Genomic DNA, 72,089 nt, shown 5'->3' with positions numbered 1-72,089 from the left:
TGGGCACTGCATGGCATAGCACGTTTCATGGTGGGAAATGCAACTGCACATTACATGTTAGGAACTGCACATGACATGGTGGGCACTGTTGAACAGCACAGCACATTACACAGTGGGCACAACACACTACATGCTGGGCACAGCACATGGCAGGGTGGGCACAGCATAGCACATGACATGGTGGGAAGTGCACATGACATGGTGGGCGCTGCACATTACACGGTGGGCACTGCACATTACATGGTGGGATCACTGTATGGCACAGCACATGACATGGTGGACACTGCAAATTACATAGCGGGCATTGCAAGGCACAGCCATGACATGGTGGGCATTGCACATGACATGGTTGGCACATCACATGACATGGTTGGCACTGCACATTACATGGTGGGCAATGCAAGGCACAGCACATGACATGGTGGGCACTGCACATTACATGGTGGGCACTGCAAGGCACAGAATGACATAGTGGGCACTGCACATCACATGAAGGGCAATGCAATGCACAGCACATGACATGGTCAGCACAGCGCATTACATGGTGGGCACTGCAATGTACAGCAAATGACATACTGGACACAGCACATTACATGGGGGGCACTGCAAGGCACATGACATGGTGGGCACAGCACATTACATGGGGGGCACTGCAAGGCACATGACATGACATGGTGGGCACAGCACATTACATGGTGGGCACTGCATGGCATAGCACGTTTCATGGTGGGAAATGCAACTGCACATTACATGTTAGGAACTGCACAGGACATGGTGGGCACTGCAAGGCACAGCATGACATAGTGGGCACTGCACATCACATGAAGGGCAATGCAATGCACAGCACATGACATGGTCAGCACAGCGCATTACATGGTGGGCACTGCAATGTACAGCAAATGACATACTGGACACAGCACATTACATGGGGGGCACTGCAAGGCACATGACATGGTGGGCACAGCACATTACATGGGGGGCACTGCAAGGCACATGACATGACATGGTGGGCACAGCACATTACATGGGGGGCACTGCAAGGCACATGACATGGTGGGCACAGAACTTTACATAGTGGGCACTGCAATGCACATGACAGGACATGGTGGGCACAGAACATTACATGGGGGCACTGCAATGCACATGACATGACATGGTGGGCACAGCACATTACATGGGGGGGCACTGCAAGGCACATGACAGGACATGGTGGGCACAGAACATTACATGGGGACACTGCAAGGCACATGACATGGTGGGCACAGCACATTACATGGGGGCACTGCAATGCACATGACATGGTGGGCACAGAACTTTACATAGTGGGCACTGCAATGCACATGACAGGACATGGTGGGCACAGAACATTACATGGGGGCACTGCAATGCACATGACATGGTGGGCACAGCACATTACATGGGGGGCACTGCAAGGCACATGACATGGGGGGCACAAGAGAGCACATTACATGGGGGGGAGCAGCAGTCTGTCCCCTAGCACAATAATTACACAACATCCCCCTAACAAATGTACTGACCTTATCATAACAGTATGGGAGATGTCCTTCCTCCCGGGCTCCTGCTGGATAGGACATCAGCGCCCCTCCCCCAGACATGGAGGATCTGTGTGTGTGAACAGATCCTGTGATAGGGGTCAGGCATCGGCAGAGACAGGACTTGGCTGCACTGACTTGTCTCCTCCATGTGTGCACAGAGGGCTCCTCTTCCTTCAGGAAGGCACACAGGAATTGACAAGCCACTGCCATGGGCCTATATTGAGGGAGGGGCCTGGAGCTGCAGCTCCACCAGCCCCTATGTTAATCCGGCCCTGCTCTGGGGTGCACACCCTATTGCAATCAGCTGCACACGCCAATGTGTTAATCCCTATACTCTCTGCTCCTGTAAGAGTGTTCACAGTGCTAGACTGACAGCTCTGTAAAAAAAAAAATAAATAAAGACCTGATTAGCTCAGAAAGGCTCATTTAACCTCTTGCCGACCGCTGCACGCCGATATACGTTGGCACAATGGCAGAGGTGGGCAAATGGGCGTACCTGTATATCCCCTTTAATTGGCGGGGCTAGCGTACAGTGTGATCGCGCCTGTGGGACCCGCGGACTCGATGTCCGCCGGTTTACCGGCGATTGTGTCACGGAGCCGCAGAACAGGGAGATGCCTATGTAAACAGGGCATTTCCCTGTTCTGCCTAGCAACATGACAGGGATCTACTGCTCCCAGTGATTGGGAGGAGTGATTGCTGTCATGTCAGTGGTAGGACACACTTAACCCCTAGATCGCCCCCTAGTTGTTAACCCCTTCACTGCCAGTGTCATTTACACAGTAATCAATGCATTTTTATAGCACTGATCGCTGTATAAATGACAATGGTCCCAAAATAGTGTCAAAAGTGTCCGATGTAAAAGTGTCCGATGTGTCCGCCATAATGTCACAGTCACGACACCACCACGGATTCACCAGCGTGGTTACTGGTATGAAAATGCTGACTTTTTGGCAAAGTCAGGGCCTTAGCTTTTTTTTTGTAGCTTAGCTTTTGGCAAAAGTCAGCAGCTAAGGCCCTGTCTCTAGACATGTGCAATTCGTTTCGTTCCAAATTCGTTTTTCCACAAAACTCGTCAAATTCTTTCATTCAGAAATATTCGAATTAACCAAAACCCGTTTACAAACAATTTTTTCCGAAAATTCATAAATTCAGTAACTCGTAAATTTAAAAACTCGTAAATCCGAAAATCCGAAAATCTGAAAATAAGAATGAAAATCCGAAAATTCAAAAGAATAAATAACTAATAACAATAACTATTATTAACTATTAAATTATAGGTATTGGAATTTACTTTTAAATTAGGCTGTTAGTGAACGTAACAAATATTTACCCAGTTGCGAATTATCCGAAATAACGAATGCCGCATCTAAACAAATGGAACATAATGAATTAATAATAATAAATAATAATATATTTATTATTATTAGTCTTGTTACATTCCATTCATTTAGATGCGGCATTCATTATTTCAGATAATTCGTAACTTTGGATAAATTTGTATTTTTTACGCTAATAAACAACCAAATTTGAAAGGAAATACGAAAATAAGAATGAAAATTTGAAAATAACAAAAATTTAAAAACCCAAAAATTCAAAAATCCAAAATAATAACTAAATAACTAATAACAATAACTATTATTAACTATTAAATTATAGGTACAGAAATTTCCTTAAATTTGGCTGTTAGTGAAAGTATATATATATATATATATATACATATATATATATATATATATATATATATATATACATATATATATATATATATATATATATATATATACATATATATATATATATATATATATATATATATATATATATATATATATATATATACATATATATATATATATATATATATATATATATATATATATACATATATATATATATATATATATATATATGAATTTATCCGGTTACGAATTATCCAAAATAACGAATGCTGCATCTAAATGAATGGAACGTAACAAAATAATAATAATAAATATTATTATTGTTATTATTATTATTATTATTATTATTAATAACAATAATAATAATAATAATAATAATAATAATAATAATATATTTATTATTATTAGTCTTGTTACATTCCATTAATTTAGATGCGGCATGCGTTATTTCGGATCATTCGTAACTTCGGATAAATTAGTATTTTTTACGTTAATAAACAACCAAATTTGAAAGGAAATATGAAAATAAGAATTAAATCTCCTTTCATTCTCCTTTTAAATTTGGCTGTTGGTGAACGTAACGAATATGAATTTATCCGGTTACGAATTATCTGAAATAAAGAATGCTGCATCTAAATGAATGGAACGTAACAAATTAATAATAATAATAATAATAATAATATTATATTTATTATTATTAGTCTTGTTACATTCCATGCATTTGGATGCAGCATTCATTATTTCAGATCCTTCGTAACTTCGGATTAATTTTGTATTCTTTATGTTAATAACCAGCAAAATCGAAAGGAAATTCCAACATCTATAATTTAATAGTTCGTTATTATTAGTTAGTTATTTTGGATTTTCGAATTTTCGGATTTTTACATTTCCGAATTTCCGAATTTTTGAATTTACGAATACAGCATCTAAACGAATAGAACATAATGAATTAAAATTTTTGCAAAGTTACAAATTTATTCGAAATAACGAATTTTGATCATAATGAATGACCCGAAAAACGAAAAAACAAAACAAAAAAAAACGAATGAAACGAAAACCAAGAAATCTTTTGGTAGTGCACATGTCTCCATCTCGTACCCCTCCCCCCTGGGATCTGACATATACAGAGAGCACTGACGCCTCTTATGTGCGGGACGTGATTGACAGCCTGGCTTCCCCCTTTTATCGGCTGTGCGAGAGGCAAAATTGGTGACCCCAATAGAGGAATAACGGGGGTCTCGGAGGACGGACTGCGGCAGAGGTTCTGTTCACTGATTATGCACCGATGAGTTGTATATCGACTGAATATTTCATATTTGGCAGCCAGTTCTGTAAACATTGGCAAAGTAAAGGGTTGCTTTAATCAAATCAAACCAAGTCTGCTAAATTCCAGATGCTAGCTCAGTTCTACATATTAATAATAAGGAATAAATATGTACCGGGTCCGATAGGACCAACACGGGTTTATTTCCGTATTTTTATTCCTTTAAAGTAGGTGAGATTACGGTACACTTAAAATACCTTTACAGAGCTCTACCAATTACTGCCAGGTACACATTATTTTATACATCATTTTTAATCAGCATAGACAGGTGCCAACACTTCATATGTCCTCCTTACACCATATTCACCTCGTTACTTTTTTTTTCATATACTGACTGATAAAGTCCAGTTAAAGCTGCAGAAATAAATATAGAATCAGACAGATATGATACTAACAATCCAGGTAAGTGGGAGGTGTGGGCTGAGAATGAAACCATCGTAACAAATGATGTTCTCATTGGCATCATCCCAGAGTTTAACCACTTCAATACCGGGCACTTTCGCCCCTTCCTGCCCTGGACAATTTTCAGCTTTCAGCGCTGTCGCACTTTGAATGACAATTGCGCGGTCATGCAATGCTGTACCCAACGATAAAAAGTTTTTATCATTTTCTTCCCACAAATAGAGCTTTTCTTTTGGTGGTATTTGATGATCACTGAGGTTTTAATTTATTGCTAAACAAACTAAAAAAGACTGACATTTTTGGGGAGAAAAAAGTTTTTCTTAGTTTCTGTCATAAAATTTTGTTATCTACTTCACTGATGGGCACTGATGAGGTGGCACTGATGGGCACTGAGTTGGCACTGATAAGGTGGCACTGATGGGCACTGATGAGGCAGCACTGATGGACACTGATGAGGTGGCACTGAAGGGCACTGAGTTGGCACTGATAAGGTGGCACTGATGGGCACTGATGAGGAGGCACTCATATGTAGAATTGATGGGCACTAATAGGCGGCACTGATAGGCAGCACAGATAGGCACTGAAGGCTGCATTGATGGGCACTGACAGGCGGCACTGACCGGTGGCACTGATGGGCACTAATAGGTGGCACTGATTGGCACTGACAGATGGCACTGATGGACACTAATAGATGGCACTGATGGGCAGCACTGATGATGAGGTACTCATAGCTCCCAACTGTCCCTGATTTCGAGGGACTGTCCCTGATTTGGAGCAATGTCCCTCTGTCCCTCATTCCTCCTCATTTGTCCCTCATTTTGATCTGACCTATATAGTTGTATATAAAATGCCCTTTTTATCTTTCAAAAAGTGTTTCCAGTGCTAAACCTTTCATCTGATTTCTAAATTGCTGCATTTGTACATTTTAAAAGCCAATATAAAGGAATAGTAAAAAAAAAAAAGTCCTTGTGGATTTAATTAACCTTTTTTTGGTTAATTCTCCTTTATGGGGGTGTGACAGGGGGCGTGTCCTATGCCTACATACATATTTTAGTAGGTGTCCCTCATTCAAAAGGTTGGGAGGTATGGGTACTGACAGGTGTTACTTCTGGGCACTGATTGGCACTGTGATGGGCTCTGATTGGCACTGTGGTGGGCTCTGATTGGCACTGTGATGGGCACTGATTGGCACTGTGGTGGGCTCTGATTGGCACTGTGGTGGGCACTGATTGGCACTGTGGTGAGCTCTGATTGGCACTGTGGTGGGCTCTGATTGGCACTGTGGTGGGCACTGTGGTGGGCTCTGATTGGCACTGTGGTGGGCACTGTGGTGGGCACTGAGAGTCTTTATTGAGGGAGCACTGACTGGCAGCTGTTGGGCACTGATTGGCAGCTCATGAGCACATCTGATGGGGGCTGTGCTGATAATCAATGTGCTGATTATCAGCACAGACCCCCCCCCCTCTGACAGGGAGAGCCGCCGATCCACTCTCCCTGTCAGCGCGAACCAAGGAATGCTGATGATCAGCTGTGATTGGTCACAGCTGATCACGTGGTAAGAAGCCTCCATCACAGGCTCCTTAGCACGATCGGAGATGTGGCGTGTCAGACTGACACGCCGCACTCGCGATCGCCGCGCACCGGCTTGTTATCCTGCTGGACATCATATGCCGCCCAGTCAGGATAACAGAACAACTCACCGGCCGTCAATCTGCTATAGGCCGGGCGGGAAGTGGTTAAAGAAAAGAAAAGAGACAGCACAGATATGTGAAACGGGAACTATAAATATATATATACCTCTGAGAACATATTACACCGAAAATAGATAAAAAAATAAAAGAAAGAAAGCCTAAAAAAGAAAACGAATGCAGTCATCACATTTAAGAACTGGTAAGCTGCTCTATAATAAATGTTTGCTTTTGGGTTTAATACTTAAAGCTTGTAGGAAATGTTCTCATTCTCTTTGGATATGGCAATAGGCCGGGAAATCTTCTCCATGAACAGTCAGTATCTTGTAGTCTTCTCTCCTATGCAGAGAACTTTTCCTGTACAAAAAAAAAAAAAAAAAAGTGGGTTAATGCCATAGGTGCTCACCGCCTCGGGCAAGTAGAGGCAGAACTCGGCAAGCTTTGAAAAAAATATACACTAAAGTCATCTTGAAAATTCTGGAAGGTTCTGTCCCTGTGTGCTGCCAGTCAGTGACAGGACACAGCAGCTAAAAGTTTGTTTAGAAGCTCCTTGTCATCTTCCTTTCTCATCTGTGTGCAGTGCGGCGGGGGGAGAAGAGTCGGAGCGGCGCGGAGTCTGGTCTGAGACCTTGCCTCGAGCCTTTCAAAGACTCGCTTCTGCTTTGAGGGTCTGGAGTAAAGGAGGCTCCCCCGCTGCTTGCTGGAGAAGAGACAAAAATCACTCTTGTACAAAAGCAGAGCTTTAGATAAATCTCCATGTCTGGAATATTTCCGACCCTTTGCTGCTCCATGTGCGTGTATAACAAAGCATGGCATAGAAGGAAGAGGACACACCAGCTCCAACGCTAAAGGAGTTAAAGAGTCTTCATAAAAAAAAATATATACAGTGGGGACGGAAAGTATTCAGACCCCCTTAAATTTTTCACTCTTTGTTATATTGCAGCCATTTGCTACAATCATTTAAGTTCATTTTTTTCCTCATTAATGTACACACAGCACCCCATATTGACAGAAAAACACAGAATTGTTGACATTTTTGCAGATTTATTAAAAAAGAAAAACTGAAATATCACATGGTCCTAAGTATTCAGACCCTTTGCTGTGACACTCATATATTTAACTCAGGTGCTGTCCATTTCTTCTGATCATCCTTGAGATGGTTCTACACCTTCATTTGAGTCCAGCTGTGTTTGATTATACTGATTGGACTTGATTAGGAAAGCCACACACCTGTCTATATAAGACCTTACAGCTCACAGTGCATGTCAGAGCAAATGAGAATCATGAGGTCAAAGGAACTGCCTGAAGAGCTCAGAGACAGAATTGTGGCAAGGCACAGATCTGGCCAAGGTTATAAAAACATTTATGCTGCACTTAAGGTTCCTAAGAGCAGAGTGGCCTCCATTATCCTTAAATGGAAGACGTTTGGGACGACCAGAACCCTTCCTAGAGCTGGCCGTCCGGCCAAACTGAGCTATCGGGGGAGAAGAGCCTTGGTGAGAGAGGTAAAGAAGAACCCAAAGATCACTGTGGCTGAGCTCCAGAGATGCAGTCGGGAGATGGGAGAAAGTTGTAGAAAGTCAACCATCACTGCAGCCCTCCACCAGTCGGGGCTTTATGGCAGAGTGGCCTGACGGAAGACTCTCCTCAGTGCAAGACACATGAAAGCCCGCATGGAGTTTGCTAAAAGACACCTGAAGGACTCCAAGATGGTGAGAAATAAGATTCTCTGGTCTGATGAGACCAAGATAGAACTTTTTGGCCTGAATTCTAAGTGGTATGTGTGGAGAAAATCAGGCACTGCTCATCACTTGTCCAATACAGTCCCAACAGTGAAACATGGTGGTGGCAGCATCATGCTGCGGGGGTGTTTTTCAGCTGCAGGGACAGGACGACTGGTTGCAATCGAGGGAAAGATGAATGCGGCCAAGTACAGGGATATCATGGCTGTCCACCAACGTTTACCATCCAACCTGACAGAACTGGAGAGGATCTGCAAGGAGGAATGGCAGAGGATCCCCAAATCCAGGTGTGAAAAACTTGTTGCATCTTTCCCAAAAAGACTCATGGCTGTATTAGATCAAAAGGGGCTTCTACTATATACTGAGCAAAGGGTCTGAATACTTAGGACCATGTGACATTTCAGTTTTTCTTTTTCAATAAATGATTTTAGCAAATGACTGCAATATAACAAAGAGTGAAAAATGTAAGGGGGTCAGAATACTTTCCGTCCCCACTGTATAAGAAAGTCTTCTATAGTCTAACTATCAGGGATATCAAATGATAGAAATGTTTTATAAGGTCATATAGCAACTGAAAAAAAAAAAAAACTGAGCTTAAAGCATACCTCCCAACATTTTGAGATGGGAATGAGGGACACCTACTAGCAAACATATGTAGGCAGAGGACACGCCCCCTGCCACACCCTCTTAAAGTAGAATTAACCAAAACAAAAGGTTAATCAAATCCACAAGAGCTTTTTTTTTTTTTACCACTACTATTACTGTTTAACCGCTTAAGCCCCGGACCATTTGGCTAGCCAAAGACCTGACCACTTTTTGTGATTTGGCACTGCGTCATTTTAACTGACAATTACGCGGTCGTGCGATGTGGCTCCCAAACAAAATTTATGTCCTTTTTTTCCCACAAATAGAGCTTTCTTTTGGTGGTATTTGATCACCTCTGCGGTTTTTATTTTTTGTGCTATAAACAAAAAAAGAGCGACAGTTTTGAAAAAAATGCATTGTTTTTTACTTTTTGCCATAATAAATATCACCAAAGAATATATTAAAAAAAACATTTTTTTCCCTCAGTTGAGGCCGATATGTATTCTTCTACATATTCGCAATAATCGTATATTGATTGGTTTGCGCAAAAGTTATAGCGTTCACAAAATAGGGGATAGTTTTATGGCATTTTTATTAATGATTTTTTTTTACTAGTAATGGCGGCGATCAGCGATTTTTATCGTGACTGCGACATTATGGTGGACACATCGGACACTTTTGATACATTTTTGGGACCATTGGCATTATTACAGCTATCAGTGCGATTAAAATTGCATTGATTACTGTAAAAATGTCACTGGCAGTGAAGGGGTTAAAACTAGGGGCAGTGAAGGGGTTAATGTGTGTCCTAGTATGTGTTCTAACTGAAGGGGGGAGGGGACTGTGCAGGGAAACAAACAGATTGCTGGGCAAGTGCGCCCTAGTGGCCGTTTATGTTACCGACGTAACATAACGGCGATTCGCGCAGCCGAGCCATGTTGTCGCAGTACAACTGCGGCGGCTGGTCGGCAAGCGGATATACTCGAGTTTAAGCCGAGTTTTTCAGCCCATTTTTTAGGCTGAAATACCCCCCACTCGGCTTATACTCAAGTAAACTGTACAGCAGCCGTACCTTTGATTACTAAAACAGCGGGTGTCTCCCGCTGGGTTATGCAGTCTGTTTGGCCGTCCATTGTAACAAAGCCCCGCCTCCTCTTCGTCCGTGATAGAGGAACACTGATACAATGCTGGGAAACTGTATCAGTATTCTGTCTATCAAAAACGAGGAGGAGGCGGGGCTTTGTTACAATGGATGGCCGCATAACACAGCGGGAGACACCCACTGTTTTAGTAATCAAAGGTACGGCTGCAGATGGCCACAATAAGGCTGCAAATGGGCACAGTGAGGCTGCAGATGGGCACAGTGAGGCTGCAGATGGGCACAGTAAGGCTGCAGATGGGCATTGTTTACTCAGTAGCTGCTGCATTTTCCCACCCTAGGCTTATACTCGAGTCAATACATTTTAACAGTTTTTTGTGCTAAAATTAGGTGCCTCAGCTTATTTTCGGGTCGGCCTATACGCGAGTATATACGGTACTTTATATTGGCTTTTAAAATTTACAAATGCAGCAATTTAGAAATTGGATGAAAGGTTGAGCAGTGGGAAACACTTTTTGAAAGATAAAAAGTGCATTTTATATACAACTATATGGATCAGACCAAAATGAGAGACAAATGAGGGGGAATGAGGGACAGAGGGACATTGCTCCAAATCAGGGAGAGTCCCTCGAAATCAGGGACAGTTGGGAGCTATGCTTAAAGCAATTCTAAGCATAATGTTTTTTTTTTTTTCTTTATCCACTTCAGCCCCGGAAGTTTTTACCCCCCCCCCCCCCCCTTCATGGCCAGGCCATATTTTGCTATTCGGCAATGCACTACTTTAACTGGCAATTGCGCGGTCATGCAACACTTTTTTCCCACACAAATGGAACTTTCTTTTGGTGGTATTTGATCACCACTAGGTGTTTTATTTTTCGGTATATAAAGTAAAAATCCAGAAAATGTAAAAAAAATTAAAAATAAATTTTTTTTTTACTTTCTGCTATAAAACATACGCTTAAAAAAAGGAAAAAAAATATTTTAAAGCGGAGTTTCAATTAAAAAAAATTCAATAAAAGTCAGCAGCTACAAATACTGTAGCTGCTGACTTTTAATAATGGAACACTTACCTGTCCAGGGAGCCCAGCGATGTAGGGGAACGAAGCCCCGCTCGTCTCCCCCTCCTCTCTGCGGCGCCGGCATTGTCACTCTGGGCGCCTGGCGAGCCGCGCTGTGTGATGTGACTGGCCGGCAATTATCTGGGACCTGTGACGTGTCCCAGATGATTGCGAGAGGGAGGAGGGAGAGGTGATCTTCCTACCGGCGCCACGGTACCCCGCAAGGAAGTGGGAGCTGGAACCCTCTAAAAAGAGGGTTTCCATTCCCCCCCAAAAAATGACATGCCAAATGTGGCATGTCAGGGGGTCACCTTCCCTTAAAGCGGAAGTTCCATTTTTGGGTGGAACTCCACTTTAAAGTGTTATTAAATCCACAAAAGTAAAATCAGTCTGTGTATGCAGTAAAGTAGGCTTGTTATACTCATTGTGGAACCTAAGGAGTTAATCCTCTGCATATTATTCCTCTGCGTAATTGTGTATGAAGGCTGTGTAATCCTGTCTTCTCTGACCCCCCCCCCCCCCTTTTTCCACTGTACCCAATCCATCTCCTGATAGAACAGATCATTGGGGGGCAAGCTGCACATGCTCAGTTTGGTGTGTATTACTAGAGGGATTTTTTTTTTTATTGGGAGGCTGCATGTGATCAGCACAGGGCCAATCAGCACTGTCCAGACAGAGGGTCAGGGGTCCTGCAGCCTCATAGGGCAGTCAGAGGAGAATGAAAACTCTTCCTACAAGCTTTGACCAAACACTGACAGAAGTCACAAAACTGCTATATACTGTGCTGATGAGAAAAGGTATTTAGCAGTTTATATTTACTAAAACTATTGCATTTCCATGTTCTGTGTACTGTGGGAGCCCAGATATAGTAAATGCAGGCTCCTGGGTTTAGTATAAATTTAGGCCAAATTGTATTCTGCCCTATAGTTTTAACAGAGATAGGATGGGATTTTGCAGGTGCCATTTAGGTCCACCAAAAAGGTAAGTATAAAAGCATACTCTATATATTTTATATATACAAAGATTAAAAACATTAAACAATAACTGATAACTTTTGTCTTCTACACGTTTCGTCACATTGGCTTCTTCAGGAAGTATTAAAAGAGATTTACAAATTTTTTTTTTTTTTTTTTTTTTCAGAATCATACCTACCTAGCATTAGCAGGTTAATGAATCATGCGCTGGAAGCTTGCTGTATGCAGAGTATACCTTTACTTTCATGGAGGATATCAAAGCATGTCTTTATCATGGAACAGGAAACAGGAGGATACAACTACACACACTTAGGAACGAAGGTACTTCCTCTAAATACATTACCATAGAATATACATTATAACACTGCAGTGCCACCTACTGGTAAGGATAGGTATAATGCATAAAGTATACATAGTTCACAGTACTTTACATTACATGCAGTTGCTCTTCCAACACCTACTGTAGGTGGATGCGGCATCGGTCCGGACATCTATCTATCTCTCAAAACAGCAGTTGGGAAAATGAACCCTTCCAATCTGAGAGACCTGGAGCAGTTGGCAAAAGAAGAGTGAACGAAAAATCCAGTAGGGAGGTGTAAGAAACTCATTGATGCTTACAGGAAGCGATTGATTTCAGTTATTCTTTCCAAGAGGCGTGCTACCAAATATTATATTGAGGGTGCCAATAATTTTGTTCAGTCCATTTTTTGAGTTTTGCGTGAAATGTGTCTGATTTGTCTTTTTGTTTCTCCACTTTTTTGTGTCATACCAGTACAAACAGAAATAAACATGAGCATGCCTAAACATCTGCAATTCTGGGTGAAGTGTTGCATTATCTGACAGAAATGCAGGGGTGCTATTTTTCTGCATTTTGACCATGATTGTATATGTATTGTTCACTTTCTGATGTGAGAGATATTTAACCATTTCAGCTCCGGAAGGTTTACCCCCCTTCATGACCAGGCCATTTTTTGCGATACAGCACTGCGTTACTTTAACTGACAATTGCGCGGTTGTGCCCTGCTGTACCCAAATAAAATGAATGACCTTTTTTCCCCACAAATAGAGCTTTGTTTTGGTGGTATTTGATCTCTGCGTTTTTTGTTATTGCAGCAGACAAGTTGGACACCTGACACTTTTGACACTTTTTGGGGACCAGTGACACTAATACAGTGATCAGTGCTAACAAATATGCACTGTCACTGTACTAATGACACTGGCAAAGAAGGAGTTAACATCAGGGGCCATCAAAGGGTTAAATGTGTCCCTAGGGAGTGCTTTCTAATTGTGTGGGGGGTGCTTGTACTGTGAGAAGACAGAGATCCGTGCTCCTGCTTAGCAGAAACACAGGATCCCTGTCTTCCCTTGTCACAGAATGACGATCTGCCTTGTTTAACGATCAGTGGGTCTCAGCGGACCATCGTGTGTGCCGGACCCGCTGACTGGCCTCCCACTTTGTCCAATCACAGCAGGAGCGGGTTGCCGATGGAGTGCATGCACGCCCCAGACCCGGAAGTGCAGAATCATGTACAGGTATGTGATTCTACCCAGAGAGGCCGCCCTCCCACCATAAATGTATGTAGGGCAGTCGGAATCTGGTCAAAAACAGTAAACAATCACTGATAAATGTATCTACAACTGGACAATACGTTTTTACATTATACTCATAGTCCCAAGGGCACCTTTGTCTTCTACATGTTTCACCACATTGGCTTCTTCAGGAAGTATTAAAAGAGATGTATGTTTTGTTTTGTTTTTTCCATAACCATACTTACCTAGGTGGATGCAGCATCGGTCCGAACATCTATCTATTTATCTATCTCTCAAAACAGCAGTTGGGAAAAGGAACCCTTCCAATCTGAGAGACCTGGTGCAATTGGCGAAAGAAGAGTGGTCCAAAACTCCAGTAGAGGTGTGTACGAAACTCATTGATAGTTACAGGAAGCCATTGATTTCAGTTATTTTTTACAAGGGGTGTGCTATCAAAGATTAAATTGAGGGTGCCAAAGTTTTTGTTCATTCCATTTTTGGAGTTTTGAGTGGAATGTGTCAGATTTGGCTTTTTGTTTCTCCACTTTTTTGTGTCATACCAATACAAACAAAAGAAAAAAAAACATGAGAATGCCTAAACATTTGTAATTGCAATCATTTTCTGGGCGAAGTGGTGCATTATGTGATAAAAATGCAGGGGGGGCAATATTTTTGACTTGTATATGTCAAGGGTTTGGTATGGACTGGGGGGCCCCACGCCATTTTTTTCCTTTCTTTTATTTTTTAAATAGCCGGGTGCCACCAATTGCAACCATGAGTCAATTTAAATGTGATTTGACTTGTTTTTTTTCTTTAAAAATTTCATTTTTTCTGTAGCCTGTTCCATGCATGCTACAGATCCACCACTTTGCAGACAGACTAAGGGGACCCCCCAGGCACTAAATTTAAAGGGGTTTTTAATTTTTTAGTTGCACTTTAAGCATCATTAAAATAACTGCTCCTGAACAAAATTATTGTTTTAAAAAGAAAAATTGCATTGATACATGTCCCCCAGGGCAGTACCCAGACCCCCATACCCCTTTTATGGCCAATTACTTGCATATAAGCCTTCAAAATGGGGATTTTGATTTTTCATGTTCAGCTCCCATAGACTTCAATGGAGTTTACTGTTCGGGGCAGAACTTTTCACCTGTTCAGGAGTTCTGGTGCGAACCGAACGGGGGATGTTTGACCCATCTCTATTTAGAACCTTATAAAGTGCAGCAGTCTTAGTTCAGTAGTGGCTGAGTGGGCTGGTGGGTGAGTGGGAAGGCAAGACAGTGAGCGCACAGGTGAGCAAGCAGAGAGATGACATCATCTCTCACTGCCTGCCCTGCATCACCACAGTTCTGACTTCACTGTGCAGCTGCGGGCAGCAGAGAGATTATATCATCTCTCATTGTCCGCCCTCACTCTGGGCCACTGGCAAGTGACAATCCACATCTTGTGGCAGGTGACGTGACAATCTGCATCTGGTGGCAAGTAATGTGGCAAGTGACAAGCTGCATCTGATGGCAGGTGACGGTGGCAAGTAACATGCTGCATCTGGTGGCAGGTGACATGGCAAGTGACAAGCTGCATCTGGTGGCAGGTGATGGTGACAAGCTGCATCTGGTGGCAGGTGACAGTGACAAGCTGCATCTGGTGGTAGGTGACGGTGACAAGCTGCATCTGGTGGCATATGACAGTGATAAGCTGCACATGGTGGCAGGTGATGTGGAAAATGACAAGCTGCATCTGGTGGCAGGTGATGGTGACAAGCTGCATCTGGTGGCAGGTGACAGTGATAAGCTGCATCTGGTGTTAGGTGGCGGTGACAAGAGACAAGCTGCATCTGGTGGCAGGTGACAGTGACAAGCTGCATCTGGTGGCAGATGACAGTGATAAGCTGCATCTGGTGGCAGGTGATGTGGCAAGTGACCAGCTGCATCTGGGGACAGGTGACGTTGCAAGTGACAAGCTGCATCTGGTGGCAGGTGATGGTAACAAGCTGCATCTGGTGGCAGGTGATGTGGCAAGTCACAAGCTGCATCTGGTGGCAGGTGGCGTTGACAAGCTGCATCTGGTGGCAGATGACAGTGATAAGCTGCATCTGGTGGCAGGTGATGTGGCAAATGACAAGCTGCATCTGGTGGCAGGTGATGGTGACAAGCTGCATCTGGTGGTAGGTGACGGTGACAAGCTGCATCTGGTGGCATATGACAGTGATAAGCTGCACCTGGTGGCAGGTGATGTGGCAAATGACAAGCTGCATCTGGTGGCAGGTGATGGTGACAAGCTGCATCTGGTGGCAGGTGACAGTGACAAGCTGCATCTGGTGGCACGTGACAGTGATAAGCTGCATCTGGTGTTAGGTGGCAGTGAGAAGAGACAAGCTGCATCTGGTGGCAGGTGACAGTGACAAGCTGCATCTGGTGGCAGATGACAGTGATAAGCTGCGTCTGGTGGCAGGTGATATGGCAAGTGACAAGCTGCATCTGGGGACAGGTGACGTTGCAAGTGACAAGCTGCATCTGGTGGCAGGTGATGGTGACAAGCTGCATCTGCGGGCAGGTGACATGGCAAGTGACAAGCTGCATCTGGTGGCAGGTGGCAGTGACAAGCTGCATTTGGTGGCAGGTGACGGTGACAAGAGACAAGCTGCATCTGGTGACAGATGGCGGTGACAAGCTGCATCTGGTAGCAGGTGACGGTGACAAGCTGCATCTGGTGGCAGGTGGTGGTGACAAGCTGCATCTGGTGGCAGGTGATGGTGATAAGCTGCATCTGATGGTAGGTGATGTGGCAAGTGACAAGCTGCATCTGGTGGCAGGTGACGGTGACAAGCTGCATCTGGGGGCAGGTGGCGGTGAAAAGCTGCATCTGGTGGCAGGTGGCGGTGACAATAGACAAGCTGCATCTGGTGGCAGGTGATGGTGACAAGCTGCATCTGGTGGCAGGTGGCGGTGACAAGCTGCATCTGGTGGCAGGTGGCGGTGACAAGCTGCATCTGGTGGCAGGTGGCAGGGACAAGCTGCATCTGTTGGCAGGTGGCGGTGACAAGCTGCATCTGGTGGCAGGCGGCGGTGACAAGAGACAAGCTGCATCTGGTGGCAGGTGACAGTGACAAGCTGCATCTGGTGGCAGGTGGTGGTGACAAGCTGCATCTGGTGGCAGGTGGCGCTGACAAGCTGCATCTGGTGGCAGGTGGCGCTGACAAGCTGCATCTGGTGGCAGGTGGCGGTGACAATAGACAAGCTGCATCTGGTGGCAGGTGACGGTGATGAGCTGCATCTGGTGGCAGGTGATGGTGACAAGCTGCATCTGGTGGCAGGTGGCAGTGACAAGCTGCATCTGGTGGCAGGTGGCGGTGACAATCTGCATCTGGTGGCAGGTGGCGGTGACAAGAGACAAGCTGCATCTGGTGGCAGGTGAGGGTGACAAGCTGCATCTGGTGGCAGGTGGCAGTGACAAGCTGCATCTGGTGGCAGGTGGCGGTGACAATCTGCATCTGGTGGCAGGTGGCGGTGACAAGAGACAAGCTGCATCTGGCGGCAGGTGACGGTGACAAGCTGCATCTGGTGGCAGGTGGCGGTGACAAGCTGCATCTGGTGGCAGGTGATGGTGACAAGCTGCATCTGGTGACAGGTGGCGGTGACAAGCTGCATCTGGTGGCAGGTGACGGTGACAAGCTGCATCTGGTGGCAGGCGAAGGCGGCAAGTGACACGCAGCATCTGGTGAGTTGAACTATTTCATTTTATATTACAATGTAATAATAGAAATGTACCTCAATCATCCTGACACCATATCAACCATGGTGCTGTGATGATTGAAGCGCCAACACCAGCCATTGCCTGGACAAATTGTCTGCAATAAAAACATATTTTCTGGCAGTGCCCCTCCCGAGACTAGACTCTGGATCCGCCCCTGATCCGGTATAATGCATTCCAAAAATGCCGCCGCCACATTTTTGTGCCGATGCGGTGCAATTTAAGCCATTCGATGTGAATGGGCTCAAATCACACTGCACAGGATCACATGTAAATTGCACAGGAATGCAATGCGATTCACATGCGGTTCCCAGTGTGAACCTAGGCTGAACAAGCTGAGTAATTTTTAGTAAACCTCTCCCTTTGAATGATCTTTTCCTGGAGTGTTTCAGATGACTGCTGTTGAAACATTTAGTATTAAAAAAAACAATTACAAATGTAATATTGAACATTGTCAAGTGGCGTTCATTTAAATGTAACGCAATTCATTTCAAAGTTACCAACATACTTTACTTTTAGGGCTTGGAATTAAAAACTGCCTTTTCGTAGATGGAAGCGGAAAACGAGAGGCAGTTAATTTTTACTTCCCAATCTCAAAGCTTTGCCGCTGCCTCTTATGATAAATGACTAGAGACATATTCAAATAGAATTCCCAATGTGAAAGGGTGTTTGGAATAATTTGTGATGTATGAGCGATTTATGATAAATAATGCAGCCCGGGATGACTAAATTATCTGCTTTTGGCACATTTGATAACTGCTAAGCCTTTCATTTAGCCTGCAAGTACAGTATGAAGTGTGCGGATATTGTAATCCTTAGCACATAATTGCTTTGTAATTGCTTACTGATGGTAACAGTTACACATTTCTGCCTCTGTAGATCAATCTTCAGAGCAAAAAAAGCAATCGGAACGGAGCATTCATCTTCGTTTCCTGAAGATGATGGACTGCTGAAGTTCTAAACGGAAAAAAAAATCGCCTCCGATACAGCGTTGTAGTTCATCAAAGCCGTTTGAGGTGGCCAATTCATTCATCTTTCTTGGGCGAGTAATTATTAGAAAGCCATAGGTAAATAAACAAATACATACAACAAATAAATCCGATTCCAAACTTTAAAGCCTCATACACACGATCGGATTGTTGGCCGACAAAACCGTGGACTTTTGTCTGAAGGGCGTTGGCCCAAACTTGTCTTGTATACAAACGGCAAGGAATTGTCGACCAACAAACACGAATGTAGTGACGTACTACGTTGTTTTTCAGCTCTTTAGCCCCACCCTTTGGGCTCCTTCGGCTAATTTCGTGTTAGTAGAAGTTTGGTGAGCGTTGATTCGCGCTTTTCATTTGCACTTTTCAGTTTGTTTCTGAACGGCCATTCGTCAACCAGCCATGTTGCGGAATTAGAGGAGATAACGTGTTATTTATTATTGGCCTTGGAGTTATTGCTTTGACCCAAGTCCAGTCCAGGAACAAGAGGAGGAGGATTTTATGGACCAAAAATTGGTTTCTTTATTAATCGTGACCAATTATGTCATATGCCTTTGCTGCGGGAGCTACAGGAGAATAATCCGGATGATTTTCGGAATTATCTCCGGATGACGGACCCCTGCTTTCACCAACTCTTGGCATTGTTGAGCCCCTATATTAAGAACAGGACACATGCATGAGGATTTTATTTTATTTTTTTGGTTGAATAATAATGATTTGATTTGGTATATTTTCTATAATTTTGGATGCATAGAATGCACTTTTTGGTTATGTTCTATTGGCAGATAGCATGTCTAATTTTATTTGTTTTCTTTTTTTAATGCACAATAAATGAAATTGTGGAGAATAATACTTGGCTATGTGTTTTACTTCAAATGACAGTTTGGGAGTAGGCAGTTATATTTAAAAAAATACAATGTAAAATTAACAAGGGACACCAACATAGTTCATCATCATCATCATCTTAATATGTTTGGTCTTAAAAACTACAGGATAATGGTGTCTGACAACAATTGTCCGATGGAGCGTACACGCGGTCGGATTTTCCTCCAACAGCCTGTCATCGAACATTTCCCGTCGGAAAGTCCGGTCATGTGTATGCGGCTTAAGGCCCCATTCACACCTCAGAGTTTTGAAATTGAAGCCTGAAGCTCCAAGACTCTGGAGGGGGGAAACAAAATTCATGATTCTCTATGGAGATGGTTCACATCTCCACTCCAAAATGCCTGAAGCCAAACAAATTCTGAAGCTTTTTTTGTCTTTTGAAACGGGCAGATTTGGGCATTTTTGGCGCATTTGATTTCCCATGGAAATGAACGGAAACGCGCCATTTGGGCGTTTTTGTGTGTATTCATGCGTTTTGTCGCACGTTTTTGCGATTTTCTGCTCAAATGAAAAATGGAAAGAATAAAATAGTAATAATATATGAATAAATATATGTAAAATAAATACACAAATAACTAAAAATCATCATAAATAAGTAAAATAAATTAATAATATGTAATAATAAATAATAATTAACCTCGAACCTTAAAAATATTAAATACATTATTATTAATAAATAATAATAATAATATAACAACACCCAAACTCAAACAAAAAATACATTATTAATAATAATAATAATAATTATTATTATTATTTTTATGTTTGTGTTAGGGTTAGGGTGTTTAGTTATTTATTATTATTTTATTTTCTAAGGGGTAAGGGTTAATTATTTATTTATTGTTACTTAGTATTCATTTTTTGAATTTATTTATTTTTTATTTATGATTTTTATTTATTTGTGTATTAATTTTACATGTATTTATTTGTATAATACTAATAAAAAAAATAATAATAATAAATAACCCTAACCCCAACTCCTAATCCTAACCCTAACCTAAACTGATCTCGAACCCCTTACCCTAACGAAAAAACATTATAATAAATGAATAATAATAAAAGAATAAATAAAAGCTAATGGAAAAGCTAAACAAGCTGAAATACCTGATGATGCAACAGAGAATAGTTTTCTCTATTGGCTAATAAAAAAACGGCAAAGCCCAAAAACGCTGCATACAAACGCGCAAAAACGCAAAAAAAGAGCGAAAAAATGCTGGAAAAGTGCTCAAAGACGCTATGCTCAGGTGTGAATGCAGCCTTTATGTTTGCCAGTGCAAGCATATGAACATTAAAACCCAATTGATCGTTCAGTTTAAATCAACTCAAAACATTCTAGTTGCTTCACAACCAATTCTTACAGTTCAGTCGCATCAGTAGGAGAGTAGAAAAGCCTGTCCCATGCCAGAGCATGCTGTAGAGAAGAAACTCTTGCTCTCTGTGTGGAATAGACATGTGCACTGCCGAAAAATTAGTTTGTTTTTGATTCATTCGTTTTTTTTTTTTTTGTTCTTTGGGTCATTCGTTATGATCGCAATTCGTAAATTTGTAAATTTGAAAATTCGTAAATTCAAAAATTCGTAAATTCTAAAAATTTGTAAATTCGAAAATTCGTAAATTTGAAAATTCGTAAATTCGAAAAATTTGTAAATTCGTAAATTAGTAAATTCAGAAATTTGGAAATTAGGATATTTGAAAATTCGTAAATTCGACAATTCATAAATTCATACATTCGTAATTTCAAAAATCCGAAAATTCTAAATAATAACTTACTAACTAATAATAACTAATTATTAAATTATAGGTATTGGAATTTCCTTTCAAATTTGGCTGTTAGTGAACGTAACGAATACGAATTTATCCGAAGTTACAAATTATCCAAAATAACAAATGCCGCATCTAAACAAATGGAACGGAACTAATTAATAATTAATAATATTGAATAAAAAGTTTTTTTTTTTATTATTATTATTATTATTCATAAATTCATACATTCGTAATTTCAAAAATCCGAAAATTCTAAATAATAACTTACTAACTAATAATAACTAATTATTAAATTATAGGTATTGGAATTTCCTTTCAAATTTGGCTGTTAGTGAACGTAACGAATACGAATTTATCCGAAGTTACAAATTATCCAAAATAACAAATGCCGCATCTAAACAAATGGAACGGAACTAATTAATAATTAATAATATTGAATAAAAAGTTTTTTTTTATTATTATTATTATTTTGGATAATTCTTAACTTCGGATAAATTCGTATTCGTTACATTCACTAATTTGAAAGGAAATTCCAACACCTATAATTTAATAGTTAGTTATTATTTCAGATTGTTTCGAATTTTCAAATTTTGAATTTACGAATTTTCGAATTTCTGAATTTACGAATTTACAAAATTATTAAATATTCGAATTTACAAATATACGGAAAAATTTGTTAAACGGGTTTTAGTTACTTCAGCTGTTTCCAAATTAACAAATTTGTTGAAATTTATTAAAAAACTAATTTGAAACAAAACAAATTGCACATGTCTAGTGTGGTAGCAGTGGTCTCTCTCTGCAGAGATCCAACATGCACCCTGCTGATTCAGAGGTTGAGCTTTTCAATCAGCACAAAGGCTTTAAGGGGAACCCCACATCAACAATTAAACAAAAACAGCATGGGGCCCCCCAAAATCCATGCCAGACCCTTTTCCGAGCATGCAACCCAGCAGGCCAGGAAAGGGGGGAAGACCTATTGAACAATACCATACCACATTTTCCCCATGATGATGGGGCTCCGGTGTCCTCTCCTCCAGCATGGCGATTTCCTCTCTCCTCCTCCTAGGCGCTAGGCGTCAAATAGAATCACCTGATGTTTTGGCCAATCGGGAAATGGGTCTCACGACCCGCTTCCTGATTGGCGGGGAGGAGATTTAGTGTGAAAATAGCAAATATTCATTTGCTATTGTCACACAACTGGGTGGGCGCAGTGCCCTGTGCCCCGAGCCCACCCTTTTCCGAAGCCTATTAGAGTGTATCTTAAATGGAGTAAAAAAGCAAGGGTCAGCATATGGTAGTTTTTTTTTTTTTTTTTTTTATTGATTTAAGTCATTGGTCTGCTGTGCTATTGACTTTTAAAGTGGATGTAAACCCACTCTCACCCTTTCTAAACTACTGCCATAGTGGTTATCTATAAGGATATACATGCCACCTGTCAAATGTCTCCCCTCCGTCTGTTATGAGACCCAGATTCTGTGGGCGGGTCTGTTGCCCGGAGCTCGGTGGGTGGAGTCGTGATGTCAGTAGACTCCCTGCCCACCTCTACTCTCCTTGTCAATATGCATTTTCTCCTGTGTATTTCTTACACTGAACTTCTGCTATGATCACTAACATCCAGTCAAAACTTAGAAAAGTCACCACATGACTTCAGCATGCCCAATCATGCTGAGGTGTAGAGCAGCAAATCTTGGGAGAGCTGGAGAAGAAAGGAGGGGGGGGGGATCTGAAGTATGCAGATTGCCTCTCTCACAATTGCGCATGAGATATGTAAATCACCTGTCACTCACAGCAAGGGGGAAGAACTGACTCCTATTTCTCTGTCTGTCTGTCAGAAATCATGAAATCAGGCCGAGACAGAAGTACAGTTAAATCACACTTGTTTAATAATAAAAGTAAAAAGAACAAACGTAGTCAAAACATGACCAAAGTTCAGTAACCGGAACGGATAGTCAGCCAAGCCAGAAGTCAGGGATCAATGTAGTGGAACAGCAAGCAGGATCTGGAGCCAGAAGGGATGTCAGCAAAGCAAGTCTTGAACAGGATTGCAGGAGATAGTTTCTGTGATGTTGACCAAGGCGAAGGCAGAGATCCTCTGGACTGGACGACTTAAGTAGGCAGGACTGACGAGCATGATATCATCAACAGCTGAGTAACTGTGGAGAGATAGAAGCTGGCAATTATCCACCAGCTCTGAGAAGGAAGGGCTGAGCCCAGCCCTGACACTGTCAGTTTTTATCTTACTGAACAAAGATAAGAGGATTGCTCAGAGCTGGATTAACTCTTTGTGGCAAGACCTGGCACAGATGACATGAAATCCTATACTGTACAAGGTGCAAGCCTTAATTTAAAAAAAAAAAAAAATTCGGGTTTATATCCACTTTAACTTACACATATCAAAACCATATTGGCTTTATATTAAGGCTTGAGAAACTAATTTCTAAACTGTTGTTTTAAAGTCTTTAATATAAGGACATTTGGAAGGATTATCCAGGAAAGCAAGTCTGCCTGTCGACTGCTGGACCTGAAAATGCCAACCCCCTGACCTAACCGTCCGCTAATCAGATGATACGTAGAAAGCTGTGTACCGCTTGCACGACAAGGAACATCTTTATAATGCAATAACTAATCTCATTGCAAGAACTCATTTAGCCGACAGCTAATTATTTCTGTTTTCCTGTCTCCAGCAAGATTATCTCTCTCCTCCGACAGATCATGCTACACAAATTAAAGTGTGAGATGGTAATAGTTCCTAATATATGTATTGGTTGCCGGCCCACTATAACCTATTAAACATCTAATGGTGCATGTCTTGCATTTTAATGCCAATAATGAATCCAATTAGTAAGATTTCATTTAGGAAACACAGACCCAGAGTTAAAGCTTGAATTGCCTTGGTGCAAAAGGTCGTTATTTTTGGATGGAAGTTGCTTACCTCTTGAGTCTGGCTGGTAGAGCGAAAACTTATTTCACTAGGAAGTTAAAAAAGTTCAAGAGTTTAAAGTGGGATTCCCTCTTCTCATTAGCTGAGACAGCGGGAGCCATTGGCTCCCACTTCTGTCAATAACAGCCAGTGAGCCAATGGGAAGAGAGCAGGGGGCGGGGACCAAGCCGAGGCTCCATGTGCATGGCTCGAAAGCAAGCGGCATGGGGGGGAGGAGCCAGGAGTGCCGGCGGAGGACCCGAGAAGAAGAGGATCAGGGTTGCTCTGTGCACAGAGCTTGTAAGTATAACATGTTTGGTTTTTTTTTTGTTTTTTTTAAGCTGAACCTTTAATACAGCTTTAAGTTGGATATTCCCTATATCCAAAAAAGACACCCTCAAGCCCTCTCTTGTCCTGCCCTCTGCTACACAAGCCAACACCTACCTAATACTAACTAGCCATAAAAATGTCCTCTCGAGGCGCATGCGCGGCGGCACCTAACATGGACGCTTAGTCCGGGAGCTCCGTCCCGCTCCAGCAGCTACGGACTCAGAGAGAGCAGACCGAACGGCATCAGCCGACTGGATCCACCCCCCAAGTGTGGGAGACATCCCGGGGACCGTCCACATGTACTCCGGAGCGGTAAGACGCAACCTACAGCCCGCTTTCGAAGCCTCACCGGCCCGGCCTGATACAGCTAAGATGGCGGCGGCCCCTTACTGTGTCACCTCAGATAACACACAGACCTCGCGGCCCACGTCCTCCCCCTCTCTGCTGCAGCAAGACAACCTTGCACACAGCACTGCCCTGGGCCTCAACTCCCCTGCTTCTACCGAATCCCTATTAGGACGCTGTACGGCAGGTGCAGACTTTTCCCCTATGGAAGCAGGCCCTCCCCAGTCACAACAACTACTACAGCCCGGGGACTCGGGCCTACCTCAGCCTGTTGATGTTGCGGATCTCTTTGATAAATTTGCAGTACTCCTGGACAGGGGATTAATTAACACTGCTAATAGGATTACAAATGATATCAAAGCAGATCTACAGAATATTGGATCCCGCATGGAAATAATTGAAACACACCTGGAAGCCACCTCATCTAGAACAAATCAGAATACTGCCTGTATACAGATTCTCCAAGAACAGCTTGAAACTGCGCATGCAAAGATTGACGACCTGGAGAACAGGAATCGAAGGTATAACTTCAGATTAAGGGGGCTCCCTGAGTCTTATAAAGACATACCAGTCACAATACAAGCTTTCATTAAGGATTTACTTCCTGACACCCCACAGCACAGATTGGAGTTAGACCGGGCTCACAGGGCTCTCAAACCACCTAGAGCAGACGGTCTTCCATGTGACGTCGTGGTCAAACCACATTTTTACTCCATCAAGGAGGAAATAATGCGGAAATCAAGAACAATGCCTAAAATCATCTTTCAAGGCCACCAACTGCAAATTTTTGCGGATCTCTCCCCATCCACTATACAGAAGAGGAGAGCCTTGAAACCACTCCTCCAAATCCTAATGGACAAGGATATCAAGTATTGGTGGCTTTTTCCGTTTCAGCTAAAATTCATCTGGAAAGGCAAATCATACACTTTCGGTTCGCTTCAAGAAGGTGAAAAGGTTCTGCTTCAACTGGGCCTCATCAGCCAGGACTCTAACTCTACACCGTCGGGATCAAATCCAAATTCAACGAAAAGACAACTTCCAACCAGCCCTCTGACACCAGTTTGGGAATCGGTGAAGTCCAAGAAACATAAGGAGACAGTTCCTCCATGACTCTTTTGAGTTTAAGGCCATCTGGGCCGTGTCCGGTCCTAGTGGACCTTTTTTTTTCTTTCCTCTCAGGTGACCTGTGGGGTCTCGCACCCCGGGTTGGTCCCTCGTGGGATGGTCATCCCTTGGCCTGAATTTTTTACTGGGCCGAGGGGATCTCGCGGGGAATCCCTACCGGGGTTATGAGCCCTACCTAAAATTTACACTTAACACAATTTATAGTTGGGGCCCCCCTCTCGGCCATGTCACTATGGAGGTGTCTGAGAGGAGGGGGAGGAATGATAATAACCACAATCAGTTTGGGCACTTCATAGTGATCTGCTCCTCCTGTATCCCTATCTCTGAAAGTATTACCTAGAATACCCGACCCATCCGGAATACTCTTCCTCCCTACCCCCTCCACCATGGGCATCTATGCCCACATGGATCCAGTTTCTTATCGCCATCCTAAAAAGGCTCACAGTTTTTCGTTACTTTTTTTATTCTTTTTTGTTCTATTTTCAAGGCAATATGTAGTCTCACCTCCTGCTCATTTATACATTTCCATTAGTTGAAGCCACCTAGGGTGGAATATTATGCCAGTTATTAATGTTTGAGCCTAGCAACCTATATAAGTCATCCCTTTTTCGGTCTTATTTAGAGATATAGATTTAGCGGCCTGTCTGCTGGAGTGGTGCTCATGCACCCCCTCTTGTCTGTGAGATCGGATTTTTGTCTCTTCTCTGGACAAGTGTAGTCCCCGTCGTCTAGAGGGACTCTAAAGTTCACCTTTAAAATAGATGGGGATCCTGTCACCTCCATCCATCAGAAGACTCCCTTGTCTTTCGTCTTTCCTATCTCCTTTACTTTCATCTCTCTTTCTCAAGACGCTCATTATATTCTCTTTTCAGAGGTCGACTGGGGGGACAAACTCTGAGGTTGTATACTGACATCCGAGGACTCTGATAGGCCTACGAGGTACCTTGGCCTTACTGAACTCGATTGGGTAAGTGTTGATTTGGCCCCGGATCGCTCCCCAACTCTGCTCAATGGCTAATACACCACAGATACAAACTACTATCAAGGTAGTTACGCATAATGTACAGGGATTGAATTCTCCCATTAAAAGACGTAAAATTTTTAACTATATGCACTCGCAAAAAGCTGACGTAATTCTCATACAGGAAACCCACTTCCCTAAAAGTTTCTGCCCATCGTTCATTCACGCTAACTTCCCCTTCTTTTCTTTGGCCAATGCCGAGACTAAGACTAAGGGAGTAGGCATTTTTATTTCAAAGAGAAGCAAATTCACCTTAAAGTCAGAACACAAAGACCCCGACGGGAGATACTTATTACTGGTGGGTGAATTAGATGGACAATTATACTCATTTATCTCATATTACGCCCCCAATACTGGCCAATTAGCTTTCTTCCAAAACATGCTGCAGACCCTAAATCCGCTAACTGAAGGCACGGTGATCTTTGGGGGAGATTCCAACACCGCGTTTGATCAGGGATTGGATAAATCTAGACCCCCGGGCGCACGCTTAACCAGACCTTCTAAACAGAACCTCCGTTTGGCCAAATTACTATTTCAACATGGTCTGGTCGACATATGGAGGGAAGTCAACCCCACTACCCGAGACTTCACACACTACTCCAACCCACACGGAACCTTCTCTAGGATCGACCATATTCTCCTTACATCACCCTCTATCCCACTGACCAAAAAAGCTTTTATTAAAGAGGTGGTCTGGTCGGATCACTCCATGGTAGTTTTGACTCTCCTCCGCCGGGGAAGTCGGCTCCCTGATAGACGCTGGAGACTTAATGAATCCATCCTGAGTGACCCGTCCAGAGCAGCGGAAATCGAAAAACTCATCAAATCCTATTTTCACACTAATGACACACCAGATATTAGCCCCTCTTGCCTCTGGGCAGCCCACAAGGCAGTCCTTAGAGGCCACTTAATTCAAATAGCTTCACACATTAACAAGTCCAATAAAGCGGAAATCGCAAAACTAGATAAGGAATTCTCTGATTTGGCCAAAATGCACAAAACTAAGCCTAGCTCGGTACCCATAGCCAAATTAGACGCAGCCCATACGGCACTAAACATGGCCCTCACTACCAAAGCCGAAAAATGGTTAAGATGGAATAGATCCAAATTTTACTGCCACGGAGACAAATTAAGCTCAATGCTAGCAAGCAGACTCTCTCCAAAATTCAGGTCCCAAGCTCTCCCAAAAATAAAAATCCAGGGGGGCACTCTCTCTCAGAATCCCCAACGTATCATGGGTGAATTTCAGAGATTCTACGAAGCCTTATACAGAGGGGATCAAAACCCTCCTCAACGGGAGATGGACAGTTTTTTAAATAGCATTCAAATTCCTAAATTACAAGATACCCACCGTCAAAAATTAGATGCCCCTATCTCAGCGGAAGAGGTATGCACGGTTATTAAAAACTCTAAAACTCTCTCAGCACCAGGCCCAGATGGGTTTTCTATACCCTATTATAAAACTTTCGCCATTACACTTGCCCCATATATGGCCCGGTTCTTCAACGCCCTCAGACAAGGGGGACAACTGGACTCCTCACTTAATATGGCTCACATCACAGTCCTCCCCAAACCCAACAAAGACCCCAGCTCTGTAAGCAACTACAGGCCTATATCTCTTATCAATAATGACTTGAAGTTCCTGACTAAGATCCTTGCAGACCGCCTGGCTTCCTTTATTAGCTTATACATTCACAAAGACCAAGTAGGATTTATTCCTGGAAGACAGGGTCCAGATCAAACTAGACGTGCGATAGATATAATTTCTCTCCTCAACTCAAATTGGGATGGAGGCCCATCCAGACAAGGCTGTCTATTGTCCCTAGATCTCCAAAAAGCCTTCGACTCCGTAAATTGGAATTATATATTCAACATTTTACATAGATGGGGTTTTGGGGACTCCTTTCTGAATGTTCTGCATGCTCTATACTCATTCCCCACAGCCCAGGTACGTCTGCAGGGATTTTACTCTGAGTCTTTCCCCATCTCGAAAGGTACAAGACAGGGGTGTCCCCTATCCCCATTGATTTTTGCCATAGCAATTGAATCCCTAGCAATCGCCATCAGATCCAATCCGAACATACAGGGGGTTCAGTGTGGCCCCCGTCACCACAAATGTGCATTGTTTGCAGATGACATCCTAATGTTTATATCGTCTCCCCTGACCTCCCTCCCCAACATATGCCGCCTTCTTGACGAATTCGGATCTATCTCAGGACTTAAAGTAAATTATGACAAGTCTCAAGCACTCAACATCAACCTACCTACCCCTTTGCTGGCCAGGATAAGAGAGAGTTTTAGGTTCACGTGGAATGATGCGCATATCACATACCTGGGGATTAAATTGACCCCCAAGATAGAACTCCTCTATCAAGCTAATTATCCTCAGCTATACCAAAAACTGGAAGAGGACTTGACCAGGTGGTCTGGGCTCTCTCTATCCTGGCTTGGCAAAATAAATTCAATTAAAATGACCCTCCTTCCCCACATCCTATATTACTTTAGGGCCCTCCCAATCCTTATTGACAAAGCCCGACTTAATAAATTCCAAGCCAAAATTATTCAATTTGTTTGGGGCAAAAGAGGTCATAGATTCTCAAAATCAATCTTGTTTAGAGCCAAGACCGGTGGCGGACTGGGCTTACCTAACCTACTCTGGTATTTCCAAGCAGCCCACCTTGCTCAAATATCAGCAGTTTACTCCCGCTGGGAAAAACCTGACTGGGTGCATATTGAAAGGCTGGCAGTACCACTCCATACCATAGACTATCTCCTCTGGTGCCCTAAAAAACTTCGACCTTCAATCCTATCCCCGACGCTTTCACACTCTTTCCATCTCTGGGATTGTATACGGAAAAACAACCAGATCTCTTCTCCTATAGAACCTCTTAAACATATATTTCATAATCCTGACTTCCCACCGGGGCTAGACATTAAAGCCTTTCAATGGTGGCTAGACAAAGGGCTTTACAGGATAGGCCACTTTCTCAGGCCTTTGGGCCCGATCTCCAAACCATATTGTATTAGTAACTTAGAAATGCCCTCCTCAGAATTTTTCAGATTCTCTCAAATCTCAAACTTTTTACAGAATAAGTGCAAGACATCTTCACACAATTTATTAATAACTGAATATGAATCTTGGTGTGGCCAGGCCAGTGAGCAGAGGGGGGGAATTTCGGTGATCTACAGGGCCCTATCATCAACACAATCCAAGGCACCTTACATGATGCAATGGGAGGAGGACTTGGCACAACAATGGAAAACCGACACTTGGCACCGAAATTTTGCAAACTCCTTCAAGGGGATTCTTAATACTAGCCTCATGGAAGCTAGCGCAAAAGTTATAACTAGATGGTACCTAGTCCCATCTAAATTAGCTGCGATTTTCCCATCCTCCTCTCCTCTCTGCTTCAGAGGTTGTGAGTTAAGAGGTGATATGATACATACGTGGTGGTCCTGTCCCAGAATACGCCAGTTTTGGCGCAGGATTTTCACCTGGATTAACAAAATCACGGCCTTATCCATACAAGTATCCCCCCTCATAGCACTCCTTAACTTCCCAGTCCAGGGAGCCTCCAGGATCACGCAACGCCTCATACACTTTATCCTTTTAGGATCTAAGCTCACGATAGCCAAAGCTTGGAAGCAACCATATGTTTCCACCCTTATGGCCAAACGTAAGATATCCTGGATCATGAACCAGGAAAAGATGGCGGGCGTGGTCTTGGATCGCACAGAAAAGTTCAAAATGGTGTGGGAGCCTTGGGCAGATTTTGTGGGAATATCCCTCTTCTAGAGCCCTCAAGAGGCGACTACAGGACTCTGGGCTCCCCCCAGTCGGCTTCCAATATAAACTCACATTTCTTTTTCTGTCTCTTTCCTTTCTTTTCTCCTCTTCCCCCTCCCATTCTCACTCTCCCTAAGGTCCTCACCCCCCACTTCTTTCTCAAATGTTTTTTAACTAGACTAAACAAAATTACTCTTTTTAGTAATGTGGTCTAGCATTATGTTGGTACACAGCACACTCCTCAAAAATGGAAAAACCAGTTACTTGTTAAGAACATCTTTTCTTCCATTTTTTTTCATTGCATTTAAACTAGTTGTTTGTCAGGGCGGTCAAATACATGCCATAATTACTGGTCTGTGGTTATGCCTAGACCTTTGATATGTCTTGTACGCCAAAAATACTTATTACCCTCCACAGAAAGTGATGGGTGGTTTTCTTTTTTTTATGTGTGTTTTTTTTTTTTCATAAATGTTACGTATTGCAAGATAAATGTCGGAATGGGGGGTCTTGGGGGGGGGGGGGGCTCTTCCACAGAATGTTCCCTATTGGGGTGGGGGAGCTCCCTCCGTCTGGGATCACCCACCATAACATAAAGAGAGGTGACCCGAGTTAAGGCAATAAAGGACTTGATAATTTAGTCTTTGCTTTCCGGGATTTCATCCTCAACTACATGAAACCTTTTATGTATTATTGCTTTCCAAGTTATACTTACCACTTTCTGATCACTTTAAGAATTTAATGTACTATTTGATGATTATTTCTCTGTAACTGTTACATCATTCTCAGGTATGGCGGGGCTGTGGACCTGCTTCATGTTTATTGCCTATGATGTATTCACTTTTATTGGAAAATAAAATATATTGAAACAAAAAATGTCCTCTCTCGCCTCCTGGTACATATGCAGACTAACCTGTGTAATAAAAATGTGTATTCTCACCTCATTTTAGCCCACTCCGGTCCAGTCACATGATCCTCTGTGTCAGCAAGCGGTGGCTGCAAGGGAGAGAGCACTTGACAACAGCTGGGAATTCCAGGAGCAGTGATGTCACCCATAGTGATGTCCAAGGCGGTGTTGGTGCTCCCTCCTCTCCCCTGCAGCCACCACTGACTGACACAGGGGAGCCGGATCACATGGCCAGATCGGAGCAGGCAGAAAATAGGTAAGTATACACATTTTTTTTTCACACCGGTTGGTCAGCATAGGTAGCAAGAGGGAGAAAGCTAGTTAGTGTTGGTCAGGAATTCTACTTTTAATTGGAGGTAAATCCTCCCAGCAGAGACACAGATATCGATAAAAACCTCATAATCCTTCCCTAATTCACCAAAAAGTTGTACCTTGGTTGGAGTCCATAGTGCAGAGATGCATGCTCACCCTTGCAAATACACGCAGCCCACGGTAACTAGGTAAAAGGCTACCTGGGCTGTGAATCTGAGCACGGGGGCTTGACAGGGAATTTATCAAAGGATTGTCGAGGTGAAGCCGCGTAGTCAGGGATTCCAGAAGTCAGAGTTAACGAGGAACAGAGCCAGGGTCAGAAGCCGGGGTCAGTCTTGGAACACTGAAACTTGAAAATAAGAACACAGGAAAAAAAGGAACCTTTGGCAATACAAGAGACAATGAACTGACCAGCCCTCAGGGTATGGCAGTGTTTTTTTACCCAGCTGATTTAATAAACTGCCTCAGCTGAACCACGAGTGACAAGTGCTAATTGCAAAGCAAGATCCAGAATAAAGCCCTCAGTGCTGCATGCAGGACAAGGCATAGCTGGAAACCAGGCTGAATAATGAGCTGAGGTGTGGCTCAGAGGCAATACAGCAGGAGCAGTACATAGAAGGTTTATGGGTTCAATACCTCCCTGAGCCACCTGGGGGGTGACCACGCCTGGATGTTTGCATGGCACGGTAGGAACTATGACAAAAGTAAAATTGTTAAAAAATAAATTTAAAAAATGTTGGCTTTATATATACTTTAAAGTGACTAAAGCCAGCCATACAAGCATCAAAATTTCCTGCTGAATAGGCCAAATCTCGATGCATGTAAGGGCTCTCTGGTTGTACAGAAGTCGATCTACCGATTGACTTCTGTACAACTGTGCCGTCAGATTTTCCCTGTTCGATCAGCAGGCTATAGACACAATGAGAAGGATTTCCCTATTCTCCCAAAATGTGTAGATGGGGAAACTGGGTCAGTTTTTTTCATTCAACCTGCTGGTTGTATGAAAAAAATGGGAACATCTATGGGCAGCTTCAGACAATTTCCCAAAAAAATGAATATGAAAGTCACCTGGTGGCCTTGTCTCCTGCCTTTCCTCCATTCTGTAGAATCTGTTAATATCTTCGGCATTCACCACTTCCAGGACTGTTGGATGCTGTACTCCGCCTGTTGTCTGTGGGTCCTTCATCCAAGCCCACGGTCACTGCAGAGTCCTGTAGGAACATAGGGGTCAGAGGAAGTAACCATGGCACATGGCCGGAGACAGGGGCTTCTGACAGTCCTGGAAGTCTCAAATGTCGAACACAATAAGGGAGGCTGCAAGACTGGAAAGGAGGGAAGGTAGGGGACAGAGGCCTCTGGAGAGGCAAGTATAATACTTCTTCTCTCAGGAATTTTTGATCTGGAAATTATTTTAGGCTAACAGGATTGCTTCAGATTCTGAATTGATCATTTGGCGCTTGGTCCCTTCTGTTCACTCAAAACCTCTTAGGTTTGGTGTTTGCCACTCCTGTGGGACCCTTCCCTCTACTTTGTGTTCTCTGAGTAGCCAAGATTAATTTGAAAAGAACAACCACCAATCTGAATCTGAAGGTAGTCTAGCTTCAATTGATCATTTGGTACTTGGTCCCTTCTATTCACTCATTACCTCTTCGGTTGCATGTCTGCTGCTCCCATAGGACCATTCCCCCTACTTTGTGTTCTCTGAGCAGCCAGGATTCATTTGAAAAGAACAACCAGAAATCTGCATCTGAATATAGTCTACCTTCAATTGATCATTTGGTACTTGATCCCTTTTGTTCACTCAAAACCTCTCAGCCAGGGTGAACGACATTCAGCAGATGGAAGCCCTGATAGCTGCCATCAGGGATAGAACGGATGAACATAACACACACTGGCTATACTGGGACATGTTCCAGTTCTCAGGTGAGTATTTGACCTATTCTTAAACTGATCCCACCATGGGATTTTAACGCCTCGCGCCACCAACTCCGCTGAAGCACCCTTCCCTCCCTGTTCCCTTACTTCTCCTCTTTGATCTTTTCTTGCTATTCCCTCCCTCGACACCTTGGGTGTCGTCTTTTTCCTCCAGTATACAGAAAAAAATCACTCGGTATGCACTAATCACTGGGTGCAGCTACTGTGAGGATGGGACAGAAAGACCCATATCATATAAGGTCCACGTTTTGTTCCTTACCTTGCAGTGGTCTGGTATCTGCTAGCTAGTGTTTTTCTTTATCTTTCCTGGTATGTGGCCAAGATTAATTTGAGAACAACCACCAATCTGAAGATAGCCAAGGTTTAAGTCCAGTGCTATTATTTTATTTTATTTCATTGTTTAAAAATTTTAAAGGAAGCTGCATCATAGAAATCAAGAATTGTATAATACATTCTGGGAAATCTCATCGTAGTAAATTCAATGTTTTCTTGAATTGGCCATTATACAATATTCCAATGCAGCAGATGTATTGACTTTTTACTGAAAGGTAGATGGCCTTTACCAGACCACTGTCCCTACATTACCGGAATATATTTACAGAAAAATAGCCAAGTACAGAAGAAAATAGAATGTCAAGTGGAAGTTCTTAGAATAGAAGTTATTCTACACTTCTTTGCAGAATCATATATTGAGTTTGTTCTGATATTACTTTTATGCTAAATAAGCATTGAAGATGGCCCTCATAATATGCATAGGCATAAGTAATTCACAAGCATTTCACAAATATTTTTAAAATAAGATTGTATGATTGATATAACGTATGAGGAGAGGAAGAAAAAGCCTCTTTTCTGCCAACTGCATTTTCCAGCCGGCAGAAAAAATGATTTCAGAATACTTTTGGAGAAATTGGATAAGCGGCTTCACGAGACGACTGTGGGGGCTGGTAATTGGAAGGGGCGATCTGCTGGTGGAAGAGAGGAATCGATTGACTGGGACTTTTTCTATGACGGAGGCCTGTGGTTGGCATTATTTTTTTCTATTATTTATACCATTATGGTGATTTTGTTACTTCGGCAGCTGATATATTTTTGAACATAACAAAGCGACAAATTAAGCATTCAGGCATTGAGAGCAACAGAGACTCATGAAAACTAAAACAAATAAAACTGGAGCAAAGTGAGCTTGCTGTGCATAGTGATTGCAGAGTCGTTTTTATTGGTAGAGGTATGTTCTCGTTGTCTCTTTACATCTAAGTATGGCCAGGGAAGACCACCCAACCCCTTTCCCCCCTCCTTTTCATTCAAACAATTTTCCCCCTCTAGCTATGATGGGGAAATTTCATATTTCCTTATCATGATTGGCTCACCAATATCTAAGGATGAATCCAAAGGATGGTCACCTTAGCTGGTTTCATACTATAGGGCAGTGTTTCTCAACTCCAGTCCTCAAGGCACCCCAACAGGTCATATTTTTAGGATTTCCCTCAGATGAAACAGCTGTGGTAGTTACTAAGGCAGTGAAACTGATCGAATCACCTGTGCAAAATAATGTAAAGCCTAAAAAGATGACCTGTTGGGGTGCCTTGAGGACTGGAGTTGAGAAACACTGCTATAGGCATGTCATTACTAAGCCCCTTCAGGAATGTGCTCTCTTCCTTAAAAGCTAATACTACTTTTGCTGGATCATAATTGGTTGTTACTTACCCACTAGTCCTGTATATACTACAGCCAAAGTTGGAATAAGGTGGTCCTGTCTCAGAGCTGCATTATGCATGAGTCTGGTTTGATCATCATGCCAAGCCATAAGGGGGACTCTTAAAGGCATCTATAGCTTAGTACTCCTGTTAAATTTTCCAACATTATTACATTTGTTATCTTTATTCTTTATCTGTCATTTCTTAATTAAATGTTATATATCAGCCTTTCTCAACCTTTTCAGCACAAAGTAACCCTTTAAATAACTTTATGGTCTCAGGGAACCTCTGCTAAAAATTATTATATCTACAACTCATGATACATTAGTGTGATGGTCAACGGGAAGAATGCTCCTTACACTTGGGGTCATTGTGAAGAATAACTTCCCTACATATAGCTAAAAAGATATTTCTTGTTAGTGGGAACTTATCTGAGAGGCAGAAATTGCTCAAGGAACCCCTAGCAACCTCTGAAGGAACCTTATGCCCCGTACACACGGTCGGAATCTGTTGTCGGAATTTCTGATCGTGTGTACACAAATCCGACACACAAAGTGCCACACATGCTCAGAATAAATAAAGAGATGAAAGCTATTGGCTACTGCCCCGTTTATAGTCCCGACGTACGCGTTTTACGTCACTGCGTTCAGAACGATCGGATTTTCCAATAACTTTGTGTGACCGTGTGTATGCAAGACAAGTTTGAGCTAACATCCAATGGAAAAATCCTAGGATTTTGTTGTCGGAATGTCCGATCAATGTCCGACCGTGTGTACGGGGCATTAGGGTTCTATGGAACCCTGGTTGAGAAACCCAGTAATAAATAGTTTGATTTGACCTATATTTATTTGTGTGATCTCCTTTTGCACATCTCGAAAAAAACAAAAAAAGGTAATATAGCCATGGTAAAACTGGCTAATCACTCCATTAATAATATTAATTTTAAAAATATAAACTCAGTTTACCAAATTTTTACCTACATTTCTGGTCACATGACATGCTGACTCCCAAGTCTTGCTTCCTCACTGAAGAGTGGGTGGGTCCTTCTTCGGGTGAGAGGGTCAGGATCATGTAGAACCAAAAAGACCAGTTGCAGTGGTGAATCGCTGATCTTCACTACTGTATCAGTGGTCACCATGACAAAAGGTGATGGAAAATTCAAAATTTTACAGTTGTTATTGGAACAGGTAGTAAGAGAAAATCTTTCAATGGGGACACCTACTACTCTGACTTCTAATTTGGAGTTTTTCCTTCGTTTCCTGAGTATCTCAGGGAGGAGAAATAAAAGAGAAACTCCTCCAAGGAACTTAGAAAATAAATAAAACAATTTATTTTGCATTCTTCATTTAATATTTTTTAGCAGTCAGTTAAAAAAAAATGTACACAGGAGAGAAAAAACAAATATAACAAAAATAGCACAGTAATAAAACACCCTATGTTGGCTGAAAAAAGGAATCAGGATGTAGCAACAACCGGAATTGGGCCCCGGGACCCTTACAACATAGAACTGGAGTTAAAAGACAAGATCACTAGGCATACCGTTGGATAAACATATGAACAACAAAATGGGTACCTGCAGCGGCACCATGCGGTGCAGGCAAAGAACGCGTCCCCTGTCTTTGCTGGGATGTACCATGGCATTGTAGTGGATCCCCAGGGAAGGAGGAAGGTAGGAAGTAAGTATAGAAAGGATAGGTAGGGTCGCAACTAGACCCGCCCCCCCTCCCCCTCCAAGCCAGCATTATCGTGGCAGAAATAGCCCTGAAGCCCCAGTCATCTCAGGGGGGCAACCCCTCAGGCAACCAGGTCGGGCCCGCGGGCAACCTTACTTACTCGTTCCCACCAGGGTAATACATGGATAGAGGAGGCGAATGGCCCACCAATTTGTGGTCAAATTCAGAAGTACTCTAGCCAGTAGAACCAAACCTTGTTAAATTACTCTTCCATCCACTTTAGAGCGCTTGTCAGACTAATGCCCCGTACACACGGTCGGATTTTCCAATGGAAAATGTCCGATCGGAGCGTGTTGTCGGAAATTCCGACCGTGTGTAGGCTCCATCGGACATTTTCCATCGGATTTTCCGACACACAAAGTTTGAGAGCAGGATATAAAATTTTCCGACAACAAAATCCATTGTCGGAAATTCCGATCGTGTGTACACAAATCCGACGGACAAAGTGCCACGCGTGCTCAGAATAAATAAAGAGATGAAAGCTATTGGCCACTGCCCCGTTTATAGTCCCGACGTACGTGTTTTACGTCACCGCGTTTAGAATGATCAGATTTTCCGACAACTTTGTGTGACCGTGTGTATGCAAGACAAGTTTGAGCCAACATCCGTCGGAAAAAATCCTAGGATTTTGTTGTTGGAATGTCCGAACAAAGTCCGACCGTGTGTACGGGGCATTACTGTTAGGTTATTTAAATCAGAAAGCTAAAGAGACAATGGTCAACAGGACCAATTAAATGGGGAGAATTCCCCCAAAACCTGTTGACTTAAAGCGATATTAAAGGCACTCTATTTACAGACAGAGCGTGGCTCAGCCCTGCCCCCACTCTCTCGTCATTGGCTCACTGGCTGTGATTGACTGTAGTGGAGTCTGCTGTCTCAGCCAATGAGGAGGGAGAGATCTGGGAGAGACGTTGCTCTTGTGCACATTACTGGATTGAGATGGAGCTCAGGTAAGTATTAGGGGGGCTGCTGCACACAGAAGGTTTTTTACCTTCATGCAAAGAATTCATGAAGGTAAAAAAACCTTGAGCCCCTACAAGGCTGGAGTAGAAGGATTTTGTGTGAAAAATTTAATTTCAACGTTCACTTAGGCTTCTAATAGCTAGTGAGGTCAAATCCTCGTTCATTTTTGACTATAGTAAAGAAAAAATTAGAAGGAGCAGGATGGAAATTTTTTACGGAACACACAAAATTCTGTGAATGTAGTTTTTCGTTTCAGAAAAATCATACAAAAAATCATGCATATTGTAAGGAAACCTGTTTATTACATCTAAGGGTACATTTAAATAGTAGATTTGGATGACATTTTTAGGGCCTTCATACAAAATTAGATGACTCAACAATGCCCAAAAAATAAAAAAAAAGGTCTAAGAATCTTCAACTGAGAATTTTTGCACAAACGTTCGTATGAAAATCTGCTAGTGTACGGCAAGGCTTAGGTGTTTTTTTTGTTTTTTTGGGGGGATTTACAAACATCCAATTAGGTAGCTCCAGGGAGTACAGTGGTGCTTCAAAATACCAGAATACAACCTGAAAGTGATTTTCCAAAAGGAGACCTGTATATTCATTATTGACGTAGTTGTGCCAATTATCATCAGTCCTGCTCTATTATCTTGCGGAGGCTTTTTTGAAGCACCACTTTTCTCAGACCTACTCGCAATTTTCCCATCATCTGTAGAAAGTCTATGACTGTCTGGCATGAAATATGTAAGTTTTTCGAACAGTAGCGTTTTAGAGAGGCTTCTATTACAAAAATAAGAAAGGGATTTTTTTTTCTCATTGCAAGCTTTTTTCTATGAATGTTTTGGTCCTCATTGATATTATTACGGATTGCGCCAGCTCTTTTTTTTTTTATTTACTTTAATCTGATGTATTGACAATTTGCCCATTGGATCCTGTGATTATGGGATACCGTTGTGGAATACATTTTATGTGATCAATAAAAGTGATTTTTATCTCTCTCAAAGCAAACTCCAGTTGAATTTCTTCCTTTACCTTCCTTTATAAATTATTACTACAAAAAATTGCGGGCAGGGTTTGAAAAGCTATATAGTAGCAAGTTAGTAGTAGTAGAAATGATTTTCTTCCAGTCACAAGCTAGGGAAGAACATGACGCATGGAGCTGGCAGCGAAAGGGTTAAGGGAGATTAACAACAACCCCTGAAGCCCCTCTTACAGTTACCTTTTAACATACACTCACCGGCCACTTTATTAGGTACACCTGTTCAATTGCTTTTTTAACACAAATTGCTAATCAGCCAATCACATAACAGCAACTCAATGCATTTAGGCAACTGAATGTGGTGAAGACGACTTGCTAAATTTCAAACCGAACATCAGAATGGGGAAGAAAGGGGATTTAAGTGACTTTGAACGTGGCATGGTTGTTGGTGGCAGACGGGCTGGTCTGAGGATTTCAAAAACTGCTGATCTACTGGGATTTTCATGCACAGCCGTCTCTTAGGTTTACAGAGAATGGTACGAAAAATATTCCAGTTACATAGTTACATAGTAGGTGAGGTTGAAAAAAGACACAAGTCCATCAAGTCCAACCTATGTAAAATTCAGTCGTGTGAATGAAAATGTCTTGTTGATGTCGGAGGTCAGAGGAGAATGGGCAGACTGGTTGGAGATGATAGAAAGGCAACAGTAACTCAAATAACCACTTGGTACAACCAAGCAGTGGCGGCTGGTGTTTTTTTCCTTTGGAGGGGCGGCAAACAGCTACCCCCCCCCTCCGGCCAGCCGCGGCAGCAACTCCTCCCCCAGGAGGACAGTTGGGACATCGAAGCCCTGCACTTACCCCATCTAGGAAGCAGGTGGGCAGCTTGTCCGGCAGCTTTCTTTCTCCTCCTGTGGTGTGGATCACGGCGGCTCCCGCCGTGCATCCCCCTCTTCCTCCTCCTAGGTATCCAATAGGATCACCTGACCTTTCAGCCAATCGGGAAATGGGTATCAGACCCGCGCTTCCTGATTGGTGGAGAGGCGATTCAGTGTTAGAAAAGCAAATATTCGTTTGCTTTTCTAACACCCCTGGGTGGGCTCCGAGGGCAATGCTCTGCACCTCAAGTCCACCCTATTTTGAACCCTTTTAGAGCCTCTGGCTCTAATCAGGTGTTTCAAAAAAGCACCCCCGCCACTGTAATTCATGCGCCCGGCATCCTGAAAGGGGCCGGACACATAAATAGGGGGTGGCCGCGGCAGCCGTGGATGGATTCATGCTATGCATAAATCTATCTATTAATCATATAGGAGGCGGCATGGATAGCGTAGGTGGTGCTCGTGCGCCCTTAATGGATGCAGAATACCATCTCTGAACATACAACACATCGAACCTTGAAGCAGCAGAAGACCACACCGGATGCCACTCCTGTCAGCTAAGAACAGGAAACTGAGGATACAATTCTCACAGACTCACCAAAATTGGACAATAGAAGATTGAAAAAAATGTTGCCTGGTCTGATGAGTCTCGATTTCAGCTGCCACTTTCATATGGTGGGGTCAGAAATTGGCGTAAACAACATGAAATCATGGATCCATCCTGCCTTGTATCACCGGTTCAGGCTGGTGGTGGTGGTGTAATGGTGTGGGGGATATCTTGGCAGGCTCTGGCCCCCTTAATACCAATTGAGCATCGTTTAAACACTATGGCCTACCTGAGTATTGTTGCTGACCATGTCCATCAATTTATGACTACAGTGTACCCATCTTCTGATGGCTCCTTCCAGCAGGATAATGCACCATGTCACAAAGCTCCAATCATCTCACCACTGGACAATGAGGTCCCTGTACTCCAATGGCCTCCACACTCACCAGATCTCATCCAATAGAGCACCTTTGAGATACTTTGGTATACAGGGATATACAGTGTAATACTGACATATAATCACATACATAGGTTGGACTTGATGGGTCTTTTTGCGACCTCACCTACTATGTAACTAAATGTAACTATGTAACGGGAGATTGGCATCATGGATGTGTAGCTGACAAATCTGCAGCAACTGCGTGATGTTATCATGTCACTATGGACCAAAATCTCTGAGGAATGTTTCCAACACCTTGATGAATCTATGCCAAGAATTAGGGCAGGTCTGAAGGCAAAAGGGGGTCCAACCTGGTACTAGTAAGGTGTAGTTAATAAAGTGGCCGGTGAGTGTATAATATATATATATATATATATATATATATATATAAATATATATATATATATATATATATATATATATATATATATATATATATATATGTACATACATACAGGGCTTCACAGAAAATAGGTACAGGAACTCAACCACAACCCCCCAAAACCCCCTCTGACCCCCCCACACACACACCCTCCAAACTGCATGAAATTCTGGGTGTGGTCAAATTTCAATAACAGTGGGAGGGTCTTACATGGGCATCTGTACTGTACCCTAAGCACCTGCATCTTCCTTGCCCCCATCTTGCACTCAATGGGAGCCATTGGGAGACAAACTGTCACTTGTAAACACAGAAGCCGGACTTCTGTGCTTACAAGAGATAGAGGTGAACAGGAAGCAGAGGGCCCGAGCCAGAGGTGGTGGAACTAAGTTCCACCAAGTTCCAGCTGAAAAAAAGCCCTGTATATATATATATATATATATATATATATATATATATATATATATATATATATATATATATATGTGTATATATATATATATATATATATATATATATATATATATATATATATATATATATATATATATATATATATGTATATATATATATATATATGTATATATATATATATATATATATGTATATATATGTATATATATGTATATATATATATATATATATATATATATATATATATATATATATATATATATATATATATATATGTACATATATATATATGTACATATATATATATATATGTAAGAATGGAATTATTGAATAAAAGGTAATAGATTTTATCTCTGTGAAAGAAAAGGAAATAAGAAGGAGGGGGGTCCCTTTAGAGCTACAGTATGAGCCCCAAACACGAACTTGTATTATAATTCACAGAAGAGCCAGCAAAGGCATTTAATTCACAACTCTTTTCACACATTCCTCTCTTTGTAACTTTCTGCGTTTTGGACTCGCACAGAGAAAAGACAACAGTCATTCTACCACCCACAGGATAGAGCAAAAAACGCTCAGCACAGAAAGCATGTCTATCACACATAATGAGGGATTAGACCTATCGCTTTGCAGTTCATAGAAGCTGAGCAAAATACCAACATTATCTCAGTCCGCATTGATATAATCGAAGGGGAGAAAGAAATCCAAACTCTAAGAGAGAGCAGATATCTGAAATTAGGATTTGCAAGCAGATAAGCCTAATCACAGGAGGCCCCGATGTGTTATGCTGCACGAGTGGCATGTAACTATTATCCTTCATTATCTTCAATCTCTTTTTATTTTTTATTTGTTTTTGGAACTTGCATCATGTTTACAATAGATCTCCATGGTATAAGCTTAGCTCCCAACTGTCCCTGATTTCGAGGGACTGTCCCTGATTTGGAACAATGTCCCTCTGTTCCTCATTCCTCCTCATTTGTCCCTCATTTTGGTCTGATCTACCGTATATAATTGTATATAAAATGCACTACTTATCTATCAAAAAGTGTTTCGCAGCGCTAAACCTTTCATCCAATTTCTAAATCGCTGCATTTGTAAATTCCAAGAGCCAGTATAAAGGAATAGTATTGTTAACAGAGTAGAAATGGAAGGCGATACTATTATTGAGATCAAAGGTGCTGCACACCCCGAATGTACATAAGATGGAAAGATTTCCCCATGGGTTTTATTGCCAGTAAAAATTCATTCAAAAAAGTTTTTCTTTCTTTCTTAGAGTATATACATTTTTATTAGGTAAAATTACAAAAAGAGGACATTAATGTATTAAAACATGAAGCTAAAACATGTACATGATAATACAGCCGTGTGAATATACATAGAAAAACATAGCATGATGTACAGATAATGATCATACTATGAACTCCAATCCCGACGCGTTTCAACCTTATAAATAGAGGTCTTCTTCTGGGGAATACAGAGTGAGGAACTCTAAAAAGAGATGCATTGTAACAGTGAGATCATTTAGAAAAACAAAACTATCAAAGACAATACATAATAATACTGGTACAAACAGTTATTGTCGTTAAGATATATTTAGGCAACTGAATGTGGTGAAGACGACTTGCTAAATTTCAAACCGAACATCAGAATGGGGAAGAAAGGGGATTTAAGTGACTTTGAACGTGGCATGGTTGTTGGTGGCAGACGGGCTGGTCTGAGTATTTCAAAATGTACATGTACATGTTTTAGCTTCATGTTCAGAGCTCATGTTTTAATATATTAATGTCCTCTTTTTTACCTAGTATTGTTAAAAAAACACTTGTGGGTTTAACCAACCATTTTTTTTTTTTTTTTTACAATTCATCTTTAACCACTTTAGCTTCGGAAGGTTTACCCTCCTTCATGACCAGGCCATATTTTGTGTTACTTTAACTGACAATTGCGCGGTTGTGCGACGCTGTACCCAAATACAATTTATGTCTTTTTTTCCCACAAATAGAGCTTTATTTCGGTAGTATTTGATCACCGCTGTGGTTTCTATTTTTTTACGCTATGCGACAATTCTGAAAAAAAACAAAACATTTTTTTACTTTATGCTATATAACACATCCAGTAAAAAAATCAAATTTCTTCCTCAATTCAGGCCAATATGTATTCTGCTACATATTTGTTGGTAAAAAAAAATCCCAATAAGCGTTTATTGACTGGTTTGCACACAAGTTATAAGGGTTGATTTACTAAACCTGGAGAGCGCAAAATTTGGTGCAGCTCCGCATAGAAACCAATCAGCTTCCAGGGTTTTTGCAAAAGCTTAATTGAACAAGCTGAAGTTAGAAGCTAATTGGCTACCATGCACAGCCGCACCAGATTTTGCACTCTCCAGTTTTAGTAAATCAACCCCATCTAGTGTCTAGTGTCTACAAACTATGGGGTATATTTAAGGAACTTTTATTTTTTACTAGTAATGACAGCGATCAGCGATTTTTAGCGGGACTGCGGCATTGCGGCGGAAAAATTGGGCACCTAACTGACACTTTTGACACTTTTTTGGGGACCAGTAACACTAATACAGTGATCAGTGCTAAAAAAATATGCACTGTCACTGTACTAATGACACTGGCAGGGAAGGTGTTAATATCAGTAGTGACCAAAGGGTTAAATGTGCTCCTAGATAATAATTTCGAACTGGAGGGGGGGTGGGGTTCTCTAACTGGAGGAACATAGAGAGCCTTGTTTACATAGGCAGACCGCCATTTTGCCTCTCCTGTGAATGATTGGCGGGTCCCGGCAGCCATCACGGCCGCCAGACTGGTTGGCTCCCACTGTCTCCAATCACATCAGAAGCGAGTTGCCGGTGGCCCACCCCAGACCCACTGCACTAAAATCATGTACCTGTACGTGATTTCGTGCAGGAGGGCTGCCCTGCCGCAGTATACTGTATCTGCGTGGGGTGGTCCTTAAGTGGTTAAGGGGGCATGGCAGTGTGTCCTATGTCTATATACTTTTTCTAATAGGTGTCTCTCATTCCCATCTCAGAAAGTTGGGAGGTATGGGTATACGCAGTGGAGTATTTTGGTTTTGTGCTGCCCTAGGCAAGACTAAAATTAGGTGCCCCCCCCATCTAAATTTGTCCCACCAGAGCTGCGGTATACCGTTCTTGTCTGATGAGGAAGCTGCAGCAAAATAACGAAAGTAAGGCCGGGTCCACATTGATACGCTATGGTTTGATCACAGCGTGGGTGTATCTACGGTTTTCATGCATTTTACCTGTGGTTTCTAAAAGTGCAACAAAAGTCCTGCATTCTGGATCTTTGGTACTCTTACAGAAAATGCGGCAAACATGTGCAACTAATAGAAGTCTATGGGACCGTGGCTAAAACTGCAGGTGAAATGCGTGAAAACCGCCGCACAGTGGCCAAACTGCACCTCATCAGTGTAAAAAAGTGCCTAAACATTTAAAGTGATACTAAAGGTATTTTTAAGAAAAAATAAAAATGTAGCACCCTCTAGCTTAGTGTACTAGTGGGATAGGTTTTTTATCTGTAGTGTAGGTAAATTGTTTGGCTTGGGTGGCAGCCAAGGGAGGCTGGGAGGACTCATCAGGCAGCATCTCTGATACCTCCTTTTACTTGCTGGAACTTTGCAGAAACTTCCAGAAGAATGGGGGGGGGGGGGGTTGGGAGGAGCTGCCTGGAGTATTGATGAGGGCCCCAACCAATCCCCAGCCAAATGGGCTGGCAGGGGCCACATTTGGCATGTCATTTTTTTTTGGGGGGGAGCGGGTACCTAGTTTTGACAGGTACCCAGCTTCCACTTCCACTTGGGCCACCTAGGCAGCCCCTCCCTCCCTGCAATCTTCTGAGACACGTCACAGGTCCCAGAAGATTGCCCGTCTATTCAGGATTTGCAGCGTGACTCGCACATGCGCAGTGCGCACCCAACTGTGAAGCCACAAGCTGTCACAGCCGGGTGCCCACAGTAGTGATGCCGGCTCTGCGGAAAGGAGAGAGAGAGAACAGAGGCTTCAGGCGGCTGGACCGTGGGATAGGTGAGTGTGTGTTTATTAAAAGTCAGCAGCTACACTTTTTGTAGCTGCTGACTTTTAATAAACACAGAAACGGCTGGAACTCCGATTTTAATACTCAGGGTTAGGCTAGAAGAGGCAGTGGAGTTCGGGTGGAAGCTGGAGATGGAGAGCTGAGGAGGCTGTCAGTGGGCCCTTGAGGGTAACCCCGTAGTCTGGGGGGGTGACTTCGGGTTTGGGGCTTGGGTGCAGGAGGGGTGCTCTCACAACACAAGGAGGACTCCTGTCCAGTGGCACGGGAGCATGTGTGAGGATAGCAGTGAGCACATCTGGGAGATCTCCAGGGAGAAGACATCCAGGTGGCTGGTGAGTGAGACAGTTGGGAAGGACTGAAAGACAGCCTGAGAGGACTGAGGAGTGGCAGTCTGAGATGGTTGTAGAGTCAGTCTGGGAGGGAAGATTAGCCTGGAGGGCTAGTGACAGGGGACTTTTCTACACAACAAAGGGGCCCACGGTCCCTACCTGTAAAGGGCTGTTACTGGATCTGGCTGAGTGCCTTGTCAGGTCCACAATCAGTGTTCCAGCTGGGCCTGAGTGTTCTGCAAGCAAGATCTGTGCAGGAGGCAGAAGAGGAGTATATATATCGACTGTATAAAGTTGTGTCCCAGGAGTTTTCCTTGCTGATGAGTCAAGTGGGCATCCCATAATACCCCTATCCCTATCCAAGTTAAATACTCCTATTAAACAGAACAGTTGCTGGACTGTTTCCTGACTCAAGTGGGCTGTGGAAATTCAGTGTGCCTGGCTGTGCAGGATGGGAGATCCCTATTCACCAGAGGCTCCTGCAGGGAGAGTGCTACAAAAATGACAACCATGTCATACTTACCTGCTCTGTGCAATGGTTTTGCACAGAGCACCCCAATTCTCCCTGTTGGTGCTCCTGGCTCCTCCCCCCTGCTGACTGCCCCCATAGCTTGCTATGAGGGCACTCATGCATGCTCACTCCCAAGGCATGCTCTGTTTGTTTATAAGACACACAGAGCAGGGTTTGGACCCGCCCCTGCTCCCTCCTCATTGGCTGTGACTGACAGGAACGGGAGCCAATAGCTCCTATCCTATTGCTGTTTCTGAGTCAATAAGGAGGAAGAGAATCAAGAGAGCAGCTGCTCTTGTGCACATCGCTGGGTTGAGATCTGGACCAGGTAAGAATTGGGGGGGGGGAGGTGCTGGGTAGAGGAGGGGGGAGCTGCGTACTAAGGGTTTTTTACCTTTATGCATAGAATGGTTTTAAAGGGGTTGTAAAGTCAGAAGGTTTTTTATCTTAATACATACTATCAGGGCTTTTTTTTCTCAGAGAATAGGTGCAGGAACTCCCCCCCCCTTCTGAGTCACTTCTCGTCTCCACCCCCTACCCACCCCTGAGCAACTTCCTTGGTTTCATCCCCCATCCACCCCCCAGTACTGCCCCTTTTAGAGAATACAGAGCCAAGTATAATTTTGTGGTGCTAAGTAATTTGTATGGAATTTGTTAATGATAGCAAGAAAAGTAGTAAAATAGATCCCCCACAGCCAGCAGCAATAGATTTGATCAAAAACAATAGGCCCACCCAGCAACAATGGACCCCCACAACAAAATACCACCCCAGCAGCAACAACAGATGCCGCCAGCATCAATAGACTCTCCAGCAGCCAGCAACAATAGACCCCCTTTGTCAATAGTAGATCTCTTCCATAAATAATTAACCCCCAGCAACAATAGATCCCCCACCAGCAGCAATAGACCTCCCAGCAACAATAGACCGCCACTCAAAAATAGATCCACTCTAGCAACAATAGATCCCCCAGCAGCCAGCATTAATAGACCCTCCAGCCCACCCCAGCACCCCTTGCTAATACACGCAGTACAATCAGTGCTGGAGGTGCCGGAATTGGGTTTCCCCGCGTTCCCGTTGAAAAAAAGTCCTGCATACTATGCATTAGGATAAAAAGCCTTCTGTGTACAGCAGCCCCCCTCAGCCCCCCCAATACCCTCCTGAGCCCCATCTCTGTCCAACGATTTCCACAGGTGTCTCAACTGTCCGAGACTCTCCCTCTGATTTGCTGAGACACAGCATCGGCACCATTGGCTCCGGCTGCTATCAATCAAAGCCAATCAGAAGAGAGAGGGGGTGGGACCAAATTATAGCTCCATGTCTGAAATTGATACACGAGCTGTGGCTCGGCTGCCCCCATAGCAAGCTGCTTGCTGTGGGGGCACTCAACAGGAGGGAGGAGCCAGGATCACCGAAGAGGGACCCGAGAAGAGGAGGATCTGGGCTGCTCTGTGCAAATTCTACTGCAACAGAGCAGGTAAGTATTACATGTTTGTTATTTTTATGGAAAAAAACAAGACTTTACAATCACTTTAAGTTGGTGGTAGGATCTCTTTAAGAAGGTTTTTTAATTATATTTCCCGATATACCTATACCCACTGGAGGGGGTATGAATACCTCTATATATGGAATATAATCATCGATGCATCAAAAGTGAAAATTACTTAACAATGACTCCTAAGCAGAAGGTATAAAAATAGCTCGAAATGCGTACTTACTGAAAAGACAGGAGAGTTTCCCTCTAACATTAGTGAAGTTCATTAAGTCTTCTGATCAGGAGCTCTTTATGAGAGATCTGCATGTGTCACCCATGCAGCCCACATATCTCGATTAAAAATACAACACAGGTTTAATGTCTTGTAAAATTAGCTTTGTTGTTTAACTAGTTTTCTTGAGAAACAAAGTGCAGTGCCAGGGAACCCACTCAGAGCCAACTGTTTCAACCTTCTGGGTCTCCGTCTTAATACACAATAAAAAAAGTAACTATCTTTAAAGCGGAACTAAACGGTATCCAAGCACTACATACTGAATTCACTCATTATTAATATTCACTTTTCTTGCACTTTTTGTTTACAAGTAAAAATCAGTATTTCTTGCTGAGGTTTTGCTGAAGTCAAGTTGGCATCCCATAACCCAGTGTTTCTCAACTCCAGTCCTCAAGGCGCCCCAACAGGTCATGTTTTCAGGATTTCCATTATTTTGCACAGGTGATTTGATCAGTTTCACTTCCTTAGTAATTACCACAGCTGTTTCATCTGAGGGAAATCCTGAAAACATGACCTGTTGGGGCGCCTTGAGGACTGGAGTTGAGAAACACTGCCATAACCTACCATCCCTATCCAAGTTATTAAACCCCAATAAATAACAGATACAAAGTAACAGACTGTTGGCTGACTCTGGGTGCTTGTGAAAATTTGGTGTGCCTGGCTGTGCAGAAGTGGGGGGATCCAATTCTATCAGCGGTCCCTACGGGGGGGGGGGGGGTTGCTACAGTTTTCAGTGCTTGAGAGTAAGATATATAAATTGTATCTAAAGCCATTTTACCTTTATTGCTATCTATGTTCCTACTGGGGAGAGTATCTGGTGGGACAAGGTAATCTAGTGCCCAGGGGAAACATGCCAAACTACACCCCCCCACCAAGATAGTTACATAGTTACATACAAGATGTATGAGCATTATATGTCAGCGAAAATCCGCTCACAAAAACACTGGGCACTTATCTGCATGCTTACCCCCTAAGCATACATTCCTCCTCCTTCCAGTACAAATCCACCCCATGCTAAAATCCCACCTCTCAGCACAAATCTTTGCACCCCCCATCCCCCAAATCCCCCCAGCTCAAATTCCCCCCTCCCCAAAAAAAATCACCCCTCCTAGCACAAATCCTCTACCCCTAAAACTGCCCTTTCACACCCCCCACTTCAAATCCCCCCCCCCAGCACTAATTCCCCCCAAATCCCCTCTCTTCGAGGCACCTCCTTCCTGTGGCACAGTGTAATCTGCTCGTGACACGGCCTGTTATACACTTCTCATAGTGGATGGTATGCAACTTTTGAACTACTTTTGCAGTGGAATATATACCTATTTATGTTTTGTTATAGAATTTTCATTTTGTGTCCTTCTCTGATTAAAACCCCTGAGTAAAGGAGTGAACCTGTTCCTGAAACGCGTCGGGTACTTAGAGAAGACAGTGTCACCAACATGCGCATATTCTGTAACAAGTCAGCTGTTTACAATTGATGGCTTTGTTTTTATCATTCCCATTGATGATTCAACACTTTTTATATGGATGCAATAAAAAGTTTTGTTTTATACAATACAAGTGTAACTTCTTTGAGTTGCCTTTAAAGTCCCATCAGTATTTGGGGGTTACTAACCTTTTTCCACTCAAATCTTGTTTTCTAGCACAAATCTTCTTCCCCCCCCATCCAGGGCCGCCGATAGGTGGGGGGACCACCAGTCCTCCTGTAGGGGGCCCAGACACATAGGGGGGCCCAAACAGCAGGGGGAATCAGTGCAGAGGGACAACTACAGAAGGATGCCCTGTTTTGTGCTCTGCAGTAGCTGAAAGCCGGTTTCTTTCCCTCCTGGTGGCTTTCAGCTGCTGCAGGGAGAGACACAGGGCATTGTTCCTGTAATTGCTTCCCCCGCACCAATCCCTATCCCTGTTCTGCCTGCTTCTGATTCCCCCTGTCACTCTTCTGCCCTCCCGCCACTACCCACAGCTCTGTCGGCTTCCCTGTCCTGCCCGCAGCCGCGGGTACAGGGCATGTGTCATGAGGGAGGAAGGGGCTGATAAATATGACAATTACCACCCCCTTCCTTTTTTGAATGGACAAAGTGAGTGATCGGTATGGATCACTCTTGTGTCCATTGCTAACTGAGAATTGTAAACTGTGTTTACTATGCTTTTGTTTATGAATAAACAGGAGACACTGTTTTGGCCACAGCACCTGAGTGAATGAGCCTCATTTTTTTTAATAAAGTGGAACTTCATTCATTTTTTCAATTTTTTATCTATAAAATCTTCTGCCCTTGTTGTTGTTTTAACTTTGGATAGTAAAACATTTTTTTTTCTGCCAGTAAATACCTTATACAGCCCACTTCCTGTTTCTTGTCTGGTAAAAAGCCTAGGTTTATGACATCATGCACAGCTCTCTCTCTCACTCTCTTGAGAGTTTGCCAGGGAGAGAGGGGAAATGAGTCATAAGTGGGCCAATGAGAGCTGCAGAGCTGGAGGTGTGCCTCTGTGTGTCTGTGTAAATTCAGGAAGTGAACAGGCAGCAGCTTCAGCTGCCCACAGTTAAAATGGTTACAGCCAGACTTAGCGGAGGGAGATTTCTGCAGCATATTTGGCAAGTACAGAATCACAGTATATATAAAATAATAAAGTGGTTGGAGGGAAGCTTCAGAATGGCATTTATTACAAATTATGTGAGCAGACTGCAGTTCCTCTTTAACACAATATACTTTTGTCTTTTATGTTTAGCAGGAATTTTGTAAGTTATGTTATGCTCGTGTCTGCGCTGATAAAGATTTTAGTGTATTGTTAGTGAAAATATAGTTTTGATGTTTGGGGGGGGGGGGTCTGTCAGGTAGGCTGTACGGGGCACCCCTCCCCCATCCCCCCTCCCAACACAAATACCCCTATATCACCACTTCTAGCAGCCAGCTCCCAAATTTCCCCTTCTAGAACAATACTTATCCCCTGCCGCCCTCCCCCTCCAACACAAATCCCCTCCCACTAATCTCCTTGTGGTGCCCCCCCCCCCACATCACATGATACCACAGTGCCCAGGGCAGCCGACCCTCCTGCCCACCCCTTGTCCCGGCCCTGGTGACCACTGTCAAAGCGGGAGAGAATCCAAAATTTTGAGTTGCCACCAGAAAAAGAACAGAAAGGAAATGTTCCATTTAGTCAGTGGCGGCCCGTCCATTAGGGGCGCCCGGGCATCGCCCCCTCTCTCCACGTCACTCCACTATATGCCATGGATAGATTCATGCATAGCATGAATCTAACCACGACCGCTGCAGCCACCCCCTATTCATGGATCTGGCCCTTTTTAGCACACTGGGCGCATGAATTACATCGGCCGTTTTTTTTTCATACACCTGATTAGAGCCAGAGGCTCTAATAGGCTTCAAAATTGGGTGGACTCGGGTCGCAAAGAATGCGTTCCGATCCCACCCAGGTGTGTTACAAACAGCAAATTCATATGTGCTGTTGAAACACCGATCCTCAATCCGACCAATCAGAAGCGGGTGTGAGACCCGTTTTCGGATTGGCCCGAAAAGAGAAGACTCCCGATTGGACGCCGAGGAGGAGGGAGTCTGACCCGTGAAGAGCAGGAGAACAGGAGGCCACCGCCGCCGAGCAGGGGAAGCCGCCGGTATTGGGGTAAGTGCTACCGACCGACCCGGGGGTGGCATACTGTTTGCCCCCCCCCCCCAAAAAAAATAATAATTCCACCGGCTGCCACTGCCATGAGTGACAACATTTCCTTTACTGTAGAGAAAGCAGGATTTGTAACTATTCCCTACTTTGTCCAAAGCTAAAAAAAAGTTGAGGCTGTGGAAATCTTTGTGCCTCTTGTTAGTACATGGAGAGAGGGAGGTTTATTGGGAAAAGAGAGTTAATCCCAGAGATCAGCTTGAACGTCGCTTGTGGTCCGCAGCCTGTTCAGCTGACTAAAGGGCCGCTGAGACTTGCAGCTCGCCCGGCTTTCATGTTGCAGCACAATTAGTGAGGAAGAGTAACCTTTGGGATGTACAGTATTGTGTGAACATCTTATTAGAGCCCTTCAGTCTCCGACGGATGGCAGGGTACGGCTCTTTGCCACACTTGCAGAAACACCGTTCCCCCTGTGGTATATACATGGGCTCCCACCGCAATGTGACATTTACATGCTGGCTTTGTGTTTCGAGATTGTCTGCCAGTCCGCACATATGTCTTACCGTTGGCTTTCAATAAAAGTGCACGCCGCTTCTTTACAAAGGGTGACATTTGCATCAGACCACCATGTGTCTGCTATCATCAGTGTGCTTCCCACAGGAAATAACAGGGATTTATTCCATTCTTTTAACCAAAAATAGGCAAATATTTAATTGTATTTACAAATTTGTTTTAGAGAATTAAAAAAATTTAAAGATTTAAAGTGTAAAGCCTCGTACACACGGTCAGATTGTTGGCCTACAGAGTGACTTTTGTCCAAAGGGCGTTTGCCGTCACACAATTATCGGCCAACAAACACGACCTTAGTGACGTACTACGTGGAATTTCAGCTCTTGTGCGCCACCCTTTGGGCACCTTCAGCTAATGTCGTGCCTGGTGAGCATTGATTCCGAGCATGCGTGTTTGTGCTTTGAACTTTTGTGTGATGGACTTGTGTACAGACGATAGGAAAACCTGACAACAGACCGCTGTCCACCAAAAATTTACTAGCCTGCTATCCAACATTTGTTGGCGGAAAGTTGGACAACAATTGTCTGATGGAAGCGTACTAACGGTCGGATTTTAGGCAGTCTGTCATCACACAATTCCCTGCCGAAAAGCCGATCGTGTGTACGAAGCTTAATGCCGCGTACACACAATCGGAATTTTTGCCGGAAAAACCTTAGATGGTTTTTCCAACGGAATTCCGCTCAAGCTTGCCTTCCATACACACGATCACACAAAAGTTCTCTGAACTTTCGACCGTCAAGAACGCGGTGACCTACAACACGTGCAACGGCACTAGAAAAAAGGGAAGTTCGATACGAAGCGCGTCACCCTTTGGGCTCCAAACAAAATAAACAAAATATTTGGGGGGCACACCCTAAAAGATGCATTAAAGATGGTGCAGCCATAAGACCGTACAGCAGAGCAAAAATATTACAGCGCACACATGCAAAAAAGACATTTACCTCCAGCAGGGCTAGTTTAAAACACCTAAACATTTTCAAAAAAACATTATCAAAAAATATGGGGATTTGGTCACACCGTATTGCTATATAGTGCTAAGCCCACTTACTGCGACAAAGTACCCCATGATTAGTGGGTCCTACACTATCCATAGACTGGGAGATCCCATGGTTCAGAGAAGCAGGATCTCCCAATCCATGGATAGTGTAGGACCCACTAATCATGGGGTACTTTGTCGCAGTAAGTGGGCTTAGCACCATATAGAAATATGGTGTGACCAAATCCTCATATTTTTTGATAATGTTTTTTAAAAATGTTTAGGTGTTTTAACCCCTTCCCGCCGACCGAACGCATATATGCATACTCGGCTTTCCGGGGTTATACCGGGATGATGCCCGCAGCTGCAGGCATCATCCCGGTACCGTTGTTTTCAGCGGGCGATCGGCTACCCGAGTATAACAACTGATGCGGCTAAAAGCCGCTCGGTTGTTATACCGGAGGAGCGGGAGGGGACATCCCCCCCCTCCCGCCGCCTCCCGCCGCTGTTACCGGGCCTCCCGTGCGATCGGGAGGCCCGGTGTCCGTTCCGCTGCCTTTGGCAGCTGGGGGCGGACTGGAACGAAGCTGTGAGCGGCTTCGTTCCAGCCTTCTTGCTGTAAACGCGGAAGCGACGTCATGACGTCACTTCCCGTTTACTCGGCTGCCAATGGCGCCGAATTTAAAAAAGTACACAGTATTCAGAATCGCCGTTTTCAGCGATCTGAATACTTTGAAGTGTAAAGGAGGGATGGGGGGTCTTTTAGACCCCCCATCCCTCCATAAAGAGTACCTGTCACCACCTATTACTGTCACAAGGGATGTTTACATTGCTTGTGACAGCAATAAAAGTAAAAAAAAAAAAAAAAAAAAATTTTAAACACAATTTATAAAGTACAAAAATAAATAAAATAAATAAAAAAAAAAAAAAATTTTTTTAAAGTGCCCCTGTCCCCGCGAGCTCGCGCAGCAAAGAAAACGCATACGGAAGTCGCGCCCGCATATGTAAACGGTGTTCAAACCACACATGTGAGGTATCGCCACGATCGTCAGAGCAAGAGCAATAATTCTAGCCCTAGACCTCCTCTGTAGCTCAAACCTGGTAACTGTAAAAAATTTTTAAAGCGTCGCCTATGGAAATTCAAAGGTACCGTAGTTCGTCGCCATTCCACGAGTGCGTGCAATTATAAAGGGTGACATGTTTGGTATCTATTTACTCGGCGTAACATCATCTTTCACATTATACAAAAAAATTGGGGTAACTTTACTGTTTGGATTTTTTAAAATTCATGAAAGTGTCACTTTTCCAAAAATTTGCGTTTAAAACACCGCTGCACAAATACCGTGTGATAAAAAATATTGCAACAATCGTCATTTTATTCTCTAGATTCTCTGCTAAAAAAATATATATAATGTTTGGGGGTTCTAAGTAATTTTCTAGCAAAAAATATGGATTTTAACTTGTAAACACCAAATTTCAAAAATAGGCTTAGTCATGAAAGGGTTAAACTAGCCCTGCTGGAGGTAGATGTCTTTTTTGTATGTGTGCGCTGTAATATTTTTGCTCTGCTGTATGGTCTTATGGCTGCACCATCTTTTATGCATCTTTTAGGGTGTGCCCCCCAAATATTTTGTTTGTCTATTGTATGGATTCTGACCAAATCCTTTTGGGTGAGGAGCACCCCACTCCCTCATCAGTACCTCTCATTAGTGTCCACTTGTGTCATGGGTGGAGACCTCTCGTTCTCTCATATAGAAGAGTGTATTGCTCCCATGGTTTAGAGAAGCAGGATCAATGGATAGTGTAGATCCCACTAATCATGGGGTACTTTGTTGCAGTAAGTGGGCTTAGCACCATATATCAATATGGTGTGACCAAATCCCCATATTTTTGATAATGTTTTTTGAAAATGTTTAGGTGTTTTAACCACTTGCTTACTGGGCACTTAAACCCCCCTCCTATCCAGACCATTTTTCAGCTTTCAGCACTGACGCACTTTGAATGATAATTGCGCGGTCATACAACACTGTACCCAAATGAAATTTTTATCATTTTTTCCCCACAAATAGAGCTTTCTTTTGGTGGTATTTGATCACCTCTGCTGTTTTTTGTTAAAAAAATGTAAAAAGACTGAATTAAAAAAAAAATATATATATTTTTTTAGATTTTGTTACAAAAAAATTAAAACAGGTAATTTGTCTCCTTCATTGATGTACGCTGATGAGGCGGCACTGATGGGCACTGATAGGCGGCAGTGATGGGCACTGATAGGCGGCAGTGATGGGCACTGATGGGTGGCAATGATGGGCACTGATAGGCGGCAGTGATGGGCACTGATGGGTGGCAATAATGGGCACTGATCTGTTACACTGATAGGCAGCACTGCTAGGTGGCACTGATTGGCACTACTGGTGGGCATTGATAGCTGGCACTTGTGGGCACTGTTAGGTGGCACTTGTGGGCACTATTAGGTGGCACTTTGGGCACTGTTAGGTGGCACTGTTAACTGGCAAAGATGAGGCAGATGTGCCTCTTCCACTTCGGGACTGATATCCCTCTCATCTGAGCCGGTGATCGGCTTTTTTTTTCTACTTACGCTATCAGCGTAAAAAAAACAAGTAGAAAAAAAAACAATTACCGATCTTTTGTTTACATCATGTGATCAGCTGTCATTGGCTGACAGCTGATCACATGGTAAGGGACCGGGACCAGCCCCTTACTCGTATCGGTGTTCAGCCGAGTCTCAGTGACTCGGTGATCACAGAGCGCATGCACAGGGGAGGCCGTCATATGACGGCCTCCCGGGAATTCAGGTCCGCGCTGTGGCCGTCATTCGGCCATAGCGCGGATGGCAGGTATTTAAACTAACCTTGCTGGAGGTAAATGTCTTTTTTGCATGTGTGCACTGTAAAATGTTTGTTCTACCCTTTGGGCTCCTTCTGCTAATCTCGTGTTTTACAAGACCGAGCGCTTCCATCTCGTAATTGATTCCGAGCATGCGTGTTTTTTTGTGCGTCGGAATTGCATACAGACGAACGAAATAGAGAACCTGCTCTCAATCTTTTGCTGGTGGAAATTCCGCCAGCAAAAGTCCGATGGAGCATACACATCATTGGGGCGTTTTTCTGCTCTAAGGCCTCATGTACACTGCTGCTGGTAAACGGACGTTTAGGAGCAGTTGGGCGTTTTTTTCAACTTCTCCTGAACTCTCCTCTATGTTATCTTATCAGTACATGTACACAGGGTCATTTCTGGTCGTTTCTAGGCAGTTGCCTTTAGGCCCCTTTCACACTGGGGTTTTAGCAGCACTTTACCGTCGTTTTAGTGGCGGTATTTGGCCGCTAGCAGCCGAGAAAGGGTTAAAAATCACCGCAAAGCGCCTCTGCAGAGGCACTTTACCGGAGGTATAGCAGCGGTGCTCCATTGATTTCAATAATCAGGAGCGGTGAAGGAGCGGTGTATACACACTGTTCCTTCACCGCTCCAAAGATGCTACTAGCAGGACTTTTTTTCCCGTCCTGCTAGCGCACCGCACCAGCGTGAAAGCCCTCGGGGCTTTCACATTGGAGACAAAGCAGCGGCACTTTCAGGGCCCTTGCAGGCGCTATTTTTAGTGCTGTAGCGCCTGCAAAGCGCCCCAGTGTGAAAGGGGTCTTAGAGGCTTTTTTTGGACCCCCAAAAAAATGTGTTCAGAAGCTGTGTTTAGAGGCATTTCAAACGCGGCTAAATGCAGCTAAATGCGGTAACTTGCGTTTAGCCACGTTTCGTTTACAGGCGCTTTTTAATTTTTGCCTATTTTGAAAAAAAAAATTTTTTTTTTCAAACGCTTCGAAATGCAAACGCGGCAAAACTCAGCTAAACGTGGCATGTAAACGCGGCAAAACGGACGTTTTAAACGTGGGTTACTATCTGTCAAGTTAAATCGTTCTGGAGAGGTTGTTGAAACATCCCGTGTACATGGAGCCTAAGCCTCAGCTCTAAAAACGCCCAACAAGACAAATCCCATTCATTTCAATGGCCCCTGTTTACATCTGGGTGTTTTGTCGCCTAAAGCGAAACGCCCGTCGCTCCAAAATGTACATGAGCTTCTTTTTTTTGGAAGAGTACAGGTGTTTTAATTCTTTTACATTGGTGACCTTTTGAACTTCAAAACGCCTGTACAAAAACGCTGCAAAAACTCTGCAAAAGTGCCAGAAAAAAACACCCGAAAAAAGCCCAGAAAAATACCTGTAAAATAGCAACACCTAGATGTGAACGGAGCCTTATTGTAAAGTGGTGCAATAATTGTTGGAAATGTAGTCCTACTGTATATAATAGCAATGTCTAATCAAAACTAAAAAAAACAAAAAAAAAAAAAAAAAAAAAAAAACCAATAACCACTTCAATACGGAGCACTTTCACTCCCTTCCTGCCCAGGCCAATTTTCAGCTTTCAGCGCTCTCACACTTTGATTGCAACGCTGTACCCAAAATACATTTTTACCTTTTTTTCACACAAATAGAGCTTTCTTTTGGAAGTATTTAATCGCCGCTGGATTTTTTTTATTTTTTGCTAAAATAGATGAAAAAAGACAGAAAATCTTGAAAAAGAAATGTGTTTCTGTTATAAAATTTAGCAAAGTAGTCATTTTTCTTCATAAGTTTAGGCCAAACTGTGTTCTGCTACATTTCCTTGGTAAAAATAACCCAAACCCAGTGTATATTATTTAGTCTGTAGGAAAGTTATAGAGTCCAACAAACTTTGATATATACCTAAAAATTCATCAATCCTGATGTACTGACCATCTCATTTCTTGAGGCCCGAAAACGTCAGGACAGTCCAAATACCCCTCAAAATAACAATTTTTTTGGAAAGTAGACAGTCCAAGGTATTTAGTAAGAGGCATGGCAAGTTTTTTGAATTTGAAATTGTTTGGTTTCAGTGGGGGGCATCGATAGTTTCAAGAAACTATTAGATAAGCACCTGAAGGACCACAACATACAGGGATATATAATGTAATACTGACATATAATCACACACAATTTTTTTTTCTTTACATGCTGTCACCAGTGCAGTACAGCGTCATCATATAACTGGTGTGGTGGTGATCAGAGACACTGACTGGTGACAGCATGTAAAACAAAAAAAAAGTTCAATCTTTCTTCTTTATTAAAATATTTTTTTTTAACATTGTACTACTCTGGAGAAGTGATCAAGATTTTTTTTTGTACATGTCATGAATGCTTATACCACTGAGGCTCGGTTCACACTGGGGCGACTTGTCAGGCGACCTAGTCGCCTGACAAGTCGCCTCCCGTTCTGTGCTATGGAACCGTTCTAATCGGAGCGACGCAAGTCGCTCCGACTTAGAAAAAGGTTCCTGTATTACTTTGGGGGCGACTTGGGGCGACTTGCATAGACTTCTATGCAGAAGTCGTCTCGCAAGTCGCCCCGGCAGTCGTTTGCAGGTCGCCTCGCTGAGGCGACCTGCAAGTCGTGCCGCCCATGTGTGAACCGAGCCTGAATGTCACTGGTATACATTTTAACTGAATGAAATTGCTTCATTCAGTGTGTGCCGTTGTGTTTAGCTGTGATTTGTAGATTTGTGCACTGACAAAAAATGTGTTAGTTTTCATTTTCGTTTCATTTGTTTTTTTTTATTTTTTCGAAAATTCGGAAGTCCGAAAATTTGAACATTCGAAATTCGGAAATTTGAAGATTTGGAAATTCGGAATTCGGAAATTCAGATATCCGAAAATTAGAAAATTCAAAAATTGTGAAATCTGAAATTCGTAAATTTGAAATTCGAAATTCGGAAATTTGAAAATTCGGAAATTTCAAATTCGAAAATTCAAAATTCGAAAATTCGAATTTAAAAAATCTGAAAAAAGAAAGAAAATCAGTAAAATTCCAAATAATTTGAAGATTCAGAATTCGAAAATTCAGAAATGCGAACATTTGTAAAATTAGAAAATTTTAAAATTTGAAATTCGAAAATTCGGAAATTTGAAAATTTCGGAAATTTGGAAATTCGAAAATTCGGAAATTTGAAATTCAAAAATCTGAAAAAAAGAAAGAAAATCAGTAAAATTCGAAATAATTTGAAAATTCAGAAATTCGAAAATGTGAAGATTCGAAATTCGGAAATTTGAAGATTCGGAAATTCAAAATTTGGAAATTCAGAATTCGGAAATTCAGAAATCCGAAAATTTGAAAATTCGAAAATTCTGAAATCTGAAATTCGGAAATTCGAAAATTCGACAATTTGAAAATTTGGAGATTTGAAAATTCGGAAATTTGAAATTCGAAAATTCAAAAAAAAAGAAAAAAAGAAAGAAAATTAGTAAAATTCGAAATAATTTGAAAATTCGGAATTCAGAAATTCAGAAATCCGAAAATTTGAAAATTAGAAAATTAGAAAGTTCTGAAATTTGAAATTCTGAAATTTGAAATTCGAGAATTCTAAAATTCTAAAATTTGAAAATTCAGAAAAGGCATAATAAATATAATAATAACCATATTGGCATATTTAATATCGATGGCAGATGGACATGATTGGTACAAACAATAACAATTCATGACTTAAATAAACATACAAATCAGATAGACATAATAATCATGATAAATGCATACAATAAATGCTATTGACAGAATTCATGATTTTGAGCAAGCTTGACTTGGCACCCTTGAGTGAAGACCCGACGCGTTTCATGGCGTTTTACAGCTAATCGTCAGGAATAGGATGCATGAATTTTGGCTACAAATATGAATAAATAGATAAATGGGTAGATAGAGTCTCAGATGACGTACCATGCTTTCTGAAAGAGAGCAGGAGCTAGCGATTCATACGTTACCTATGGAACAGCCCATAGGTATGAACCAGCAGTTCCTATGATGGAGTAGGATGGTGGCCCTGAATGAGCTGTCTCCCCTGGGGTTGATGCGGGGACAACCCCCCCCACTCCCCAACAACCAATGGAGACCGGAGAGGGGAACATGGGGAACAGCAGCCATGGAGCGGGCCGGACACCCACGACGCAGCTCCTAAGTATGAGGTGTGCCCACATGGGACACATGCCCAGTTCTGTACAAAAATGTGAAAAAAATAAAAATAAAATATGTAAAAAAGTGATTAAAACTAAGTGGAAAATGTATAGAGGATGGACAGTGTAGGATGATGATTAAAACAACTCTGTGTACCCACAGTGAATATGTGTATGTGCTACATGATATGTGTATATCTACACCAGTGATTGCACTTGAAATTATAATAAGTGTTAACAAATAAAAATAAATATAAAAATAGAGGTGATTAAATAATGCGGACACTTTCAAGAATGGGGTGCCAATATATTACCAATATAATGGTGTGTGTATGTGTGAAGGTGCCTATGTAAGAGTATGTATGTGCGTGTAATGCCGCGTACACACGAGCGGATTTTCCGTCAGAAAAATCTTGGATGGTTTTTCCGACGGAATTCTGCTCAAGCTTGCCTTGCATACACAAGGTCACACTAAAGTTCGCTGAAATTTCGACCATCAAGAACGTGGTGACGTACAACACTACGACAAGCCGAGAAAATGAAGTTCAATGCTTTCAAGCATGCGTCAAATTGTTTCCGAGCATGCGTAGGAATTTTGCACGTCGGAATTGCATACAGACGATCGGAATTTCCCATCGGAATTTTTTCCGACCGAAAAATTTAGAACATGCCCTCAATCTTTTGCTGGCTGGAATTCGGCCAGCAAAAGTCCGATGGAGCATACACATGGTCGCATTTTCCGACCAGAAGTTCTCATCGGTCTTTTGCTGGACGAATTTCGTGTGTACGCGGCATAAGTGTAGTCCTGTGAAACCCCTCCCAGTTACCTGAAATGTGAATTGGGACCCGTGGAACCTCTCCTCGGGATGGAACTTTGTGGAATGAGTCCCAGGTCCGCCCTGGCTAAAGTACCCACGGTCTGGGGCGGGTCCCCGCCAACGTCATGCGTCAATGTAATGGCAGTGTGCGGGAGGAGGTGAACCCCCACTTCCAGTACAGAGACCTCAGCGTGAGTCCGCCCATCCCCTTACGCCACGTGAGGTGGAGAGAGCACAATCACGCACCTCGGTGTCAATAGACGCCATGCGCGCGGCGTGCTAGCAAGACCCCGATGCGCCAAGGTTAATTTAATCAATATTAAATATGTCAATATGATTATTATTATATTTATTATGTCTTTTCTCGCATTACATCATGTATTATATATTATTTATATTATACATTATTTATCATATGTGTTATTGTATTTATCAATTTAATTTATTAGATTTATCAATCTATTCATTCATTATGGTTATATTGACCTCCCTACGGGGATTGTGACATCCATTTTATTTACAATTAGGTATGTTATACAACATCATTCACATATACATGCCTCATGTAAAGTCCCAGAATCCATTCTATCTTTTTTTCTACATACATACGGGGATGGAGGCATGTCTATGTTTTGTTTGGGTTTAAACAGGTCACAGGTCTGTTCTCTAAATTCTGTGTGAGGTATAGCTGGTTGTTAAAGTGGAGGGCCACCCTAAAAAAAAAATTGCACCAAAAATCTGCAAAAAAAAAAAAACATGAAAAAAAATGACTTACCTAAAACCCTTGTTGCTAGGCAGTCTTCCTAATCTGCCTCTTCCTATTCCGCGGCGTGTCCTGCTCCTCGGTGAGCGGCCCCATTGCCTTCTGGGAACTGTGTGTGATCCTAGAAAGAAAACCACGGGGCCATTTACAGAGCGCCGCGCCGCTCGCGCGTGCGCAGTAGGAAACTGGCAGTGAAGCCGCAAGGCTCCACTGCCTGTTTCCCTTCGTTAGGATGGCGGTGCTGGGACCCAATAGCCAAGGGACGGGATGGCCTCGGGCGGCCGACATCGCGGGCAGCCAGGACAGGTAAATCTACGTATTTAAAGTCAGCAGCTACAGTGTTTGTAGCTGCTGACTTTGAAATTTTTTTTTTCGTGGCCGGAACCCTGCTTTAAGGAGTGGGCTAGGAAGCCGGCCGCCCCGTTCTTAACAGCCGGTGACTCATTAGCTGTCAGCGGACTTCCCCGCTGAGAGCTAAAATGTAAACAAAAGAATGCTGGCAAAAGAAAATTCAGAAAAAAAATCTGCGTGGGATCCCCCCCAACGCAAAATAAAAACGGTGTGGGGTCCCCCCCAAAATCTATACCAGACCCTAATCTGAGCATGCAGCCCGGCAGGTCAGGAAAGGGAGAGGATGTTTGAGTGCCCCCTCTCCTGAACCATACCAGGCCACATGCCCCTAACATGGGGGGGTGCTTTGGGGCACCCCAAAACCCCTTGCCCCCATGTTGATGGGGACAAGGACCTCTTCCCCAAAACACTGGGCGGTGGTTGTGGGGGTCTGCGGGCAGGGGGCTTATCGGAATCTGGAAGCCCCCAAATTCAAATTGTTCCGAAAATTTGGAATTTGTTGGAAAACTAATATATGAAATGAAATTAAACTAATTTTAACAAAATTCTTTACTATTTTATTTGGAGATTCGGATACATCTCAAAAAAAACAAAAATTTGTCCAAATTCATATTCTGATCTAAATGAATTGCACGTGTCTAAACAACACAGTCTTTCACTCACAACTGGAGACCATGAGATAGTTTGGGAACCATGAAGTAGCTTAAAGGTCTGCATTCACAGAATGGAACAAGACCGGTCCAAAGGTACAGTCTTTTGCAAAGAAACCCAGCATCCAATCCAGGGGCAAGCAGCCTACCCCTTCTCATCTCACGGACCCATTCTCTCAGGGCTGAAAACGACTTAACAGCAGCCCAGCCACTGCCTGGGTACACCTTCCCAGGGTTTGGCTAGGTCCTGCTCAATATTCAGGCTGGACATTTGAATTCTCCCTTCCTAAGTTCTAGAAGCATCTTCCAGAGGCAGGGAAAGTAATCAAACAGAACAGACCAGACCAAACCATTGCAGCTCTTGTAATTACAGAAAAAGACAAAAATTGGCCTTGCAGCCTAATGCCTCCTACACACGATCGGACATTGATCAGACATTTCGACATCAAAATCCATGGATTTTTTTCCGACGGATGTTGGCTCAAACTTGTCTTGCATACACACGGTCACACAAAGTTGTTGGAATTTCCGAAAGTCAAGAACGCGGTGACGTACAACACGTACGACGAGCCGAGAGTAAATGAAGTTCAATAGCCAGTGCGGCTCTTCTGCTTGATTCCGAGCGTGCGTGGAACTTTGTACGTCGGAATTGTGTGCACACGATCGGAATTTGCATGAACGGATTTTGTTGTCGGAAAATTTAAGAACCAGAAAATTCCGATGGTAAACTTTCCGATGGGGCCTACACACGGTCGGAATTTCTGACAACAAGCTCCGATCGCACATTTTACGATCGCACATTTTACGTCGGAAAGTCCGACCATGTGTATGCGGCATAACTGTGAGGGCACTACATCCATTATTTTATAGACTAAATAAATGTAATAAATGTATATGTTTAAAAAAAAAAAATCCTTTTTGTTCTACTCACTAAAATAAAATGTACAAAACCACAAAACATTCTGTCTTAAATTCCAACTGCAGGTATTGTGGCTGGAGTTGAGCTTTAAGTGTTGGCTGGTTGGTTTCTTTGTTCTCTCGACTCTGTTCTCTCGAAAAAAAAGAATGTAGAAGATTTTGCCATCGCCAATGAATAGTTTTAGTAAACTTGTCATGACTGACATAAAATGCTGCATCCATTAAACCACTACATATATATTATTCATCCCTTTAAACCCCTCTGTATCCAGGAACAGGTGTTCGCTTGACATATTTGTGCATCTTTCATATCAGGTTTTACACCTTCGTCCATCTGCCGGGATAATTAAAGCCACAGTATATTATGACTACTCCTATACTAACTGTCTTCATAATACTTTGTACCTCTGGCACCAACTCTATCTTTCCAAATATCATCTTACAGCCCACTTTCTTCATCGCCAAATATTATACAACTTTTAAAGATCAAATTGAGGAAGCAAGTGAAATAAAGCAATGAATTGCTAATCTGGCCCAAGTATTATTGCAGCTCTACTTAAAGTGGTGTTCCGGCCTGAAATTATACTTTTTAAATAAAAATCCCCCTATAATACACAAGCTTAATGTATTCTAGTAAAGTTAGTCTGTAAACTAAGGTCTGTTTTGTTAGTTTATAGCAGTAGTTTGTTATTTTATAAACTTACAGCAGGCCGTGGCCATCTTAAGTCTGGGCATCTAAAGCCAGACTGTATTTCTTCCTGGATCTCATCCTTGCAGATCTCGCACATGCTCAGTGCAGCACAAGCAGTGTAATAGGTTTCATTTCAGGTTTCCATAGCAACGGCAGTGTCAGAGGAAGTTGCAGCCCCTTCCCAGAAGGCATTGCAAACAGGAAATGATGCGATGGGCCACGGCCAGGGAGGAGGAAGTGAAAAATGAATACAGCAGATATACAGTAGGTGCTGAGAAAAAAAATAAAAAATATCCAATTAGTTTACAGTGCACAGTTTAGTGAGGGATGCTGAAGAGTTGTAAAAGTGGGTGGAACTCCACTTTAAAGTGATATTAAACTTTTTTTTTTTTTTTATTAAGTCCAAACATGTTATACTTACCTGCTCTGTGCAATGATTTTGGAAAGAGCAGCCTTGATTCTCCTCTTCTTGGGTCATCCCTTCGGTGCTCCAGGCCCCTCCTTTCTGCCTAGTGCTCCTATAGAAAGCAGCTTGCTATGGGGTCACCTGAGCAGGCTCGCTCCTGAGCCACTGCTCCCTGTGTCCATTCACACAGGGAGTGCGACTTGGCCCCGCTCTCATTCACTCATTTTTGGCTCACTGGCTGTGATTGACAGTAGCAGAAGCAATGAGGAGGGAGAGATCTGGGAGAGCCGAGGCTCTCATGCACATTGCTGGACAAGATGGGGCTCAAGTACGTTTTAGGGGGGCTGGGAGGCGCTGCACACAGAAGGTTTTTTTACTTTCATGCATAGAATGCATGAAGGTGAAAAACCTTAAAGTGGAGTTCTACCCACTTTTACAACTCTTCAGCATCCCTCACTAAACTGTGCACTGTAAAGTTATTGGATATTTTTTAATTTTTTTTCTCAGCATCTACTGTATATCTGCTGTATTCATTTTTCACTTCCTACTCCCTGGCCGTGGCCCATCGCATCATTTCCTGTTTGCAATGCCTTCTGGGAAGGGGCGGCAACTTCCTCTGACACTGCCATTGCTATGGAAACCTGAAATGAAACCTATTACACTGCTTGTGCTGCACTGAGCATGTGCGAGATCTGCAAGGATGAGATGCAGGAAGAAATACAGTCTGGCTTCAGATGCCCACACTTAAGATGGCCACGGCCTGCTGTAAGTTTATAAAATAACAAACTACTGCTATAAACTAACAAAACAGATCTTAGTTTACAGACTAACGTTACTAGAATACATTAAGCTTGTGTATTATAGGGGTATTTTTATTTAAAAAGTATAATTTCGGCCGGAACACCACTTTAAAGTGATTGTAAGGGCACAAGTTTTTTTACCTTCATGCATTCTATCAGCCCCCCCGGCCCCCCTAAAACTTACCAGGGTCCCCTCTCGATCCAGAAATGTCCACGAGAACCTTGACTCTCCGGGCATTCCTGATTGGCTTTTGGCAGCAGTGGGAGCCATTGGCTCCTGCTGCTGTCAATTGTAGCCAGTGAGCCAATCAGGAGACTGATTCACTATGTGTCCGGCTCCCGGCATGGAGATTAGGGGGGCGACGCCCCTGTGCCCCTTATGGATGGGCCGCCGCTGACCCTGGACCCGACATGAATTCGAATCCTTCCCCACTCTATTCAAAACAATCAAAAACTGGGTGGCACAGTGGTGTAGTGGGTAGCACTCTCGCCTAGCAGTAAAAAGGGTCGCTGGTTTGAATCCCAACCACGACACTACCTGCCTGGAGTTTGCATGTTCTCCCTGTGCCTGCGTGGGTTTCCTCTGGGTACTCCGGTTTCCTCCCACACTCCAAAGACATGCTGGTAGGTTAATTGGCTTCTGTCCAAAATTGGCCCCAGTATATGAATGTGAGTTGGGGACCTTGGATTGTGGGCTCCTTGAGGGTAGGGACCGATATGAGTGTGCGAGGTATGTGTGGAGCGCTGCGTAAATTGATGGCGCTATATGGGTACCTTAAATAAAAATAATAATATAATAGATGAGCATCTTAATCAGACACAATGTACAGGGATTGGGACAATTGTAGATATGCACCCACACTCACTCAGGATGGACTGGATGGACTGGTGTCTTTATTCAACCTTACTAACTATGTAACTATGTTCTGACTGGACATACACAAAATGATTGGATTCATTTGGAAAAATGTGTGAATCCTGGGTGAAAGTTGTGTGACTCTTGTGTGAAAACATTTTACTTATCATCACAAAGAATTAAAAAAAGATCCTTTAAAAAATTTTAATTAAATTTTGTGATGAGAAAATAGAACGAACTAATGCTATCATAGTGTACCAATTTTCGTGATTTTCTTCAAATAATTACATGTCTATTAAAAAATCCTCTGAATTAAAAGCTAAATTAAAATGATAATATTCTGTGGAGACACTGTAAAAAAATATTAGACATTTATAGCCCAACTGTGCAATCCTGAGACAAATCTGACAACAGGAAAAAAGTGAAACTAAGGTAAGAGAAAATAAAATAGCGTTTTAATTAAAATTTTATATGCCCAATAAGCTCTGAGTATTTTTCATATATATATTTTTATTATTATTATTATTTATTAGCTTTTTTCCTTACAAAATAATTCGTTCTTCAGTTATATATTTAAAAAAAAAAAAAAGGACACAGTTCTAGCAAGGATTATTATTTTATTTTTCAACTGAGCAATAATGATTTATATTTAGGGAAATATGTTGTGGAACTGGAGCTGGTTTAAGATAATGGCAGATGACAGCCCAGTCTAACAGATGATAAAGTGGTTTGCTAAAAATATTAGCAGCATGAGTGGTCTGTGCAAATTAATCCCAATTAGCAATTAATTATAAAAATTTGCAGCTCTCGGAATGCCAAGCTTATTTAAATGCATGCAAAACAGCAAATATTGTTTCATTGCACACCGACATTGGCTACATATTAAAAACAGAACAGGGGCCAAATGACAAAAGAATAAGGTAGATGAATTGCAATCATTTCAACTGGTAGTTTTAATGGGTAAAAAAAAACAAAAAAAAACATGTGCTCCATGTATATGAGAAAAAAACACCCACCATTGGCTGATTTCTGGCCTTCTTGACTCATATGCTATTCAACTGGGAATGTAAAAAGACAAGGCATCCTTTGTTTTAAGGAAGAGGGTTTGTGCACTATAGGGCAAGTCTATCCGTAAGTCATAATTCAATTACAAGTGCAACCTAGTAAGCTGCATTAGCACAGGATTCTGATATGTCTTGCATACTGCAACGGTAAATTCAGCAACCCACCAGATAGTAAAGGCCAGGATCAGATGAGAGCCCAGGGACCCCTCCCTCTTCCTTTCTATGCTGTCATCTGATCTTGGCCCTATTATACGACAAGTCACCGACCTGACTGCTGGAATACCCACCAATGTGTTCTGGTACTGGGTGTACTGGTATTTATATAGCACCAATAATTTATCCAGCACTTTATACACTATATTACCAAAAGTATTGGGACGCCTGCCTTTACACGTACATGAACTTTAATAGCCTTCCAGTCTAAAGCCTCGTACACACGATCGGATTTTCGGCAGGGAATTGTGTGATGACAGACTGTTGGCGTAAAATCCAACCGTTAGTACGCTCCATCAGACAATTGTTGTCCAACTTTCCACCAACAAATGTTGGATGGCAGGCTAGTACATTTTCGGGGGACAAAGGTCTGTTGTCAGATTTTCCTATCGTCTGTACACAAGTCCGTCACACAAAAGTCCAAAGTATGTGCTTAAATAACATGTTGGTTTTTTCTTGACTTACACCAAGCTAGTTATACAGAGCGCAGGCGCCACCTACTGTTCCCTTGCTGGTATAGCTTTAGCTGTTTGTATTAGTTACATAGTGGGGGTTATTTATGAAAGACAGATCCACTTTGCACTACAAGTGCACTTGGAAGTGCAGTCTCTTTAAATCTGAGGGGTAGATCTGAAATGAGGGGAAGCTCTGCTGATTTTATCATCCAATCATGTGCAAGATAAATTCTGTATCTAGATTTTATTCTCCTTGCATGTCCCCCTCGGATCTACAGTGACTACACTTCCAAGTGCACTTGTAGTGCAAAGTGGTTTTGCCTTCAGTAAATAACCCCTATTGTAATTGCTTAGAATGTGTTAATAAAGTTGTTAGGAACTAGTGCATTCTGGGAGATTCTCTAGACAAAGTGAGTAAGCCACTATTTTAATAATCTTCAGCAAGGCAGTAAGGCTGTTTCTCCATCTCTTGTTATCTCATTCTGTGTTATAGAGCATTGTTTCTTTATTCTATGCAATATTGTACTGATTGATGTTTGTTTTATCAATTTGTAGTTTCACCTGGCTTGTTCTAATAAATTTAAGATCAGTGTGAGGTGAGGAGAGCCTACAACTGGCATTTCCTTGTTTACATGGTGCCTGGCGCTACGCCTTCTGTCTCTACCCGGTCTTCTTTCCGGATTCTGGGTCTTCAGCCTCCTGTCCTGATTGTCATGGGCAGGAAGCCAGAAGAGGAGTGTTCATTCGCTGGTATCGCAAGGTGGGAGGGTTTGGGGTGCAGTGCTCTGTGCCCCGAGGACATCATGAAAAAGACCAAATAGGGCCTCGGGGTCTGGTCACCTGCTTGTGAGGGGGTGACAGACCTGGTAGAGATCTGTTGGTCCGGTGCCCTGCACAGAGCACAGCCAGACACAAGATGTTTGATTGTGCAAGCTAGGGGGGTGGATTGTGCAGGCTTAGGGGGCGGCACCCCTGCATCCCTTGTGGACCGGCCACCACTGCGATAGATCCATCTGAACCAAGTTTTACGTGGTTCTATCACTATTACACACATATCAGGTACATAAAATTAAAGAAGGATGGAAATATTCCTTTTAGAATCACATTCACTTCAGTCCATCCCGAAAATCAAATTCTAAAATTTGCAGCATTGTAATAGCAATCAAACAAGTTTTTTCAGGAGTTTCAACCAAATTTGTATAGTCACTGATGGTATCATCATATGCTTTGTTTTACAATATGTTTTATAGCATTTTCGAAAAAGAAGAACAAAGAGAAGGCATCTGCTACCCCTCTCTGCCAATCCTTCCATTGGCTGCTACTCACCCAACAAGTTAAATTCAAGACACTAACTATAGCTTACAAAGCCATCCACAACTTGGCCCCCAGCTATATCACTAACCAAGTCTCCCAATACCAACCAAATTGTTCTCTTCGTTCCTCCAAAGACCCCCTGCTCTCTAGCTCCCTTGTCACCTCATCATATGCTTACCTTCAGAACTTCTGCCGAGCCTCTGGAATGCTCTACCCCAATCTGTCCGACTATCTCCTACTTTATCCACTTTCAGACAATCCCTGAAAACTCATCTCTTCAGAGAAGCCCATCTGCCCCCCACCTAACAACTGTACATCTATTTTCTCTTTATCAGCACATCCCCCACAGTTATTACCTCTTGTGTCTCTTGACCCTCCCTCCTTAGATTGTAAGCTCTAAGGAGCAGGGCCCTCTGATTCCTACTGTTTTAAAGTGTATGGTATTTGTACTGTCTACCATCAAGTTGTAAAGCGTTGCGTAAACTGTCTGCGTGATATAACTCCTGTATAATAAAAATAGTAATAAAAAGGTTGTACAATCGGGGTACAAAATGTGTATAGTACAGTCACCTCATGTGAGATATAACAAAGTGTGGCAAGTCAGATATCATATGCTTTGATGAACATCTTTGTACTCACATTTGCACGAAAATCTAACAACTTATGGCCAGTTTAAAGAGGAGTTCCAGTCAAAAAAAAAAAAAAAATTAAAAGTCAGCAGCTACAAATACTGCAGCTGCTGACTTTTAATTGGACACTTACCTGTCCCAGGGTCCAACAATGCGGGGGATCGAAGACCCGCTCTTCTCCCCCTCCATTCAGCGGCACCGGCATTGCAACTGTGGGCTCCGGGCTGTGGCTTCACAGCCTGGCACCCACTGCGCATGCGGGAGCGGCGCCGCGCACCGTGATTGGCCGCTCAGTCATCTGGGACCTGTAATGGGTAGCAGATAATTGACAGGAGGGAGGGAGCAGAGCTGAGCCCTTCCTGTGCTGAGGGGGAAGTGATGTCACCAGCCCAGGCACTGGAAGAGGCAGACTACGAGGGACCCCCTAGCAACAGGCATTTAGAGGTAAGTAAAAAAAAAAAAATATCCAAATGTTTTTTTGTATTTTTTTTAACGATTTTTCATGTAGTTTTTTTTTTTTTTTTTTTTTGGGTGGAACCCCACTTTAAGGAACTTAAAGGCCTTACTAACCAAACAGGGTTAGGGGAGAAAAGGTTTTTTTTTTGGCTAATCAATGTAACGAGAGGCAATTTCTGGTGCCCATTCTTTTTAAAAGTTTTAAATGGCTGACAGGTTCACTTTAATTTTCAACGATGTATAAATATATAAGGGGTCCATATAGTGAACTTGGTGTTGAGTTATTCACTTTACGGTCAACACTGAGGACAAGGGGGCACTCTTTACATCTAGAGGTAAAGAGATTTCATCTCCAAATACAGAAAAGTTTCTTCACAGTAAGAGATGTAAAAATGTGGAATAGACTCCCTCCAGAGGTGGTTCTGCCAAGCTCAGTAGATTGCTTTAACAAAGGCCTGGATTCATTCCTAAATGTACATAATATAACTGGGTACTGACATTTATAAGTAACGTTGATCCTGGGAAAATACGATTGCTTCTCTGGGATCAGGAAGGATTTTTTTCCTCTGCTGTAGCAAATTGGATCATGCTTTGCTGGGGTTTTTTTTTCACCTTCCTCTGGATCAACTGTGGGGATAGGATTGGGTGTATGGAATTGTATGATATCTTTTATTTTATTTATTTATTTATTTTTATGGTTGAACTAGATAGACTTGTGTCTTTTTTCAATCTGACTAACTATGTAACTATTTAACGAATATCTGGCCTCTTAGAAACTCACAATATTTTCATTCTATGAAGCAGCTAAACTCAGTGATGACCCAAATATCCAATGTAAGAAAAATCTCAAGAGAATTGTACAAAACAAAACGCATAACATGAAAGCGAACACACTATTTATACAAATAAAAAGCTACCCCCCTACGGCTACGGGATCTCTGTTCTTACCCTGCCTGCATTACAGCTGAAATCTCGCCTTAAATGGCATTATTATGCTGATGAAAATTCATAGCGGAGATTGCATTAAGTTGTAGGGAAAATGTTTTATATCCTTAGATATATTCGAAGAAATAAAAGCAAAAGACTATGGGGCTGATGTATCAACTTGTCAGCATTAAAGA

The sequence above is a fragment of the Aquarana catesbeiana genome, linkage group LG11 (genome assembly GCF_042186555.1).
Source record: "Aquarana catesbeiana isolate 2022-GZ linkage group LG11, ASM4218655v1, whole genome shotgun sequence".
Classification (NCBI taxonomy): Eukaryota; Metazoa; Chordata; class Amphibia; order Anura; family Ranidae; genus Aquarana; species Aquarana catesbeiana.
Note: the sequence above shows the minus strand (reverse complement) of the source record.